Source organism: Arachis hypogaea, chromosome 16 (genome assembly GCF_003086295.3).
Source record: "Arachis hypogaea cultivar Tifrunner chromosome 16, arahy.Tifrunner.gnm2.J5K5, whole genome shotgun sequence".
NCBI classification, from domain to species: Eukaryota; Viridiplantae; Streptophyta; class Magnoliopsida; order Fabales; family Fabaceae; genus Arachis; species Arachis hypogaea.
The window spans coordinates 134,602,682-134,674,770 of record NC_092051.1 but is presented as its reverse complement, the minus strand read 5'-3'; the positions used below and the strand labels follow the sequence as shown (position 1 = coordinate 134,674,770).

At 34.8% G+C, this 72,089-nt stretch overlaps 3 protein-coding genes across 10 annotated transcripts; 1 reads left to right on the top strand and 2 right to left on the bottom strand.

Moving 5' to 3' along the window:
* Positions 1 to 51,043: 51,043 nt before the first annotated feature.
* On the bottom strand, positions 51,044 to 51,851 carry LOC140180255 (serine/threonine-protein phosphatase 7 long form homolog). The gene is made up of 3 exons (XM_072220709.1): positions 51,541 to 51,851; positions 51,239 to 51,424; positions 51,044 to 51,149 (listed from the first exon to the last, which is right to left on the bottom strand). The coding sequence occupies exons 1-3, from the start codon at positions 51,849 to 51,851 to the stop codon at positions 51,044 to 51,046; spliced, it is 603 nt and encodes a 200-aa protein (XP_072076810.1).
* A 2,066-nt stretch (positions 51,852 to 53,917) lies between these two features.
* On the top strand, positions 53,918 to 57,267 carry LOC112755113 (uncharacterized protein At3g27210). The gene is made up of 3 exons (XM_025803019.3): positions 53,918 to 54,438; positions 56,318 to 56,398; positions 56,693 to 57,267. Exons 1-3 carry the CDS (start codon positions 54,222 to 54,224, stop codon positions 57,067 to 57,069), a joined length of 675 nt encoding a protein of 224 aa, XP_025658804.1. The 5' UTR covers positions 53,918 to 54,221; the 3' UTR covers positions 57,070 to 57,267.
* Positions 57,268 to 58,201: 934 nt separating this feature from the next.
* On the bottom strand, positions 58,202 to 62,690 carry LOC112755112 (pentatricopeptide repeat-containing protein At3g04130, mitochondrial). 8 transcript variants are annotated; one of them, XR_011874571.1, is made up of 4 exons: positions 62,027 to 62,690; positions 61,188 to 61,337; positions 59,346 to 60,985; positions 58,202 to 59,118 (listed from the first exon to the last, which is right to left on the bottom strand). XR_011874571.1 is itself a non-coding variant. In XM_025803018.3 (4 exons), exons 3-4 carry the CDS (start codon positions 60,919 to 60,921, stop codon positions 59,070 to 59,072), a joined length of 1,551 nt encoding a protein of 516 aa, XP_025658803.1. In that variant the 5' UTR covers positions 60,922 to 60,985; positions 61,188 to 61,337; positions 62,027 to 62,690; the 3' UTR covers positions 58,202 to 59,069. The 8 variants fall into 8 exon arrangements, 5 of the variants coding, with proteins under 5 accessions (XP_025658803.1, XP_025658801.1, XP_025658802.1 ...); XR_011874569.1 differs by having other exon boundaries at positions 61,193 to 61,337; XR_011874570.1 differs by having other exon boundaries at positions 61,193 to 61,347; positions 62,027 to 62,687.
* Positions 62,691 to 72,089: the final 9,399 nt, after the last annotated feature.

The following is a 72,089-nucleotide window of genomic DNA, read 5'->3' as shown; positions in this document are numbered from 1 at the left end:
GTTTGGGCATTTAACTCCAATTCTGGTGCCAGTTTGGGCGTTTTACGCCAGAAATTTTAGGCTAAATTTGAACGCCAGTTTGGGCCATCAAATCTCGGGCAAAGTATGGACTATTATATATTGCTAGAAAGCCCAGGATGTCTACGTTCCAACGCAATTAAGAGCGCGCCAATTGGGTTTCTGTAGCTCCAGAAAATCTACTTTGAGTGAAGGGAGGTCAGAATCCAACAGCATCTGCAGTTCTTTTTCAGCCTCTGAATCAGAGTTTTGCTCAGGTCCCTCAATTTCAGCCAGAAAATACCTGAAATCACAGAAAAATACACAAACTCATAGTAAAGTCCAGAAATGTTATTTTTGAATAAAAACTAATAAAAATATAATAAAAAGTAACTAAAACATACTAAAAACTATGTAAAAATAATGCCAAAAAGAGTATAAATTATCCGCTCATCACGTGTCTCAGAACTCACCGGAGCACATTTCTAATGAAAAATACGCTGAGGTGGCCACCGGAAAATTCAAGGTGGAATTTTTAATTAATTACCCAATCCAACTTAGAAAATCCAAAATCCCCCAACCCTAATCTCTCATCCCTTCTCCCTCTAAACCTTAATCCTCCTTCTCCAGTGCACCCTCTCACTCATGGGTTGTCCTAAACTTGAAAATTTTCCTGAACTTTAATCCAGCAAAAGGTCTTTCTTCCCCATCACACTTTCACACTCTTTCAATCATGAATTGTCCCAAATTTTTAGATTAATTTATAATTCAAAAAGCAGAGAAGGCAGATTTAGACAAGGCTAGAAACAAGAAACAAGAAGCAAATTCATATACAATAATCAAAATAAAATAAAATAAAGCTTAATACAGACACCACTGAAGCAAGAAGTAGATTTAGACAAGGCCAAAAGAAGAACACCGGAGATAGAGGAGGCACAGCACGACGGAGCCAAGATGGAACACAGACAGAGAAGGCAGGGCAGGGACTGGGGACGAGCAGCAATCAGATACAAGTGACAACTGGCAGTGAGACGACGCTGGTATGTATATCTGTTTTTATATTCGACCACAAGGAAGGAAGTGAGCCACCGCGAAGCACAATAGTGAAGGTTGAAGGCGACCGTGCCATGTGACAAATGACGCTGGCAGACGTAGAAGACCCGACGATGAGATGGTAACCGTGCGGTGTCGGTGACACTGGTTCTGTAAGACTGAGAAGGTTGAATTCTGTTTTGGAGGAGAGTGAGTTGAAAGTGTGAGACAGTACGTTGGGAAGGGGAATTAGGATTTAAAGGGGCAAGGGAAGGGGATTAGGGTTCAGAAGTGGGGATTTTGGATTTGGGAGGGGGAATTAGGGTTAGGGAGGGGGAGGGAGGGAGAGGGGGAGGGGGAATAGTGCATTCAGGAAGGGGAAGGGGGAGTGCATTGGGAAGGGGAAGTGCGTTGGAGGAGAAGGATTAGGGTTGGGGAGGATTTTTGCCATGTCATCAAAACATAGTGGCCATGTCAATATTGGGCTTGTCGGAGATTTGCTCTGATGAGCTCGGGGATATGCTTGTCAAATTTTAAAATCTTTTAGGGACTATTTTGTCAATAATAAAAGTCAGGTATCATTTTGTCAACGCTAGAATCTTTCGAATACCGATTTGATATTTACCTCTTTATTTAAATACAACCATTTGTAACTCATTATATACCTATTCTATTTTATTTTTATGTAAATTACGGCGGAGGCTAATGAGTTATAGCTCAAATAGCATAGTCTCTCCATACTCACCTACGAGATTATGGGTTCGAATCTTCCTATCTTTGGTGTCAAAAAAAAATTATGGCGGAGAGTAACGGTTTATCATTTGGGCATAAACTATGGAATTTCTTCTGCGATTCATAAAGAGCTACATTTAGGCATAAATTGCAGGATTTTTATCGCAATTTATGAAAAGCAACATTCTTACATAAACTGAAAAATTTTTATCGCAGTTTATGAAAGCCGTTGGCTCTATATATACAAGTTGAAGGTAATTATTATGGAGAGAGTCATTTTCACAATGTCTAGTGAAAAAGATAATTTCTTAACACTAGTACATTGCTCTACAAAAATTCATAAAAGCAAAAGAGCAGGTGTAAAGTTTACTGTCAAGAAATACTTGAGTGTATTTTGTTGGGTTATTTGGGTTCCCTTCCTAAGTGGAGAAAAAGCTCAAATGTTAGTATTCAAACTCATGAATAGTTGAAGTAGTTGGAATGAGTTAGGGTTGAATGAGAGATGTCTCATTTGCAAGAAGAACACCAAACACTAAAGAGAAGAGAAGAGAGAAAGTCATTTTTGCACATATACAAAGTTGTCTCTGTAAATTGGTTGCTGCAGATTCGTTAACCGTTGGATCGAGCTCAAATTTGAACAATGTGTTCCACACATATGGTTCTTTGTTTTCACCATTTGGATCTTTGATTTCATATCTGTAATTGGAGATATTGGCCACGCACAGCAGCTCTATTTTTGTGGTATATTCATCTTCTTGTTCTTGTTTTGTAAGCTTTGAAGTTTGGGTTGTTTGGCTTGTTGTATGCACATTTTGTGTAGTAATTTATGACTCTCTTGTACCCTCTTTTTTATCATAGGGAAGCTATTTCCTGGCCTTGGTGACTCGTAGTTTTTACTTCTCTCATTGAGGAGGTTTTCCACGTTAAAAATCTTAGTGTGTTAGCTTGTCTCTAATTTCTGGTTTATGTGATTTTTTTGCTGCTATTAGGTATTATTGTGCTGTTGTTAATACTTATTGTGAGTGAATATTGTTACTCCTCAAATTATTGCAAGTAGGAAATTGTGTGTTTTATTCCCATCAATTGGCATCAGAGCTCAATTTTGGGCATTTGATTATAACTTTCTTGAAAGATGGAGGCAAATAATTCTATTAGGATGCTAAGTTTGAATATTACTAATTACCATCTATGAAAGGGCAAAACTACATTTACCTGTATTTTTTACACAAAAATCATAATCTAAAACAGATGAAGAATGGGAATTTGAACACCAACAAGTTTGTGGTTTTATTAGGCAATGTGTGGATGATAATGTTTACAATCAGATTGCTAACGAGACTCATGCTAGGACTTTGTGGAATCAAATTGAATCCTTGTATGCTTCCAAATCTAGCAATAACAAATTGTACTTATTGAATATGTTGATGAATTTGAGATACAAGGAGGGATCACAAGTATTAGATCACTTGAATGAATTTCAAAGGATTCTGAATCAGTTGTCAAGCATGGAAATCAAATTTGAAGATGAGGTTCAAGGATTGTGGTTGCTAAATGCTCTACCAGATTCTTGGGAGATATTTCGTATCTCTCTTACTAATTCTGCCCCGAATAGTAAAGTAAGCATGCAAATTGTTAAAGGTGGCATTTTAAATGAAGAGATGAGAAGGAAGACGCAGAATTCTTCGTCACACTCTAAAATATTAGCCACTAAAAACAAGGGGAGAAATTAGAATAGAGGTCAGAAGGGTAGAGGTAAAAGCAGGAGCAAATCCAAGTCAAGATACAAGAATGTTGAGTGTCACTATTGTCACAAAATGGGTCACGTTAAAAAATATTACTTTCTTTGAAAAAAGGAGAACAAAGGTAAGCAAAAAAGAAGGATGATGGTGGTAATGATCATATATCTTCTATTTCAAATGATCTTCTTACTGTTGATATTGTTGATTATGAGTACAAGGTCAATCTTGTTTCTGATGATGAGTCCAGCTGGGTAATTGATAGTGGCGCCTCATGTTACACCGAAGAAGGAGTTCTTCACTTCTTATACTCCAAGTAATTTTGGAGTGCTTAAGATGGGTAATGATGGCTTGGCCAAGGTTATTAGTGTAGGAGATGTTTATCTTGAGACTAATATGGGAATGAATTTACTACTCAAAGATGTTGGACATGCTCCAAATGTTTGCTTGAATTTGGTTTCAGTTAAAAGGCTTGATAATGAAGACTTTGTAAACACTTTCGGCTTTGGACAATGGAAGCTTACTAAAGGCAACTTAGTGATGGCTCGAAAAAAAGATACTTCAAGTTTGTATGTGATGCATACCATGATTGCAAAAGGTAGTGTAAATGCGATTAAAAGTAAAGAAGTTTGTAGCTTGTGGCATAGACGACTTTGTCATATTAGTGAAAAAGGACTTAATTATTTGGCTCGAAAGGATGCTCTTTCCGGTTTGAAGAATGCAGAGTTGGAGAAATGTTCTCATCGCATGGTTGGAAAATAAAGAAGATTATCCTTCAAGAAGCATCAACCTTCAAGAAAATCAGACTTCTTGGAATTAGTGCACTATGATATTTGTGGTCCTTTGAAGGTACGGTCTTTTAGTGGAGCTATTTACTTTATTACTATTATTGTTGATCATTCAAGAAAGCTTTGGACTTATGCTTTGAAAACAAAGAACCAAGCTTTGGAAAAGATCAAACAATTCCAAGCTTTGTTTGAGAGACAAACAGGTAAAAAACTTAAATATATTCGCACTGATAATGGTGATGAGTATTGTGGACCATTTGATGAGTATTGCAAGTAGCAAGACATTAGGCATGAGAAGACACCTCCTAAAATACCTCATTTGAATAGTTTGGCAGAAAGGATGAATAGAAAATTGATTGAAAGAGTTAGGTGTATGCTTACAGAAGCTAAGCTACCTAAAGTCTTTTGGGGTGAAGTGCTACTTACAGCGGCTCATATGATTAATCTGAGTCCTACAATTACTTTGGACAATGATGTTCTGGATCATGTTTGGTCGGGAAAAAATGTCTCGTATGGTCACTTGAGAATCTTTGGATGCAAAACATTTATTCATGTTTCAAAGGATGAGAGGTCTAAGTTGGATGCAAAACATTTATTCGTATGTGCATTTTTATTGGATATGGTCAGGATGAGTTTGATTACAGGCTTTATGATCCAGTTGAAAAGAAGCTTGTAAGAAGCCGTGATGTAGAGTTTATTGAAGACCAGACCATTGAAGATATTGATAAGGCAGAAAAGAGTCAATCACAAGAGAGCAGTGACTTGACTGATGTAGATCCAGTTCAGTTGCTTCCTTCATCAAAACTAGCAGAGAATCAAGATCAGGAGCATGTACAACAAAATGAATCTTTGGTCCCTGATAAACAGGAGATAGGAGATCCAATTGATGCTCCAGTTGATGATGATGCTGATAATCAACCTGAGCTACCTGAAGATCCACCAGGTTTCCATTTATCCTAGGAGGTCTACTAGAGAACGACGACCTTCAACGAGGTATCCTGCTAATGAGTATGTGATATTTATGGATGGATATGTAACCTTGACTGATGGGGCAGAACCTGAATGTTATGAGAAAGCTATGGAAGGTAACGACAATAAGAAATAGTTTGATGAAATGAAATCCTTGCATGATAATCAAACATTTGAGCTTGTGAAGTTGCCAAAAGGGAAGAAAACTTTGCAAAACAGGTGGGTTTATAGGTTGAAGCATGAAGAAAATTCTCAATGTCCAAGGTACAAGGCTAGATTGGTGGTCAAGGGGCTACAGGCAGAAAAAGAGAGTTTACTATAATGAAATCTTTTCACCGGTTGTGAGAAGATCTTCTATTAGGACTGTTTTGAGTTTGGCTGCAAGTCTTGATTTAGAGATAGAGCAGATGGATGTGAAAACTACTTTTCTTTATGGTGATCTTAAAGATGAAATTTACATGGAACAAGCTGAAGGTTTCATGGTAAAAGACAAAGAGGATCATGTTTGCAAACTGAAGAAGAGCTTGTATGGCTTGAAGCAAGCTCCAAGACAATGGTACAAGAATTTCGAGTCTGTTATGGTAGAACAAGGCTACGAGAAGACTACTTTTGATAATTGTATATTTGTTAAATATTTTGCTAGTAATGATTTTGTTATCCTTTTGATATATGTTAATGACATGCTTGTTGTTGGTCAGAATGCTTCTAGGATTGATATGTTGAAGAAGCAACTTGCAATGTCATTTGCAATGAAGGACCTTGAGCCGGCAAAGGAGATTCTTGGCATAAGAATCGAGCGTGATAAAAAAGAGAAGAAACTTTGGGTGTCACAGGAGAAATACATAGAGACAATGTTGCACAGGTTTCAAATGGAGAAAGCAAAGGCCGTTAGTACTCCTCTTGCTACACACTTCAAATTGAGTTGCAAGCAAAGTCCATCAAGTAATGAAGAGAAGAAAGACATGGAAAAAGTTCCATATGCATCAGCCGTGGGAAATTTAATGTATGCTATGGTGTGCACAAGACCGGATATAGCTCATGCTGCTAGTTTTGTTAGTTGTTTTGTTTCAAACCCAGGAGAAGAGGATTGGAATGCTGTAAAATGGATAACAAGATATCTTCGTGGTACTTCTAGCATGAAGTTGTGTTATGGAAGTGATAAGCCTATTCTAGTTGGTTACATTGACTCAGACATGGCTGGAGATATTGATTCTAGAAGGTCCATTTCAGGCTTCTTGATCAACTTTACGGGTGGAGCTGTGTCTTGGCAATCTAGATTGTAAAAATGTGTTGCTTTATCTACTATCGAGGCCGAGTTTATTGCCATTATCGGAGCGTGCAAGGAGATGCTTTGGATGAAGAAATTCTTGAAGGAACTCAGGTTTACTCAAGAGAGGTATGTGTTATTTTGTGATAGTCAAAGTGTTATACATCTTGGTAAAAACTCTACTTTTCATTCTCGATCCAAACATATTGATGTGAGATATCATTAGATACGTGATATTTTGGATGCTAAGTTATTGAAACTTAAAAAGGTTCATACTGATGAGAATGGTTCTAATATGAAGACCAATGTATTACCAAGATGGAAGTTTGAAGTTTGTTGCTTAGTCGCCGGATTGGCGGTTACCTCCACATAGTCGTGAGGGGGAGATTTGTTGGGTCTTTTGGCTGAGGTGAGTTAGGGTTGAGTGAGAGATGTCTCATTTCCAAGAAGAATACCAAACACTAGAGAGAAGGGAAGAGAGAAAGTCATTTTCGTACATATACAAAGATGTCTCTATAAATTGGTTGCTGTAGATTCGTTAACCGTTGGATCAAGCTCAAATTTGAACAGTGTATTCCACACATTTGGTTCTTTTTTTTCACCATTCGGATCTTTGATTATATATATGTAGCTAGAGATATTGGCCACGCACAGCAGCTCTATTTTTGTGGTATTTTCATCATCTTCTTCTTGTTTTGTAAGCTTTGAAGCTTGGGTTGCTTGGCTTCTTGTATGCACATTTTATACAATAATTTGTGACTCTCTTATACCCTATTTTTCATCATAGTGAAGCTATTTTCTGGTCTTAGTGACTCGTGATTTTTACTTCTCTCATTGAGGTTTTTCACGTTAAAAATCTTGGTGTGTTAGCTTGTCTCTAATTTCTGGTTTATGTGATTTTTTCGCTGCTATTGGGTATTATTGTGCTGCTGTTAATACTTATTGTGAGTGGATATCGTTGCTCCTCTAATTCTTGCAAGTAGGGAATTGTGTGTTTTATTCTTATCAGTTGAGTGCTTGGGACCAAATGGGTGAAAAAATTATTTTATAAGATACATATTGCAGTTGTGTCAACCGGTGTGAAGTATGATACATTTGTGATAGGGTCTGACGAAGATCTATAGGTTCTATTTCATTGTTGGAGAAGTTTTTCAGAAGTCAGAATACACGAGTTCTGTGCGAAGTTGGAGGATGGTGTCGACAGTTCTGGGGCATCAGCCCCGAATCTTTAGTCGACTGGCTTGGGGGATGCTTCCAATTTGATGCATGTGGTTGCACTGGCTTGTCTGATCATTGCATCCTCATCTGTTGCGGTTGATTTGAACCATGAGGATGAAGATGGTTGTGTAGCATTGGAGAATCATTCGTTCCGACAGCTGACAGTTGAGATAGCTAGTTTCTCTTATCATGATTCCTGATTGTGTAGGTGATGGTGAACCTGATCGAGTTGAAAATGCAATGAGAGAGGATAATTCGGACGAAGAGCTTGTCGATATAGTTAGGGACAGTGATGAGGATACAAGGAGTAATCCACGTACACAGTAGGGTCCATCAAGTTTCGGAACACAACAGTATCATCCACACTTTTCAACCTTAAACTTGGAAGCTATGGGGCAACAACCGGATATAGATGCTGCCTTTGGTGGTCAAAGATTGCATCATAGAACTACTCCTACAAAATTTTAAATTGGGCATTCATTCCAGAATAAAGAGAAAGCTGTGTTGAGTGTGAAGGATTATAGCATCCGTAGAGGAGTTGAGTACAGGGTGTTAGAATCAGATCAACTTAAGTACCATGGAAATACAAGAAATTCGGCAAAAATTGCACTTGCTTGATTCGCATCAAACTACGTCAACGAAAAGGTACCTGAAAGGTTAGATGGTATAATGGTCCGCACACATGATTAGTTACATATATTTCAAGTGATCACCGCAACTTGATTACCACGTCATCTGTGTAAGGATCTTTCTGTTGGTTAGAGCGGATGTTGCAGTTATGATAAAGGTATTACAGGAAGCAACATAAGCAACTTATGGTTTTAGGCCTACCTACAGAAAGGTTTTGATGGCAAAGCAAAAGGCAATAGCATAGATATATAGAGATTGAGAAGAGTCCTATAGTGAGTTACCACGTTGGAAGCTTGGAATCCAGTCCACCATACTCGGAACCATTACAGTGTTGAAGATTTCTCCGGTTAGGGTTGGGAAATAGGTTGGTGACTCTACAGTTTACTTTCATTATCCTTTTTGGACATTTTCTCCTTGTATTGAGGCCTTTCAACATTGCAAGCCATTAATTAGCATTGACAGTACTCACTTATATGACAAATATAGAGGTACTTTGAGATGCAAAACTTGAATATCTTGTCCATTGCATTTGCACTTGTGGTGGGAGAGAATGCGGAGTCATGGTCTTTTTTCTTGTCTAACTTACGACAGCATGTGACGCCATAAGAGGGCATTCTTGTTATCTCTGACAAGCACAATGGCATCAAGGCTGCCCTAGAAGTAGCTGACAGTGGTCTGGCTAAGTTAATCACATTTCTGTTTGTGACCCGACACATACATCTATACAACCAGGCCAGTGCAGCTGAGGCCCAACTATACTTGCCCAACTCGTCAAGTTTCACCACAAACGGCAGCCACCGAAGGTGAACCCAGTTTTCATTCTTGTCATCGATTGAAAAGTTGAGTGGATAGTAACATCATGATATAATCACGAGCGTACCTACGCACTGTCTCCTCACTCGCATTTGCAAGGAGCACTTGAAACCTCTCATGGAACCATGTGAAGTGGATCGTCATCTACTTGACCCTATTCAGTGGCGGTAGCTTGCCGAATAACTCTTGAAACCACTCTCACTCTGGTCTCCCGTCGGGAATGTGCTGCTCAAAGTCAGTGAGACATCCACTAACAGCCTCCCCATCAATGAGCAACCCCAACTGATAAGTCACGTCTTGCAGCGTAATGCTACACTCTCCGAATGACATGTGAAACGTATGCGTCTCAGGACGTCACCTTTCAATGAATGCACTCACCAGAGGCTCATCCAACTAGAACTAATGACTGTTCAGCCTCGCCAGGTAATACAAACCCGCAGTTTCCAAATAAGGTATGGTCCGGTCATGTAGAAGTATATTCTGGTGCCTCTTAACACCAGTAATGCACCTAGTCGGCTGAATCATGCAAAAAAATTAATTTGGTACTAATCAAATTTTAACAGAAAAAAGACTAATACCTTAAATATTTTTAAATTAAATAACTAATAGATAAAAGACGAATACATACATGCACAAAAAAATTAAACTGGTACCTATCAAATTTTAACAAAAAAAATACTAACACCTGAATTATTTTTGAATTAAATAAATCACAGCTAAAAGAGTAGCACAAGAATTACAAAAAAAAAAAAATTGTACTAATTAAATTTTAACAGATAAATCACTAATATTTAAACTATTTTTAAATTAAATATTTCAAAGATAAAGGTTTAACACATCAATTAACTGATTAATTCGATACTAATCAAATTTTAACAGATAAATCACTAACATATAAATTATTTATAAAATAAATAATTCAAAGATAAAAAAAGTAATAATATATTAACAAAAAAAATTAAATTAATACTAATTAAATTTTAATAGATAAATCACTAATACCTAAACTATTTATAAATTACATACTTCAAATAATTTTGGTCTAATACATCAATTAACTGAAAAATTAATTCGATACTAATCAAATTTTAATAGATAATCACTAACACATAAATTATTTATAAAATAAATTATTCAAAAATAAAATACTAACAGCTGAATTAACAAAAAAATTAAACTGATACTAATCAAATTTTAATAGATAAATCACTAACATCTTCAAGTTCATTATAAAAATACTAAAACCATACATCAAAATGACATACATATAAACAGAACAGCAAACAACTAACATATAAAGAGAATAACCTATAAACAATTAACCTCTTTATTGATGTTTCTAGTCACGTGAGTAACGCCATTCAATCGGTACAAATGATTTTGTTCTTCTCTGACTCTAACCCGCCAGAGTATTGATGCCAAGTGATTTTCTCTCAAATCCTCTCAAATCCAAAAATTCAAATCTTAGAGAATGCAATCCGTCATTGCCTATCGCGTTTTATGTATAAATTCTAGTCTTCATAAACCGCAATAAATTAAAAATCCCACGGTTTATATACGAATTATGCTCTTCATAAACTGCGGTAAGGATCCTGCGATTTATTCCCAAATGCATCTCTTCATAAATTACGGTAGGAATCTCACGGTTTATGACCAAATAATAAATTGTGGTTAGCATCCGTGGTTTACATAATAATAAAATAGGACAGATATATAATGAAATTGAAATTATTGTATTTGCGTAAATATGAATCTCAATTGATTTATTTAGATAAATTGCCCTTTTCTTTAAGTGTTACTATATTAAACGTTCATATTTTTTATAAAAAATATACTTAATTTTTACGATTATAAAAATATTAAAATAAATAAAATATTTTTAAGTATTTTCTTATAAAGATTTAATTGAAAAAATTTATAAATAACAGAAACTTAACTACAAATAAAAATATGTTACACTCACTTGTATATAAAAATAAAATATTTTTATTCATCTATTTTTTTATATTATTAAATAAATAACATATTGAAAGATAATATGTTTCATCATATATTTTTTTAAATCGATACATTATTTTTATTTAGTTCATTGATATATTTAACAAAATAATTGGAAATTTTTAGCTATTCTCCTAATTTTTAAATAAAAATATTTTAGTTTTTTATCTTTTTATATTTCAAAAGTTATATATATATATATATATATTTGAATTCTTGCACATTTAAGAATTATAAAGAATAATTAAAAAGATGAACTAGAACTTTCAATTATTACTCTATATTTAAATTAATATAAAGTAATTATTAAACATTTGTTCCCAAAATTTTTGTTTAAAAAAATAATTATCTTCTATTAGATTTTTTATATCACAAAGAACAAGCAATTAGAGCTTTCTTTAATTAAAATAAACCTTTGAATGCACGACAATATAGTGTAATTTGCAATTCAATTATTATTTACAATTTTTTTTACTTTAGTCTCTAAAAATATATATACTTAGGAATACTTTTTTTATTTTTTATTTTGTAATAATGACATGGAATTAATTAAATTTTTTTATAAATATAAAAATTTAATTATAATTTTTTAAAATATAAAAACTTATTTACAAATTTAATAATACTATAATGACCTTCAGATTAATTAACATTTTTGGTTTCTCTTGATAAGAACGTACGTTTTAATGGGATAAATTACTGATTTTTTTTAGTTATATATAAAGCAACACATGATATTGGAAAATTGATTTGCACGCATGTGAGACAAATAGACAATGATAGAAACAAATTGATAGTCTTAGAAAGTTATAATATTTTAGGAAATATTTACAAAAGACTAATAAATCATTAATGTTACAAAAGTAAAAAACTTATTTAATTCTTATTAAAGGATAATATTAAAATATATAATCCTTTTTTAATTTAAATTAAAGTTATAAATAAGTTATAAAAATAATTATTTAATAAATATGTTGAACCCCACAAAGTATATCCATATACATAGGTGAAACTTTTCTTGTAAAATGCTAATAACAATGTCATGCATCATGAGTCAATTACAAGGATTTTTCTCTCGACATCGGGGATATGTCTCTCTTTTTGTTTTTCCTTTTTACTTTATCGGGGATATGTGTTTGATCATTATTATTGTGATGAAGTCGATAGTTAGGGATTTTTTTTTCCCGTTATAAAATTATATAGAAATATTTTATTTCTAAAAAAAATTATTTTCACTTTAATTTTTTAGGTTTAATTTTTTTTGGCATCACACACTAGTTTGCTGCTCTCTTTGGCGAACCTTATCAATATAATAAGGTTTGTCGCACCCCTCGACGAACTTCATGGAATTATGTGAAGTTCGTCGCCTCCTGCGACAAACTTAATGTAAATTCGCTCAAAAATAAAATCCGTGATCCCTTCAGATTTTACATTTTATCTTTTTTATTTTTTTACTCTTTCTCACTCTCATTTTCTCTTCTTTCGTGAGATTTTTCATTTTGGGAGTTTTTTTTATCTTTTTATCTCTTTAATTCGTCAATTTTAGATAATATTATTCATGTGTTACTTTTCAGTTTAATTTATTGTTGTATTATTTTCTGAATTTAACATGTTTATTTAGTTGGATTAAATTTTGTTGTTAATTTTAAATAGTTTGATAATTGATGATACAATTAGTTTAGATTACCATATATTATTAGTTTAGATAAGGGTTAAGTACGATTTTGGTTCTTAAGGTATAAATCGAAAAATTTTTTTTGTCTCCAACCTTTTTTTGCGTATAAAATCGTCCCTAAGGTTTAAAACCAAATTTTAATATCGTCATTTTTACTTAAATATTAAAATTTTGGACCAAATTACCCATAACAAAAAATTATAAAATAAAAAAAGAAAAATAAGAGAAAGAGAGTGTTTCTACTCATACGAAGGGAGAAAGGAAGAAGAAGAAGAGGAAAGGGAAGAAGAAGAAGAAGAAGAAGTTGTCCACGATGCACCTCTGTCTCCGCTTCCGCCGCCACCTCCATACGATTTTGGTCCCTAAAGTAAGGACGATTTTAAAACCAAGTTAAACCTTAGAGACGATTTTGTAAGCAAAAAAAAAATTGGAAATTAAAAAATTTTCAACCTATACCTTAGGAACCAAAATCGTACTTAACCCTTTAGATAATGTCAAAAGATCATGTGAGTAGGGTAGAAGATGAATAGATGCTAGGTAAAGAAAAAATAATTTTGATTGTTGTTTCGTTTCAACTAATTCTGGTTCAGAATAAAATTATAGTTTATGTTCTACGTAATTTTTAGATTTATTTCCAAATGTGATTGAATTAAGTTAATATTAAATTATTCTATTTAAATTATTGTTTAAGCTAAACTGATTATGGTACTTAGGTTAGTTTGAATTTACGTTAGTTTGAATTTGTATGATAAAAAGCGAGTTAATTGAAAATTATTTTCTTCTAATTTATTCTATTATAGTGTAGTTTCATGGCGCAAAACATGTTAGGGTACGAGGATACCCTTTATAGATAGGATTAGATTGACCATATTGCTGGCAGACTTGGCCGAGTGGTATAAATTCTTTAAAACTTATGTCTTTTATATGTTTGAAATTTGTCTTATTACTTGTTGACTCCATTTTGTTTGACCGATTGATTTTTTCGGTAGGCACCTTGAGTCTTGCGTACTAGAAGGAATTTACTAAAATGTCCGCTCGAGCATATTAGGTCACATCTTAGATGAATAGGATTTAAGTATGTGGCCTATATGCTAGAGTTGGACCATGATTGGGCATTGGTCTCCACTTTGATTGAGAGATGGCGACCTGAGTCCCATACTTTTTACCTGCTATGTGGGGAGATGACTATCACCTTTCATGACGTGGTGTATCAGTTGGGATTCAACATTGATGGAGATCTAGTCAGCGGATCTATTGGAGGGTGGGAGCAGTTCTATGAAGGACGATCTATTGAGGATATCTGTCAATAGTTGCTAGGTGTTGTTCCGGGCCCACGATAGACAGTCATAAACCAAGTGGACTGTCAAGCTTACTTGGTTTGAAAATATTATTTGCGGATAGTTGGAGGAGCACCCGACAGAGGTACGCTTGCTGCGTTACACCAGAGATACATCATGCAGATCATCAGGGGTATTCTATTTCTAGATGCCTTTGACTCTCAGGTGCATATGAGGTGGTTGCCTCTATTAGAAGACCTTGATTGATGTGGGACATTGTCATAGCGTCAGCTGTGTTGGCGTGGCTTTAACGCCAGATGTGTTGGGCCACAGATTACTGTCAGCGAAACCTGAGTGGAAGCAGTGGTTTGCTTCTCTCTTGGGAATATCACCATATACCAATGTGTCGAACGGATGGATTTCACTGGCATTGATTTTTCCTGATTGAGAGGTATTGTTTTTATTTTTATTTTTTTGCATATTATTTCTTAAGATAATGAAATAGTTTTGTGGTTTCTAATATTCATGATGTTATAGGTGGGAGGGGTTGGAGCCATCTAATGATAGAGCTGAAAGTGCCTCTGTATTTATCATACAAGTGGGTGCCATCAATGAAAATAAGTAGTTTGCAGTGTTTGAAAGTCTCAACACACGAGAAAACGCCCAGAACACTCGATGAAACACGACACTATCGACTAAAGCAAGCCAAGAATGTGTTACAAGTTGGATCCAAGTACCTAAATAACCCTAGATGTTATGACATATAAGTGGTGACTTAATTAAGCATATAAAACTAGGGGAAATGTAATGAATATTACCAGGTAAATACATTTACATTGCGAATAACCAATGAGGAAGCTTGTTGTATGATTCCTCCCAATCTCCATATATCCTAGCAATAATTATCTGCTTTACAAGCCAAACCTTTCTGTAGGACGCCTTGTAACCGAAGTGATTCTCCACACCTCCTTGCAGAACCCTTAGGTTGATGGTTGGATCTACTTTGACTATTGTGAATATGTGCTGAGCAATTCCCTTCGAGTCCAACCTTTCATGATCTTAGCCTATTGATGTTTGCATGCAAGTATGAGGCGCGTTGTATCTTCTCACCTCCTATTTTTTCTGCTTTCAGCAATAAGTTATGCATACGTTCCATTGACAACCAAACTCAAACTGGATATACTGTATATCATACTTCAATTGGTCATTCTCTAGTATCTTATACTTTACAGCCCTCCTAATGCTATACGTCTTAACTGCTATAATAACTTCCTCTTTGTTTTCGTACTGTTGTCTAATCTCAAACTCGTTGGTGGGATCATTCTCAGAGCCTCCTTGACTAAATAAACAATCTGAAGTCATTGTCTCGAAATTCAATGTGAAAAAGTGATCTAGATGATCATATGGTCGAACAATAGCAAGATGTGTCAGTGCAATTTGTGTGTCACTGTAGTAATTTATCTCTTTCTCCTCCTTCTCATCCGGAATTTCTATTGGTTCAACCTCAGCATCTTTATCGTCATCAGAGTTAACTTGATAAGGATCCATCGTCGGGTCTCTAATGGCAGAACCCTCATGACTTTCAACATCAACTTGCATCATACCATCATTAGAATCTTCGATATTTGACCCCTCTTGACTACCTTCAGGTGACATATTTAGGTCAACCATCGTCCTTCTAATATTCTTCTAACTGCCCCCACTTAAAGGGGTATCATCAGTAGTATCCGCAGATGATCCTCCACCCAAGTCAACTAGAAAAATAAATAATTCCAACAGATGGATATTTATCCAACATTTGTACCAAGCCTTAATAAGACGTATGTCCTCGTCATCATGTAACCGACCTAATTTACAAAAACATAAAATCTTATCAAAACTGTGATTTAGAATAAATAATAACTAAATAATAATAACAATTTTAATCTATGATATACCTTTTGTAAAACAAAATGTTATATACTTTGGACAGATATTTGTAGTAGATTTTTTCACTCTTTTTGTATGTTGTTGGCCAATGGCATACAATATTAAATTCTTCAACGCTATTAGACTTTCGACTTCAGGTGTCATATATGTAAATACTGGTTCAACAAAGCTAAACACGATAGATCCCACTTCATTATATACTATTTTACCATCATAATGAATGGATAACAATGAAATTCCAGACATTGCATAGAGTATTAGAAGATAAAAATCAAGGAGAATGATAAGTTACTAGTAGTAATTTTGGTTTCCAACCAGGCTCGGTGAGATTTTATTGACGAACCTGCTTGAAGTTTGCCGAGAGAACGGTGAACTTCACATAATCCATGAAGTTTGCTGAAGGGTACGGTGACCTTGTGTCTGACGCCAAAAAAAAAGATTAAATCTCAGAAATTAAAGTCAAAATAATTTTTCTTTGGAAATAAAATTTTCTATTTTATAACAAAAATTAAAAAATAAATAAGAACAATGCATATGTACATTATTTGAATTTTTCTGTAGTAAAAGTAATACTAATAATAATAAGTTTTTGTTACTGATTTAGTTGTGTATTATAAAATGCAGTAAAAATATAAATAATAATAAAAGCAGTTAACAAAAAAACTTATTGTATGAAATAAATCACAATTATTAGGACATTTAATTTCATCACATTATAAAATTGAATATGTTGGATTTAGTATCATTCAATTTATTTGTTGAGAATTCAAATTGGTTAAATTTTTTAAATAATTTCTACTCTTTCTTAAGATCAAGAAACTCTCTTAAATTCATATAAATGTACTAATCTCTTAGTTATAACTTAAAGTAAATAAACTCGGTAAAGGATTGTGTTTTTGTGAAACTTGTATAATAACCACATCAATAGCGTTTATCTATCTCTAGTTTTTGCTCAATTTGTGATGTTTATAATTAGTGGTTTCATTTACAATTTCTTTTTTCTAAGGCATTGTAAATCAACATATCATTTCAATAGGAGTAAAATCCCAATGCAGCCCGTCCCTTGACCATTTTGCTAACTTCTATTCCGCCCCTCATCGATTGAAAAATGACATTGTAGCCTCTAATCATTAATTTCGTCAGACATTCTATCCCATCTGTTAATGTCTCCGTCCAGAACTAATGGATTTTTCCTACATATAACGTTAACTCGATAAGTGTCAAGAAATCATTGAGAGGGACAAGACGCCCCCTCTCCTTCTTCTTTTTTCTCCTCTCTTCTTCTTCACGAACCAGAACACCACCAATCCAACTCCCTTCTCTCCTTATCCTATCCACCGTTTTCGACTACCATCATCGCCAACATCCGCCACCATTTTTTATTCTCGCTGCACCACCCACTGCCACATCCATAACCATTTTCTATTCTCGTTGCACCACCCTTCTTCTTCAATTGAGTAATTTTATCTGTTTAAATATTTGAATTTGGTTTGGAATATGGTCTTATGAGTTGCCATTTTTTGGATTTTGATGATTGAGTATGGATATTTAATTAAAGTATCGATTTTTATGGAAAAGAGTGATTTGGTGATTATGAGGTGTGTCAGTGTTTTAATTGGTGTTAAAAGCTGATTTTTAGAAAAAAAAATCTTATGGATCCTAATAGTAATACTCTTCGAAAATTCAGATTTGATATAAGCTTTATTCTTGCATAATGCTCTAAGTTCAATCAAGTTGTATATGTATTGTGTTAGTGTTGATCTTATTAGTGGACTGGTGTAGAGTAGTACTTGCAGAAACTGCATAAATGTTTCGCGATTTTGTGGTTGCTTGTATGGGTGGTATTTGTAGTCAAGTAGTTGTTGGTCTATGAAAAAATTCACTCTTTGTTCGATGTAAGGTTCCTTACATTGGATGCGGATTTAGAATTTAGTGTGAAACCAAATAGAGACAGGGACAAATTAGTGAGAGAGGGATTGTGACGATAAAGAAAAGAAAAAGGGAGAAAGGGTAGTCGTGGCGACGCTAGGGTTATCAGGGGTGAACATAGAAGTGGGGGAGAGATATGACTTCGTGGTTTTAGTTCGTCAGGAGAAGAAGAAGAATGATGGCAATGGGATGGTGCAATAAAAACAGAGAATGATGGTAGATGTTGGTGATGATTGATGGTGAGAATTATTATCGGTCTAGAAATTTCTCAATAGAAATAGAATTTCTTCGTTGTATGAATAGTTCTAAACCAACTAATAATTCTCACATCAAATTTTAATAATTTTTTAGTTGTCACAAGTACAAGCCCCAATGAAAATTAACCGAAGTATTCAAACCTCAAGTCGTCTCGCAAGGAATTGCAATGAAGTGCTCAATTATTGGCTATGAAGATGCAAGGGGGTTTGATTTGGTAATTAACAAGAAAAGTAAATAACAAGAAAGTAAATGACAAGAACTAATAAAGAAAGGAAAAGAACTCTTGGCTAGGCATAGGAATTGAGATCACCATCCTTGTCTACAAACCATATATTGACAATTATGAGGGACCAACCTACTTAGTCTACTTCTATGCTTGAAGTACGTACAATATCTATCTCAAGGCTTGAAGTACGTCAAATAGGCTTGATCAACATCAATCCATAAGTCCTAACCTAGCTACTAATTGACTTAGTAGTAGGCTAGTATCAATGGTTATCAAATTGACCATATAGGGTTCTCAAATCACCAAATCAATGAGACCCAATGACTCAAGATCACCCAATTCCCTTAGCCTAGGCCAAGAGTAAAGAAAACTACTCAATAACTAGAAAAAGCATTTTAACAAACACCTAGTGTGCAATAAAAGTAAACATCACAAAATGTAAGAATTAATAGAACCTATAACTAACACAAACAAGAAATCAACAATAGTAACTAAGAAAAACATAAAAAGACATGGAAACATAAAATTGCATTATAAGAAAATTGAAATCAACGAGAGTGTATGAACATAAAAGAGAGCAAAATAAAGGAAATGACAAGTAGAACTAGAAGAATAAAGATGTAACAACAAGAAATTGAAAAGGAAAACTAAATCAAAATAAGAATTAAAAATTGGATCTAAGAAGATTTGACCAAAACTACCCTAAATTCTAGAGAGAAGGGAGAACTTCTCTCTCTAGAATTCTACCTACAACATGATGAAAACTACACTATAATTGCTCCCCCCCCCCCTTTCCTTGCAATCCTTGGGTTCAAAAGCATTAGAAATGAGTTGGATTTGGGCCTCCTTTAGCTCAGAAATCGCCCCCAACGTTTTGCCTTTAAGTGAGTCACATGACCAACATCACGCGTGCGCGTCGCTTGATGATTCTCTGGTCACGCGTGCACGTGGGTGATGCGTGAGCGTCGCTGGCAAATCTCCTTCTCACGCATACGCGTGGGTGACGCGTGCGCGTGGCCTTGAGTTCAGCAAATCCTCATTTCTTCATGAATTCTCCATTTTTGCATGCTTTTTCTTCATTCTTTCAACCCAATCTTTGCCTTCTAATCTTGAAATCACTTAACAAACATATCAAGGCATCGAATGGAATTAAAGTGAATTAAAATTAGCAAATTTAAAGGCCTATAAAAGCATATTTTTACTCTTAAGCACAAATTAGGAGAAATTTATAAAATCATGCTATTTTATTGAATAAATGTGAGAAAAGATGATAAAATCTCCTAAATTTAACACAAGATAAACCACAAAATTGGAGTTTATTAATGATGGTGGCCAAAAGTGGTGGAGAAGAGAAGGAGATAATGCAGAGAATGGTGGTGGATGTTGGTGATGATGGTGACCGAAAATGGTGGAGAGGAGAAGGAGAAAAGGGAGTTGGCCTGGTGGTGTTCTAGTTCGCGAAAAGGGGGAGAGGAGAAAAGAGAAGAAAGAGAGGGGGCGTTTTGTCCCTTTTTTTAATGGTTCCTTGACACGTGTTGAATTAACATTATACGTAGGCAAAATACGTTAACTCTAGATGGAGACATTAATAGAGGAGGTAGAATGTCTGACAAAATTACTAGTTAGGGGCCGTAATGTCATTTTTCAATCGATGAGGGGCAGAAGGTCAGGGGGCGGGTTAGGGTTTCACTCTTTAAATAGTGATCAAGCATCTAAAAATATTAAAATTGATTATAAACACATATAACTCATTACATAAATCATTGAATAACATCAATTCATAACATATTAATTCACATAATAGACTACATCAATGTCCTAGCCAATAAATTTAATTCATAATGAAATAAAATGAAATAAAAATTTTAATTAAAATAGAGAGAGAAAAAATACATCATTGTATTTGACAAGAATTTGGCTCTAAATTACTATAATAATGCTCTCATTGCTTTAAAAAATTCTGAATCAACTTTCTAGCATTTTTGCAATTTTTTTTATTCTTTACTTTTTCTCTTTCTCCTTTTTTTTTCCTTGGGCTCTTATACTCAAATCACTATAACATAATTATCAATCTTCATCCCTATTTGGTTGTCATCCTTTTTAACTTTTAATGAAAAAGTTTTCTAAAATTAAATTGAAAGAATAATGAAATTCTTTCGAGACTAAGTTATAATGAACTGAGTTGGTAAATGAAATATAAGGATGGAATGGGTTGCCATTAATATTGGGCTAACAAATTTTAATATGGAAAAAATATTTGAGTTTTTGCTGGAAATAGAATTTTTTGGTATATATACAGGTGGGTGGACATTGCAGATATAGCAGGGCCAACACACAGGTAATGTGCTAACTCAACACATATATAGTGTGATGGACATGTGTCCTGATCAGGAACAATATGCACCCTGCGTGTTGTTCACATGACAATCATCTAAGCAACACACATCCTACGTGTTGTACACGTGTCAAATGCTGGTTGGATGTTATTCTAACACGTAACCTGCGAGGTGAGCCTCTGCCTATAAAAATCAAGGTTCGCTATCATTTTACTTCATTGCGAGAGAGGTATTTTAGTGCAATGTTGGTGTGATGGAGGGCACTGCAAATATAATGGTTTACCACAATGGTAAGATCATACAAAATACATATGAGGGGGTTGTGAGCTTTGCGTGTGAGAATCCATTTTTGTTTGTAGTTCCATGCACTATAACGTTCGCAGAACTACAGTCCGGTCTCTATCAAAGCATAGAGAGTAATATTTCAAAGAGGGTGAACAATATTATCTACAGGAGTTCGGTTGTCGTATTTGGCAGCCTAATACAGTTTCAGATTATGGCGATCGTTGACGAAACAAGTATTCAACGAATATTTCATATTCATCAGCAAACTCAGGTGCAACACCCAATGATTGATTTGTATGTTGAGTTTGAACATATAGCTGCGGATGAGATTCAACATGATCTAGACGTGCAAGATGACAGAGCTGAAGCGTACGAAGGAATGAACAATGATAGTAAAGAGGAGTTCGAAGCTACGTACGAAGCTGGTGACGAGGATGAGGATGGCGATGGGGAAGTGAGAAAGTCGCAAAAATTTTAGGGGTTCCACCCGTAGTCAGTCAATCCATGAACATTTTACCTTTTATGCGTAGCTTGGATCTTGACACCATGCATGCACCGGAGTTCCTCGGATATGCGAACATAGGTATGTGAGTAGTGGGTAGTATGTTTCCTTAATTTTTCTTGACAGATCAATGAAAGACAATTTATTTTTTTTATAGGTATTGCTGATTCTGAGGACAGGAAGTTCAGGATCAGAATAGAATACAGTTTTAGAAAATTAGTCATCGTGGCAAAATGCAAAATGTAAGACTTATGGACGTGGGTACGATTGGCTTATCCGAGCCAGCTTGATACAAAAAAAAGATTGTTGGAAGATTTGGAGATACAATGGGAGGCACACGTGTTCCGTGGGAACGATTTCACAAGATCACTCCAAGTTGGACTCGGACACGGTTGTTAAGGCTATAAAGGCATTGGTTGAATCCGACCCATCCATAAAGGTGAAATCTATAATGGCAGAAGTCCAAGCAAGATTCAACTATACCATTAGTTACTAAAAGGCTTGGTTGGCAAAGCAGAAGTCGATAGCCAAAGTTTTTGGTGGATGAAAAGAATTTTACCAAGCTTTGCCATTGTGGTTCTCAATAATAGTTCAGAAGATGCCTAGTTCACAAGTCCAAATAGAAACACAACCCCTATATAACGAGGGTGAAGAGGTAGACGGTGTTAGGATACTTCACCAGATATTCTGGAGTTTCAATCAATGCATTAGAGCTTTCAAATATTGTAAGCCGCTGGTTCAAGTTGATGGCACCAACCTATACGAAAAAAAATAAAGGTTGCCTTTTGGTTGTACTAGAAATGCGAAATGCCCTCTGATCTCTCTAACTCTCGAGATATGGTAGAATCCTGTTGTTCATAAGGCCTGATCAACCGTCAGATGCCACATCTCCAACGGATCAAGTTTACAAAGTAGAAAATTTCTGTTAGCCTGATACAGTACAATTGAAATACCAAAAATGATTAATTATATTTATTTTTATTTTTATTTTATTTATTAATTTTAATAATTACAAAATAAAATAAATTAATAATATTAAAACAAAAAAAATTACACAAAATTCGAATTTGTTATTATTAATATTTATATTATTTATTAGTTTTAGTAATTACAAAATAAAATAAAAATAATATTAAAATAGAAACTAAAATATTATATATTATTTGATAGCAAATTATATTTTTATAATTATATTAATTATTAATTTTAATAAATACCAATCAGAATAAATTAATAATTTGTTGCAACAGAAAATAAAATAATAATAATTATACAATTTAAATTTTTTATTATTCATATTTATATTATTTATTAGTTTTAATAATTACAAGATTTTAGTAATTACAAGATAAAACATTTTAAAAATAATATTAAAACGAAAAATAAAATATAATTATATATTATTTGATATAAAAAATATATTTTTATAATTATATTAATTATTAATTTTAATAGATACCAATTAAAATAAAATAATAATATTGTAACAGAAAATAAAATAAATAATAATCACAAACTATTTGAATTTTTTATTATCATATTTATATTATTTATCAATTTTAATAATTAAAATTAAAATAAAATAATAATATTATAACATAAAAATAAAAAACAATATTATATTATAACAAAAATATAAAATATAATATTATAATAATTAACAGGAATATAAAATATCATATTATAATAAAAAATAAAAAATAATATTATAAAAAAGTATACATATTAATAACAAAAAAATAGAATAATATTATTTTCAAAAAATTAATATTTATTATTAATTATATTATTTATTCATATTAACAGAAATAACAATATAACTAAATTAATATAAATCAAATAAACAATAACAAACTACTAAACTAATATTAACTAAATAAATACTAATAAATTAACTGAAAATAATAAACTTACATAATTAAGATGTCCTAAATAATTGATAATATGATCTGCTGTAGACGTATAATCACATACCATTTTAGACATAATAATCTCATTTTCAACTAAAACTAACTTATTCGCTCTAAACTAAACTCTAAAATCTCTCTGCATATGTTACTATCCTGAATGAAGACACTTCTCACAATGAGAAAAATGAAGCATCCCACCTCCCATTTTATAGCCTTGGCACCATTAATGAAGCCAGTTTTCGGAGCAAGCTTTGTCTTTTGTATGGAGATACTGACTAAAAGTGGTCAACACGCATTCTGTGTGTTGTCCTGGTGCTATCACGTGGCGTTTTCGTTTTTGCATTGGAGACACTGATTAAGGTACCTCGAAAACATGCAAGGAATATCTGAAAAAGGTAACACACACCTTACGTGTTACTCTAAAGCTACCACGTGGTGTTTCCTTGCTTGGAAACACTAATAGAGGTGCCTCAAAAACATGTGCGAAATCTCGATAAAGTTAATTGATGTGTGAGCATCTTTTCTATCTTTTCCTAGTGAATTTGCACATAATTTGTTGAGTTTAATTAAGAATTAATTATCTTTTAGCCACTATGGATGCTACTTTGAGTCTTGTGCAATTCTGTTTATTTTAGGTAGCATTTGGTTAGATTTGGTGGAGCTTCCGCAGAAAAAGAGAAGAAGGCTATATAGGGCAGGAATGGCTTAGAAGATGGAGAGGAAGCTTGCACAAATGGAATCAGCACAAGAATTAAAGGAGGTGACAGCGAGGAGCGACGCGTGCGCGTGATTTGGAGCTTTCCATGGCGACGCATGCGCGTACCTGACACGTACGCGTGAAAAGCGTATTTGCTCAGCGACGCGTGCGCGTATCTGACGCGTACACGTGACACGCGAAGAATATCGACACGTACGCGTGACATGCGTCACGTGCAAAAAATGCAGAAAACGTTGATTTTAATTCTGATTTAAACTTTAATTATTTTTAAAATAGAAAAAAATATTATTTTAGTTTTAGAAAATAGATTTTAAATTAATTAGGATTAGATATAAAAGAGAAAAGAAACTTCTCTTCGGGGGATTCCAACATTAGTTAACTTTTCATTCCACGTCAACCCAATTTACAATCCTTATTTTCTCTCTGAACCATGAGCAACTAAACCTCCACTGTTAAGGTTAGGAGCTCTGTCTATTGTATGGATTGATACTACTATTTTTCTATTTTAATTCATGCACTGATTTATAATTTAAGAATTGTTTTCGTTCTTTATCTTATGAATTTGGGTAGAACGGAAGTATGACCCTCTTTCTAATTGAGTTCTTGTATAACTTGGAAAATCTCTTTACTTGAACAACAGCTTGAAAACAATTTCTCCTAAATTCTAATTATCTGGACTTAACGGGATACGTGACATATAATCCTCTTATATTTGGGTAATTATGATTTTTGTGGCATATAAACTAGAATTGAACTTCACCCTCTAATTTGAATTAATTGACCAAGGAATTGGCAGTTGATGAATTTTAGAAGAGACTAGAAAGGTCTAAAGAATTAGGGTCTAGTCACATGATTAAAATAAATTAATAAGAAAAATCAATCCGAAAAATAGATAACTCTGAAGCCTTAACTGCTTTCTCCATACTTTATTCCCAACTTATTTACTTGCCTGCCTTCAGATATTCTGAATTTACTGTTTAATGCTTTTAAACTCTCAAATACTATTTTCTGCTTGTCTAACTAAGTAAATTAATCAACCATTGTTGCTTAGTCCTTCAATCCTCGTGGGATCGATCCTCACTCACCTGAGGTATTACTTGGTACGACCCGGTGCACTTGCCGGTTAGTTTGTGGTTGTAAATTCTGCACCAAGTTTTTGGCGTCGTTGCCGGGGATTGATAGTGATTAACAACTATTAATTGTTTGATTGCTTAGATTAGGCGTTTTAGTTTTAATTTTATTTACATTTTGCTTTAGTTTTTTTTCGAAAAATAAATAAATAAATAAATAAAATAGCACTAATAATTTTCCTTAATTTCTGAAATTAAGTTTGGTGTCACCCAGTTAAGTTCATTTTAATTTTCTTGTTTATTTTCCCTATTAATTTTTGAATTTTTTTTGTCTAATTTCAGTTATCATTTTCGAAATTGTTTTCTGTTTTATTTATTTAGTATTTCTATTTTATTATTTTACACAGGTTACCTCACTGGGAATTCTCTACACTCTGACGTAGAGATTCCCATATTTTCTTGTTTTCTGTTTGTTTATGCGCAGGAACAGAGACAAGGAACATCTCTTAGACTTTGATCCTGAACCTGAAAGGACTTTCAGGCGACGTTTGCAACAAGCAAGACTTTACAAGGCTGTTGAATCCACTTTGGATCTTAATAATGCTGTTAATGCCAATGTGGCAAATCCAAATGGGAATGAGCAACAAAGGAGAGTGCTTGGCTCTTACTCTGCTCCTACTACGGATCTTTATGGAAAAAGCATTGTGGTGCCTCCTATAGATGCGAACAACTTTGAGTTGAAGCCACAATTAGTCACCCTGGTGCAACAAAACTGTCAGTATCATGGTCTTCCCCACGAAGACCCAAATCAATTTATTTCTAATTTTCTGCAGATTTGTGATATTATGAAGACAAATGGAGTGAACCCAGAGGTGTACAAACTTATGCTCTTCCCGTTTGCTTTGAGGGATGGAGCAAAGCTATGGCTAGATTCCCAACCCAAGGAGAGTTTAGATACTTGGAACAAGGTTGTTACTGAGTTTCTTACTAAATTTTTCCCACCAAAGAAGCTGACTAAGCTTAGGGTGGAGGTTCAGACCTTCAGGCAGAAGGATGGTGAAACTCTTTATGAAATTTGGAAGAGGTACAAGCTACTGATTAGGCAATGTCCTCCGGACATGTTCTCCAAATGGACCTAACTAGACATCTTTTATGAAGGCTTGGGAGAAATATCCAAGATGTGCTTAGATAATTCTGCAGGTGGTTCATTACACAAGAAGAAGACACCGGAGGAGACTATTGAGCTTATTGAATTGGTTGCTAGCAACCAATATTTATACTCATCTAACAGGAATCCTGTGAACTCTGAGGCTCCTCAGAAGAAGGGTGTTATGGAAGTAGAAGCTCTTAATGCTATTCTTGCTCAAAACAAGCTTATGTCTCAGCAAATAAGTCTACTTACTCAATAAATGGGTGACATGCAAGTCTCAGCCATCAACACCCAAAATCTACCTCAAGAGGTCTCTTGTGACATGACAGGTAATTTTGTGCAAAATGATAATTATGATTATGCTCAATCCTCTTCTGAACAGGCCAATTACATGGGGAGTGGTCCTAGAAATTTCAACAATGGTCTATATTCTAAGACATACAATCAGGGGTGGAGAAATCACCCAAATTTTGGATGGAGAGACCAACCTCAGAGACCTCAGAATTTTAACAATAACTCTCAGGGCAGCTTCCAATAGAACAATCACAATAACCGCCAAGTTCAGTCTCAGCAACAACAACCACCTCAGCAGGAAAACTTTAAATCACAAGAAGATTCTAATTGGGAGATGATGAGGAGTTTTATGCAGGAAACCAGAGCCTCCATTAGAAACTTAAAGGTGCAAATGGGCCAACTGAGCAAGTAAATACCTGAGAGGTTTGCAAGTACTTTTCCAGGTGATACAGTGGTGAAACCAAGAGAAGATTGCAAGGTTATTCAATTGAGAAGTGGTAAAACAGCTGGCTCTGAGACAAAGGCCAATGAAGAGCTAGTTGAAAAGGAAGTTCCAAAGGAGAAGAAGGAAGAAGTGGAGCACGCCCCTCAAAAGCGTGCAGACAACCCGTTCCCTGACTCTCTTGACACTTATCCTACATTGCCAAAGGCTCCTGAATACAACCAAAAATGACATATCCTCAGAGACTTCAGAAGGCGTCCAAAGAAAAGCAATTCTCTAAATTTTTAGATGTCTTCCAGAAGCTACAGATCAACATTCCTTTTGCAGAGGCTCTTGAGCAAATGCCTCTCTATACAAAATTTATGAAAGAATTGTTGACTCACAAGAGAAATTGGAAGGAACAAAAAACAGTGGTGTTAACCAAGGAATGTAGTGCCATTATCCAACACAAGCTTCCTGAGAAGATGCCAGATCCAGGGAGCTTTGTAATTCCTTGCACCATTGGAGATGTCACCATTCAGAGGGCTTTATGTGATCTTGGAGCTAGCATCAATCTCATGCCACTTTCAGTGATGAAAAAGCTTCAAATTGAGGAGGTAAAACCCACTCGTATTTCTCTTCAACTTGCTGATCTTTCTATTAAATTACCTGTGGGTGTTGTTGAGAATTTACTTGTGAAAGTAGGACCATTCATTTTTCCTGTTGATTTTGTTATATTAGACATGGAAGAGGAGGTAAAATCCTCTATTATACTTGGTAGACCCTTTTTAACTACAGGTAGAGCTCTAATTGATGTGCAAAAGGGTGAATTAACCCTGAGGGTCAATGAAAAATAGGTGGTCCTTAATGTTTTTGAAGCTCTCAAACACCCTAATGATTCTGAAGGGTGTATGAAAATAGATGTTATTGAACCACTTGTTCAAGAGGTACTAAAAGCTGAGGCGCTTGATGATATTCTGGATCCTATTTCTGAGTATAAATTAGTTGAAGTTGATGATTCACCACTCCAGAAGGCTGTGGTTCACACGCCTAAAGCAGAGGAGGAAGCCCCCAAGCTTGAGCTCAAACAATTACCTCCTTCTTTGAAATATGTGTTCTTGGGTGAAAATGATTCCTATCCAGTGATTATTAGCTCTTCCCTGAAGCCTGAAGAGGAAGAGGCACTTATTTCAGTGCTCAGGAGCCATAAAATAGCTCTTGGGTGGACCATTAGTGACTTGAAGGGGATTAGTCCAACCAAGTGTATACACAAGATCCTCCTTGAAGATGATGCTAAACCAGTTGTGCAACCACAAAGGAGACTCAATCCAACCATGAAAGAGGTGGTCCAAAAAGAGGTAATGAAATTATGGGAAGCATGTATTATTTACCCTATTTCTGACAATCCTTGGGTAAGTCCTGTGCAAGTAGTTCCCAAGAAAGGAGGGATGACAGTGATCAAGAATGAAAAGAATGAGCTTATTCCTACAAGGACAGTCACAGGATGGAGAATGTGTATAGACTACAGGAGGCTCAACACTGCTACAAGGAAGGATCATTTCCCCCTGCCTTTCATTGATCAGATGCTTGAGAGGTTAGCTGGTCATACTTTTTATTGTTTTCTAGATAGATATTCTAGATATAATCAAATTACAGTGGACCCTCAAGATCAAGAGAAGACAGTATTCACATGTCCCTTTGGAGTATTTGCCTACAGGAGAATGCCTTTTGGACTTTGTAATGCTCTAGCAACTTTTTAGAGGTGTATGCTTTCAATTTTTTCTGATATGGTTGAAAAGTTCATTGAGGTATTTATGGATGACTTTTCTGTTTTTGGTTTAAATCCTGCCTTAAGCATTTATCTCTTGTCTTGAAACGGTGTCAAGAATCAAACCTTGCTTTAAATTGGAAAAAATGTCATTTTATGGTTACAGAAGGTATTGTTCTTGGACACTGGATTTCAAGTAAGAGAATTGAGGTTGATAGAGCAAAGGTGGAGGTAATTGAAAAATTACCACCACCAGCTAATGTTAAGGCAGTCAGGAGTTTCTTAGGTCATGCAGGATTTTATAGAAGATTTATAAAGAATTTTTCTAAAATTGCTAAACCATTAAGCAACCTGTTGGTTGCTGATGTTCCTTTTGTCTTTGATTCTGATTGTCTGCATGCTTTTGAAACTCTGAAAGTAAACCTTATCTCTGCTCCCATTATAGCTCCCCCTGACTGGGATTTACCATTTGAATTGATGTGTGATGCCAGTGACTTTGCTATAAGAGCTGTTTTAGGACAGAGGCATGGTAAGCTTGTACATGTCATTTACTATGCCAGTCGTGTGTTAAATGATGCCCAAAAGAATTACACAACTACAGAAAAGGAATTATTAGCTATTGTGTATGCTGTTGATAAGTTTAAGTCCTATTTACTTGGTTCTAAGGTTATTGTTTATACTGACCCTACTGCTTTGAAGTACCTTTTAACTAAGCAAGACTATAAACTAAGATTAATCAGATGGGTGTTACTCCTTCAGGAGTTTGATATTGAGATAAAAGACATGAAAGGGTCAGAAAATCAAGTAGCTGACCATCTCTCCATAATTGAGCCTGATGCAGGAGTACAACCACCCACAGCTGTGACTGAAATATTTCCTGATGAGCAATTGTTCCTCATTTAGCAGGCTCCATAGTTTGCAGACATTGCAAATTACAAGGCTATGAATTTTATTCCAAGGGAGTACAGTAGGCAACAAGTAAAGAAGTTATTGACTGATGCAAAGTACTACATTTAGGAGGAACCGTACCTTTTTAAAAGGTGCTCAGATGGTATAATCCAGAGATGTGTCCCGGATGAGGAAAAGCAGCAGATTCTTTGGCACTGTCATGGCTCTAATTATGGAGGTCACTTTGGTGGTGAAAAGACAACTACAAAGGTCCTTCAGAGTGGGTTTTACTGGCCGACTCTCTTCAGAGACTCAAGAGAATTTGTGAAACACTGTGACAGATGCGAAAAAGCCACGAATCTCCTTGCCAACCATGAAATGCCACAGTAGGGGATTCTTGAGGTTGAGCTGTTTGATGTGTGGAGTATTGATTTCATGGGACATTTCCCACCCTCACATTCAAACAACTATATTCTAGTGGCAGTTGATTATGTGTCCAAGTGGGTGGAAGCTGTGGCCTTACCCACCAATGATGCCAATGTGGTAATGAGCTTTCTTCAGAGATATATCTTTAGCCAGTTTGGTGTTCCAAGGACACTCATTAGTGATGGTGGAAGTCACTTCTATAATAGACAGCTGGACTCTCTTCTGCAGAGATATGGAGTCCGTCATAAAGTAGCAACCCCTTATCACCCTCAGACACGTGGACAGGTTGAAGTTTCCAACAGAAAATTAAGAGGATTCTAGAGAAGACCGTCAGTGTTTCAAGAAGGGACTGGTTTAGGAAGCTTGATGATGCTCTCTGGGCATACCAGACAGCTTACAAGACTCCTATTGGCATGTCCCTTTATCAGTTGGTCTATGAAAAAGCCTGTCACTTGCCAGTTGAGTTGGAGCATAAAGCTTACTGGGCAATCATGTATCTGAATCTAGATTCAGAAGCTACAGGAATTAAGCGAATGCTTCAGTTGAATGAGCTTGATGAATTTAGATATTCAGCCTATGAGAATGCCAAGATTTATAAGGAGAGAACCAAGTTACTGCATGACAAGAAGATTGCCATCAGAGTCTTTAAGCCAGGACAGAGAGTGCTTCTGTATAATTCAAGGCTCAAACTCTTTTCCGGAAAGCTGAAATCTCGGTGGTCAGGATCATTTGTGGTTACCAAAGCTTCACCATATGGTCATGTGGAAATATGACAAACCCTATTTTGACGGTTTATCTTGTATTGATTTTTGGGGATTTTATCACCTTTTACCCACATTTATTCAATGAAATAGCATGGTTTTGTATATTCTCCTTTAATTGTGCTTAAGAGTGAAAACATACTTTTTAGGTCTTAAAATAGCTAAATTTAATTCTCCTTGATTCCATTAGATGCCTTGATATGTTTGCTAAGTGATTTCAGATTTAGAAGGCAAAGATTGGATCAAAGGAATGAAGAAAGAAAGCATGAAAAGTTGGAGAACTCATGAAGAAATGGAAGAACCGGAAAGCTGTCAAGCCGACCTCTTCGCACTTAATCGACCATAACTTGAGCTACAGAGGTCCAAATGATGCGGTTCCAGTTGGGTTGGAAAGCTAACATCCGGGGCTTCGAAACGATATAAGATTTGCTATGGTTGAACCACTCATGGTGACGCGTATGCGCATAGTACGCACACGCGCCGTTGCTGCCACCTGGTTCACTTAAAACAAAACGTGGCCAGCGAATTCTAAAGCCTTGTGGGCCCAATCCAACTCATTTCTGATGCTATTTAAGCCAAGGATTGAAGGGGGAATGGAGATACTTTTCATACTTTTCATACTTTTCATACTTTAGAAGTTAGTTACCATTAGTTTAGTTTTAGCTTAGTTTTAGTAGTGAGAGTTAGTTTCTAGAGAGAGAAGCTCTCTCTTCTCTCTAGAATTAGGATTAGAATTAGGTTTAGTTTTTAGATCTAGGTTTTAATCTTTGCTTTCTTCCACTTCTATCTCTCAATTCTTTGTTGCTACATTCAATCTTCTTCTATTCCTTTGTTGTAATTTCCTTTATGTTGTTCTTATACTTTGTTGTAGATCTAGTATTGTTCCTTCTACATTCTTCCAATTCAATAAGAGGTAATTCATAATAAATATGTCTTCTTTGCTTTTCTATTGTTGATCTCTTGTTTTTGTAGTTGTAGATTCCTTTAATTCTTGCATTTAATAATGTTTACTCCTCTTGCACTTTATGTGTTTGTTGAAATGTCTCTTTTAGTTTTAGTGTAGATTTTGTTCCTCTTGGCCTAGGTAGAGTAATTAGTGACACTTGAGTTATCTAATTCCTTTGTTGATTGATAATTGGAGAGATTGCTAATTGGTTTGGAGTGCACTAAAGCTAGTCTTTCCTTGGGAGTTGGCTAGGACTTGTGGCTCAAGTCAATTCATCCACTTGACTTTCCTTTAATTAGTAAGGGTTAACTAAGTGGTAGCAATGAACAATTCTCATCACAATTGAGAAGGATAACTAGGATAGGACTTCTAGTTCTCACACCTTACCAAGAGCCTTTTATAGTTGTTAGTTTATTTTCATTGCCATTTACTTTACATGCTTCTTATCCAAAACCCCAAAATAACTCATAACCAATAACAAGACATTTTATTGTAATTCCTAGGGAGAACGACCCGAGGTCCAATACTTCGGTTTATAAATTTTAGGGGTTTGTACTAGTGACAAACAACTTTTTGTATGAAAGGATTAGTGATTGGTTTAGAAACTATACTTGCAACGAGAATTCATTTGTGAAATTCTAAACCATCAAAAATCCAATCGTCAAAATGGCGCCGTTGCCGGGGAATTGCAATGGTGTTATGTTATTGGTTATTGTATATATGTGAATATTGTGAATATGTTTGCCTTTTGCTTCTTTGTTAGTTCTTACTAGTTTTTAGGATTTAATTTTCTTGCTTCTTATTTGATTTTATTTTTATTTTCTCTTGCTATCATGAATTCTCACTTTGGCTATGAGTGTGATTACAACTATGTTGTAGGTAATGGGGGCCACAATGAAGATGTGTATCAAGAATGGGATAACCAAAGGTGGGAAGAGCCACATGCACATGATCAATCTTCATGGCAACAACCTCCACCAATACACTATGAAGAAGAGCCATTCTTTGATGCATATCAATCTAATGGCTATGGTGAACTCCCTTGTGACTTTCAAGAACCACCACCATATGCCTATGAGCCATACCCTCAACATAACCCTCAACCATACTCAAAAGCCACTTTTCACCAACCACCTTCATATGATCCTCATCCATATCCACCATTACAACAACCGTATGAGCCATATGAACCACATATAGAGCCACCACCATCTCAACATCACCACTTCCAAGAGCCACCCCCTCCATGTTATTACCAAGATGAATCACATCAATTGTATGAAAATTTTCAACCACAAATGTATGAAAATTTTCAACCACAAGATGAATACTACTTTCCACCACAACCTCCCATGGAAGAATACTCATATCCATTGATCCAAGAGCCACATGATCCTAATCATACTATCCAAGAGGAACAAGAGTCAAGGAATCATCTCAAGGAAGCATTGGATCAATTTCAAGCAACCATGGATTGTGTTGTGCAACAAGTGGAAAGAATGGAAAACATAGAACCACCACAACTCTACCAAGAAGAACCACCTTCCTACTATGAACCTTCCCCCCAATTTAATGAACCCTTCCACCCACCCCAATCTCTAATGGATGACATCCTTGATGTTCTTGTTCAAGGACAAGAGGAAATGAAAAGGGATGTGCAACAATTCACGGCCGCCTTGGATGAGGTGGTAAACCGGTTAGCATCCCAATGCTTGAACACTCAAGGAACTCCCATGGCTACATGTGGGAAATCAAATGAAGAGCATAACATGAAAGAGAGATTGGTGGAGAATGAGGGAAGTTGCTTTGTATTGGAACAATTGGAGGAAGCTATGATTATTGAAGAAAGGGAAGAATTGGTTGAAGACTTAGGAGATGCGGAGCCTCCATGGGAATCTAGAATTGAAGAAAATCCCTCCAAGATGATTGAAATTGATGCTAGGAAGAAAAGTGCACACCTTCCAAGACATATTCCATATGAAGACTTGGATGGGATAGAGCAAGAAGTGAGTTCCCTTGGTGATGAAGATCAAGCATCAAACCTTAGTGGTAAAGAATCCTTTGAGCATGAAGAACCTTCTCCCAACAAGATGGAAAGCAATGTGGAGGTAAATTTTTCTTATCCTCCCATTTATGACTTGAGTAGGAGAAAAGGTTTATATAAAGTTGTTGAACAAAGGATTATAATTGAGAAGTCTTGTGAAGAGGTGGAAATCCTTAGAAAAAGGAGGATGGGAATTGAATACGCTTTATCAAAACCCTTGGAGTTGTCTTTGCCTAGGTTGCCATCTACTCCTTCATTTGAGTGGGTGAAATTCATTTCTATTAGCTTTATTGTCCCACTTGAGTATGGCTTGCTTGAAACGGATGGTCAACTTAGGATCCTTTGTGGGATGAAGCGTAAGCGAAAGATGTTTCGTGGTTGGCGTTGCAAATCAAGGCTCATTATGGTTGATGCATCAAACATGAGATATAAAGGTTGGAGTAGTGCTCAAATAGATGGGTCTAGGAGGATTGTTGGCCACTATATAGAGAATTCACCTTACTCACCACCCGGTTGGACTAATAATGATGATCAACCTCAAGACGGGTATGAAAACAAAGTGTGGGATCCCGGATTACAAGAAGAGGATCAACTTTGGGAGCCACAAGCTTGTGAAGAACTCTATCAAGACTTGGCTCAATCCATGAAGAATCTTGGGGCACAATGGAGAACCACGCATTGGTGGGAGTTCCAAGATGAATACAAGCACAAGCCACCTTGATGAGGAGCTCTCCATAAGTCCAACTTAAGGACAATAAACAAAAGTGCTAGGTGGGAGACAACCCACCATGGTAAAATCCTTTCATTTTCTCTTTTGTATATATTGGTAGAATTAGCTTAATTTCATGTTTTGTTTAGATAGTTGAGTTTAATTGGTAGTTTAGTATGTTAAATAAGGTTTTAGGGTGTTTTGGTAGCTGTTTGGAGGTTTGGAATGCTTGGATTGGTGCAAAAACATAGAAAAATTTTTTGAAAAACAGAGCACCATCCACGCGTACGCGTACATGGCGCGTATGCGCACTTCCAGTATTTTCGACAATCCACGCGCGCGCGCCATGCGTGCGTACGCGTGGATTGAGAAGTTCCAACCTCCATACATTTTCCAGAGAGTTGTGCCTGCGCCGCGCCAACGTTGTGCCTCTGGCACAAACCCCACTTGCGCACACGCGCACATGACGCGTACGCGCCACTCTCGAAATAAGCCAACGACGCGTGCGCGCCATGCGTGCGTACGCGTGGATGCCCTTTCTTCCATCCACTTCTTTTCTTTTCCTCTTTCCATTTCTTTCCTTTTCCTTTCTTCTTCCCTCCTCCTACCCCTCATCCAACACTTCCAAACACCATTGACAACCATTTATTTTAGTTAACAAATTAGTTAGTTAGTTAGTTGATTAGTTAGTTTTAGTTTAGTTTTCATTTTATTTTCTCTCTTTTCATCATAAGTGTTGGAGTATTGACTTTGTTTACTATACATTGCTATATCCCTTATTGCCTAAATGCTATTTTAGCATGAATGTTTTTAGATAATCTTTGTTGGATTCTATGATTGAGGTTATATTTTGTTACTTGGTTTTGAGTTCTTCATGCTTACCTTTTGAAAAAAATACCAAGTGATGAGAATTGTCTTCGAGCTTATAACTCTTTTGAATTGCATGTTGTAGCTAGCCACCATGTGATTTGGATCCTTTTCCCTCGATTAGGCAACCTCTTGATGGATGATGTTGAGCATTTACCTTAATGCATTGTGTTCATGATTATATCCATCCATATGTTTGACTTGAATGCTTTCATGCTTCTCTAATGCTTGTCTTACCTTACAAGCTTACTTAAAGCATCTCAAGCACACTAGGATAAGTGAAGTGCATGCTTCTTTTGTGACATAGCTTTTATGCTAATGTGTGTTCTAAACCGCGCAATTTAGAATTCACACACTTATTTGTCATTCATGTCACACTAATTCACTCACTCATTTCTAGTGATCTACCTCATTCCAACAATGTATGCTTCTTTGCTTTTATATCTTCTCATCTTATGGTGTTATATTTTTATTTTTCATGAACAATGCACCACAAGCACACATGGAAGCGGAAGAAAGAACATGCAGCAATCTGGAGATTCGCCATACCCCCTTGCTCATCTTTGAGTGCACCGAGGATGGTGCAAACTTTTAAGTGTGGGGAGGTCGTCCGACCGATCGGCAATCTTGGGTGACAAATCTAACTCCAATACTTTTGCATTTCATTCTAGGATTTTAGGATTTTTACTTGCATTTTCTTATTTTTGCATATGCATACACAATAAGCTTAGTCAAAATAATGAGAATTCTTCAAGATTTCTATCTATAGGGCATGTCAATTGATTTGAGTGAAAACTTTTCATAGAACTTGCTTGAATTATATATATTATGGATCATGTTTTGAGCTAAGAACACAAGCTTGTGAGACTTGAGCCTAATGATGTGGTTACATCTTATAACCACTTATTTTTCCTTCTTGTGTGCATTAGTCTTTTTCTATGATTGTAATCTTTGATTTGTTTGATTCTTTATGTCCATTATTTTGTGTATTCATGCATTTATATGATTGAGGCCATCATTTTATTAGCTCACTTACCCAAATAGCCTTACCTTTTATCTTCCTTTGTTAGCCAAATTTGAGCCTACGCTTAACCCACTTATTCTTATTTTAGCACATTACAAGCCTTAAAGCGAAAAACAATAATTGCCCCTTAATTTGGATCTTTGATTAGCTTAGGCTAGTGTGTGTGAGTATCATTCAAGTGTGGGAACCTTGGGACATTGGGTGAATAAAAGGGTATTTTGTATTGTTATTGAAAATATTGGGAATTGGGTACATACTCATGTATTGATCAAATGTAAAACCTTATGCATTGATGCTCTTGTATATAGAAAGAAAAAAAATGAGAAAAACAAAAGAAAAAGAAAAGAAAAAAATAATATGGAAAAGAAAAAAAAATAAAAAAAAGAAGAAAAAAAATAATAAAAAGGGGACAAAATGCCCCAAGGCAAGGTCCAATAAAATCAATGCATAAGTGTTGTGAAATGAAAAAGAAAATGCATGAGTATGTGAAAAAGTGAAAAATGGGTAGCTAGATTAGAACTTAATTGTATAGGATGTCATAGGTTAGGTGGGAAGTTTAAGCTTATCAAAGATTCAAATTTCAAGCTCACTTGACCAAATATGCATCCTACCTTGACTCTAGCCCCATTACAACCAATGAAAAGACCTCATGATACTTGTATGCATGCATGAAATAAATGTTGATTGTTAGAAGAAAAACAAATCTTGGAAAGCATGAAATAGAGGAGAATTGAGTGAATCAACCCTAAACACTTGAGCGAATAGAGTGCAAACACATCCGGTGAGGGTTTGATGCTCAATTACATGTTTTCACCTATGATCATCATTCTTCATGCAAGTTTGTAAAAATATTTAATAACTCAATTCAATTGTGGATTAGACTTGCTAGTCCTTAGCCCTTGTGCATATATGTTTCTTGGGAATTGATTTATTTTGACCCAGCACTTGCATTCATTTAGATAGTTGCATATAGGTAGATTGCATTTAGTTAATTTCCATTGAATAAATGCCATACCCTTACTTCATTCTTGGTTTAAGCATGAGGACATGCTTGGTTTAAGTGTGGGGAGGTTGACAAACCCTATTTTGACGGTTTATCTTGTATTGATTTTTGGGGATTTTATCACCTTTTACCCACATTTATTCAATGAAATAGCATGGTTTTGTATATTCTCCTTTAATTGTGCTTAAGAGTGAAAACAAGCTTTTTAGGTCTTAAAATAGCTAAATTTAATTCTCCTTGATTCCATTAGATGCCTTGATATGTTTGCTAAGTGATTTCAGATTTAGAAGGCAAAGATTGGATCAAAGGAATGAAGAAAGAAAGCATGAAAAGTTGGAGAACTCATGAAGAAATGGAAGAACCGGAAAGCTGTCAAGCCGACCTCTTCGCACTTAATCGACCATAACTTGAGCTACAGAGGTCCAAATGATGCGGTTCCAGTTGGGTTGGAAAGCTAACATCCGGGGCTTCGAAACGATATAAGATTTGCTATGGTTGAACCACTCATGGTGACGCGTATGCGCATAGTACGCGCACGCGCCGTTGCTGCCACCTGGTTCACTTAAAACAAAACGTGGCCAGCGAATTCTAAAGCCTTGTGGGCCCAATCCAACTCATTTCTGATGCTATTTAAGCCAAGGATTGAAGGGGGAATGGAGATACTTTTCATACTTTTCATACTTTTCATACTTTAGAAGTTAGTTACCATTAGTTTAGTTTTAGCTTAGTTTTAGTAGTGAGAGTTAGTTTCTAGAGAGAGAAGCTCTCTCTTCTCTCTAGAATTAAGATTAGAATTAGGTTTAGTTTTTAGATCTAGGTTTTAATCTTTGCTTTCTTCCACTTCTATCTCTCAATTCTTTGTTGCTACATTCAATCTTCTTCTATTCCTTTGTTGTAATTTCCTTTATGTTGTTCTTATACTTTGTTGTAGATCTAGTATTGTTCCTTCTACATTCTTCCAATTCAATAAGAGGTAATTCATAATAAATATGTCTTCTTTGCTTTTCTATTGTTGATCTCTTGTTTTTGTAGTTGTAGATTCCTTTAATTCTTGCATTTAATAATGTTTACTCCTCTTGCACTTTATGTGTTTGTTGAAATGTCTCTTTTAGTTTTAGTGTAGATTTTGTTCCTCTTGGCCTAGGTAGAGTAATTAGTGACACTTGAGTTATCTAATTCCTTTGTTGATTGATAATTGGAGAGATTGCTAATTGGTTTGGAGTGCACTAAAGCTAGTCTTTCCTTGGGAGTTGGCTAGGACTTGTGGCTCAAGTCAATTCATCCACTTGACTTTCCTTTAATTAGTAAGGGTTAACTAAGTGGTAGCAATGAACAATTCTCATCACAATTGAGAAGGATAACTAGGATAGGACTTCTAGTTCTCACACCTTACCAAGAGCCTTTTATAGTTGTTAGTTTATTTTCATTGCCATTTACTTTACATGCTTCTTATCCAAAACCCCAAAATAACTCATAACCAATAACAAGACATTTTATTGTAATTCCTAGGGAGAACGACCCGAGGTCCAATACTTCAGTTTATAAATTTTAGGGGTTTGTACTAGTGACAAACAACTTTTTGTATGAAAGGATTAGTGATTGGTTTAGAAACTATACTTGCAACGAGAATTCATTTGTGAAATTCTAAACCATCAAAAATTCAATCTTCAAAATACAGGAAGAGAATTCTGACAGAAAATTTACAGTGAATGGCCAGAGGTTGAAGCACTATCTTGGAGGCGAGATCGATCGCCAGAGGTTCGCTCATCTGCTGAATTAGCAGAACTGACCATCAAGCTAGTGACATTAAAGAAGCGCTTGTCGGGAGGCAACCCGATAATTTCGTATCCTTAGTTATTTTTCGTAGTAGTAGTTTTCTTACTTATTTGATTTTTATTGAGTTTTTACTATTTTTCTGATCATGCAGCTATTTTAGAACAGGAACCGAATACTTTAAAAAAAAAAAGAGCACACGACGCGCAAGCGTCAATGACGCGTACGTGTCATAAGTGTGTGCGTGAAAAATAGAAGTGAACAGAGAGTTGAGGAGGAGTGGCGCTGGAACTATGTTTTGTGCACAAACTAGCCCACGCGTACGCATACCTCACGCGTGCGCGTCATTTGCGCTTTTAGCCACCCACGCGTGCGCGTCCCTGACGCGTACGCGTGACCCTGCAAATCGGCGTGAATGGGTGTATGGCCAGAGAGTTGTGATGGTGTGGGGCTAGAACTGTGCTGGGAGCACAAGCCTCACCACGCGTACGCGTCCCTGACGCGTGCGCGTCATTTTCCCATCCTGACCGTCCACGCATACGCGTCCTAGACGCGTACGCATCTCTTGAAATTCGCACGATCCACGCGTACGCGTCGCATGCGACGCCCAATTAAACCACCTCAGCGTCTGATTTCAAATCATCCACCCCCCAATCCTAATTCTCTCTTGTTCTTTTATCCTTTTATTCTTCTTTCATCATACTATTTTTTTTTGTTTTCAGTTCTTCTTTGCTTGAGGACAAGCAAACCTTTAAGTTTGGTGTTGTCGCTTCGCTTATGGCTTTTCTGTTTATTTTAATAGCACCAAAGGGAGATGAATGTTCTTCATGTAAGAATTAGATGGCCACTAGCATAACTGAGGTGGTTGAATTCCTTTCATTCTATATTCCTTCCCGCTATTACTATGTTATGTTCTGGTTTTCTGCTATTTTGTCTCGTTTATTGCATGATCCTTTATTAGATAAATTCCTAGGTTCTAGTTTAGTTCTACTATTTTGAAATTTTCTGTTATTTGCTTTAATGTTGAAAGATGCCTCATGTATTGCCCACTGAGCTTGAAATCAAAAAGAAAGAAGAAAAGATGTAGTGCATGAAAAATTGAGTTTAATTTCTAGAATAGTCTCATTTATTCAAATGTGGTGGTATTTTCTGTGACTCTGAATGCATGACATGAACAGTGCATATTTAAATTTGAATCAAAGAATATTGATGTACAAGGAACAGGAATTTAGAGAACTATTATGAAGTCTCTGCAATAAGTAAAAGTTTAATCCTTGAAGTAAAAGAAACAACATTGAAAAAAAAAAGAAAAAAGGATATAAAAGCAAGGTCCAAGGTTCTGAGCATCAATGACTAGGGAGGTCAGACATGATTAAAAGATCAATGAGTTGTTTCCCTAGTCACATGCTTGTGGTGTTCTTGTGTCAAGTAATCCTTGAGACAAAATATTTAGAGTCGAGATCAATTGCAATTAGCATAGTATGAAAGGCTTTGAGCACCACTGTCTGGGAGTAACTGAAAGGAAAATCAGAACTTAAAGAGAGTTCCCTAGTTAAGTGCTTGTGGTGTTTCTGTGTCAAGTGAAGCTTGAGACAAAACATTTAAAGTCACGGCTAGGCTCAAGGTGCAAAGCACCAAAGAAAAGAGAATCAAAGAAAAAAAAATTTGCTGTGTTCAAGGGTTAAATTGAGTTACAAAAGATCAGAGAATTCATAATATTATCCGGATTCTAATTCTGAATGACAGTGACATCCTTCTGATTTAAAAGAGAGTGAGATACCAAAACTATTTAAGATTGCAGTTGTAAACCCCACTGTAAGAAGAGACATGAGCTTAATCGAACTCTCATTCTCATGCAAATTGAAGCCTATATTAGTTTGGTTGCTCAACAATTCAAGTTTGGTGTTGTGATGCGTGAGCATATTCCCTATCTTTTCTTAGTGAATTTGCATGTAATTTGTTGAGTTTAATTAAGAATTAATTATCTTTTAGCCACTATGGATGCTACTTTGAGTCTTGTGCAATTCTGTTTATTTTAGGTAGTATTTGGTTGGATTTGGTGGAGCTTCCACAGAAAAAGAGAAGAAGGCTATATAGGGCAGGAATGGCTTAGAAGATGGAGAGGAAGCTTACACAAATGGAATCAGCACAAGAATTAAAGGAGATGACAGCGAGGAGCGACGCGTGCGCATACCTGACACGTGCATGTACCTGACGCGTGCGCGTGATTTGGAGCTTTCCATGGCGACGCGTGGGCGTACATGACGCGTACGCGTGAAAAGCGAAGTTGCTCAGCGACGCGTGCGCGTACCTGACGCGTACGCGTAACACGCGAAGAAGACTATCGATGCGTAGACGTGACTGACGCGTACGCGTGACATGCGTCACGTGCAGAAAACGCAGAAAACGCTGATTTTAATTCTGATTTAAACTTTAATTATTTTTAAAATAGGAAAAGATATTATTTTAGTTTTAGAAAATAGATTTTAAATTAATTAGGATTAGATATAAAAGAGAAAAGAAACTTCTCTTCGGGGGATTCCAACATTAGTTAACTTTTCATTCCACCTCAGCCCAATTTACAATCCTTATTTTCTCTCTGAACCATGAGCAACTAAACCTCCACTGTTAAGGTTAGGAGCTCTGTCTATTGTATGGATTGATACTATTATTTTTCTAGTTTAATCCATGTACTGATTTATAATTTAAGAATTATTTTCGTTCTTTATCTTATGAATTTGGGTGGAACGGAAGTATGACCCTCTTTCTAATTGAGTTCTTGTATAACTTGGAAAAGCTCTTTACTTGAACAACAGCTTGAAAACAATTTCTCCTAAATTCTAATTATCTGGACTTAACGGGATACGTGACATATAATCCTCTTATATTTGGGTAATTAGGATTTTTGTGGCATATAAACTAGAATTGAACTTCACCCTCTAATTAGAATTAATTGACCAAAGAATTGGCGGTTGATGAATTTTAGAGGAGACTAGAAAGGTCTAAGGAATTAGGGTCTAGTCACATATAGTTTGCCATGAATTAAATCTTGCATGATTAAAATAAATTAATAAGAAAAATCAATCCGAAAAATAGATAACTCTGAAACCTTAATTGCTTTCTCCATACTTTATTCTCAATTTATTTGCTTGTCTGCCTTCAGATATTCTGAATTTACTGTTTAATGCTTTTGAACTCTCAAATACTATTTTCTGCTTGTCTAACTAAGTAAATTAATCAACCATTGTTGCTTAGTCCTTCAATCCTCGTGGAATCGACCCTCACTCACCTGAGATATTACTTGGTACGACCCAATGCACTTGCCGATTAGTTTGTGGTTGTAAATTCCGCACCATTAACACGAAATGTGTGTGTTGTCTTGGAGCAATCACGTGGTGAATTTCTCTCGAAATTCTGTGAGGAACTCCCTCTAAAGTAACACGCAGGATGCGTATTGTATCGGGAGATGACACGTGACGAATCTTTGCTGAAAATCTCTAATAAAGTTGTTTTGAAATTCTGCGAATCTTTGATAAAGTAATAAATACTATACATATTATATTAGCATTTTATGAACATTCACATTTCTGCAATAACACCTCTAGCACCAATATTCAAGAAAAATTTCTTTTTTTTTCTTATATCTAAAATAATTTCGGTTAATGTTACTGTCTTTTAGTATATTAACTCCTGAACATTAGATAGGACATTGAACATAATTGTAATACAATACTTGTTGAAAGTTAGAAACTTGAAACTCCCTCAACAGGGAAAAAAAAAAACTATAAAACACTAATTGCATTGATTTCAGCATTACGCTTTCCCAATTCATCATCATTCATCTCTCTTCAGGTTGCGAAATCTTTTGTCTCGCATAGAGAAATTAGTGCATAATAATATGGGCCAAGTGTGAAAGTTGATGCGATTCCAATGGGAAAAGAAACAAAATAAGAAAGAAGATTTGATATATATATATCTCGCTTTTGCTTATGCGATTTAATAGTTTACTTTATTGTCTTATATTACTATTGACCAAGGCCACAATAATTGATTTTGTCGACAAGCTTTTAAGAAATTAATAAATAAAATTGTTATCTTGTGTATTCACGTTTGTCATACATCATTTGTATTATTATTAATTATTAAATAATAAGATAATTTAGCTGAATAATAAGTTTCAGTGGGTTGGGATTGTCATGTTGCATGAGTTATATTTTGGAAGTGCGCATGCATTTGATTGATATTCTTCCCCCTCTTTCTTTTTGGAATTATATTTTCTTTTCCTTTATTTTATGTGTACAGTTTGATTAATTAGTTCCGTCTCCTGTTACCGGCCACGAATAGTTGATTTCAATATCTCAATGGACAAATATCTGGAAAAGTGAAAATTTAAAGTCAGTAAATTTGTTACTTGAGCTATTTTTTTCTGAGTAATACTCGTAATACTCAAATCAGTTTTAAACAAAAATTAGTTAAACATTTGTCTAAAAATGGAAAGTTAAATACTAATTTGATAAAAAAATATTATTTATATATTAAAATCAGTTATTAATATATTTGTATAAATATATATATTGTTTAATTTATTTTTAATATATATTTTATTTTATATTAATAACTAATTTTAATGATTAATTTTAATATAAAAAAATTTAGAAAATCAATTAAAATATAGCTAACTTGAAACAAATTAATTAAAAAATTATTTTTATTTTAATTTTAAAATTTAAAAATTAGAATAGTGGAATTCTTTTTGTAATAGACTTATTTTTTAACTAATTGATTCTAAATTGACTACATACTAATTAGTTCTCTAATAAAATCGTTTTAATATATACAGGTAATATTGTTGAAGTTGGTATTTTACTATTTGTCTTCGTCGTGCATCCGATATGCTCACTCACCGTCTATTCCACTTTAATTTTACCCTCGTCTTTACCCAGATTTAATTAAGTGAAAAAGGTTCATTTTCCTTTAATTAAGTGTCGAGAATTTATAAGATTCTATACTAAAGAATTTACGAGTTCTATTAGGTAGACAATAAAGAATGTAAATAACGTGAACGATGAATTATACTCTAGACCCACTAAAATAAAAAACATTTCACCTCATTTATCCACCACAACTCTAGCCTTCCATCTTCCACTTTTTTCTCTTTTTACCGCAGCCACTTTACTCTCCCTTTCCTGTCACACCATCACCAATGCACCTCATCGTCGCCGCCACCATCTGAAAAAGCAACATACCGCATTGTCGCTGTACCTTCTTCTCCCAAGCGTCGCGCTGTTCTGTGCTCCCTGTAACCGACGCTGCCATTGCACCTTCTTTTTCCCTGTGTCGTGCCCTAGATCTCGACGCCGCCGCTGCACTTCTTCTCCCATGCGTCGCGCTGCCCCTATTCTCCCTACAAGCGATGTTGTCATTGCGCGCCTTCTTCTCTCTTCTATGACATCACACCGTCGAGCAGCCAGCGGCCTTGTTCTGCCGCTGCTCCAACATTGCACATCTACCCTTGCTTCCACGCTACTGCGTCGTATCTTTGCCACTTCCATCGCCTGCCGCTTTGCTTCGTTCACCCAAATGGTATGACTCAAATAAATATCCACTTCTTAGTGAAAAAACCATATGCATATATAGTAAAATCAACATCCTGCGAAGCATGTGTATGTAGAATCAAGCAAATCAAGTAAAATATCAATGATATACCCAAATAAACATCCATTTTAGAATGAAAAGAACCATCTGCATACATAATAAAATGAATATTCGACTTATTTTATAAGAAACAAGTAACGAGATAGCAGATACGAGAGTAACGGGATCGCGATACAACAGTGACGGCAGTAGCTCAGGATTGCAAGAGAGGGAAGGTGACGTTGTAAAAAAATGATTTAAAAAAATTCAAAATTACGATTAAACCTAATTAATTTAAAATTTAATTTTTAAAATTAAAATTAACTTTTCTTTTTTAACCTATTATTTACGTTGTTAAAAAAAACGTTATTTTCTTATACTTTTTCAACCAACAAAACCCTTCTCAATCCAATATTACCATGTATTCTAAAATAATGTTCATATCTTGGCCCAAAGATATAACCATCCCAAAATGAATAAAAGTTTCCCTAAGAGAGCTGGCTTTATCTATTCCTACCCGATCTCGGGCGCAACGACAGATAATTCATCACTACTTATTTGAACAAATAACTAACTCCTAAGATATTCCTCATTTATTTAGAAAGGAAATCTCAACAACTTCTTCAGAAAAGAAAACGGTCATTCATCATCAAAGATGGAACTATTTTAAAAGGTGGTTATCTACTCTACTATAGATACACTGACATCTTGAGATATATTCAGGATTCAATCTACTAAAAACCTACTTAAATCTTTACTAACTTAAGTATCATAATATCTTGCAGGTACCACCCTCACCTTCTCATGAGAAACTCAGATAGCGACATCTCGACACTAACAGAAGTCAAACGCTACCCAAAAAAAAAAAAAATCTAAACCTTAAATTCAAGTCCAAAATAATCCAATTTTAAGTACCTCTGGGAACAATACTCGTTAATAAAATCCATCCCTTAAAAGAGGTTGGACATTTAACTATGAAACATGACTCTAGCTAATGGGAGAATAAATTACGCTGGCACCAGCATATTAAAGGTGATAAAGCACAATATTCGAAGTAGCTTGAACGGAATCGAATTGGTGTAAATTCTTGAGAATAGATTGCACCGGAATTCTGTTTTTGTGTCTGCATATTATTATATAGTTATATTATAGTGTATATATCAGGCTTGGAATCACATAATTTCCACATGATCAATGGATATATTCTTCTATAATTTACTATACATTATATTATAACTCGTTTCTCACGCTTAAGCTGTCAAAGATGAATTCATGATTAAAGGTTCATGCTGTGTGCGTAGCTGCATCACCAGTAGTAAAAAGTTGGTATATCAACTTTTGGCTCTGATGATATATATAGCAGCCTCTCTCTTTGATTTTTCACAGCTAGAGCTTAAAAGATTTTTAATTTCTTAGGCACATGTTTAACATATATTACTATCTTCGAATAACAACAACAACAATAAAGTCTTGTCCCACTAAGTGGAGTCAGTTACATGAATCAAATGACGTTATTGTGCTCTGTCAGGTATCATATCTACAAAGAGACAGTTTACATGTAGATCTCGTCTGACTACTTCAGACACAGTTAAAAAAATAACATTTAACTAAGATAAAAAAAACAATAAATAAAGTGTGACAATAAACCATTATTATTTATTAATTAACATAACGATAACTACTTCCATAATTAAAACTTAATTGGCAATATGTTAAAAAAGAAGAAGTAATAATAAAAAATAAAAATAAAAATATTTTTTTATAAAATTTAAGAAATAAAAATGTTAAAATAAAAACACAAACTAAATAAAAACACAAAAGGGCACTGCTGCAGCATATTATTGTTGCCATTTAAACAAATGAAAAAGTGAAGAAACAAACAAGTTAATTTAATGGATGGTCAATTATTTCGAGCGTACAGTATACTAATTAATAAAAAAATTGCAAAAATAGCTTTCTTAGACTCATACTCACAGACCAGGGTTAGTGATCTCATGTCTTTTCATTGAGAAATTTCTGCATCCTAATTCCCAGTTACGTACACATCAACAATTAAGATTGGGCTCTCTTACTGTAATAGGCTAAAACTTATTCTAATTATCTCTTACCTCTATTTTTAACTATATTTCTGTATGTGTCTTATTTTTTAGGGATAAATATTATTTTAGTCTCTAATATTGAGGGTCAAAATCAAAATTGTCCAAATGTAATTTTTGATTTAAAATCGTGTTAGATTTTTGGGCTTCCTTTCTATGTGGAGAAAAAGTCCAAATGCTAGTATCCAAGCCCATGAATAGTTGAAGTGGCTGAGGTGAGTTAGGGTTGAGAGAGAGATGTCATTTTGCAAGAGAACACCAAACACTAAAGAGAAGAGAGAAAGTTATTTTCGCACATACATAAAACTGTCTCTGTAAATTGGTCACTGCAAATTCATTAACCGTTGGATCGAGCTCAAATTTGGATAGAGTGTTCTACACATCTGGTTCTTTAATTTCACCGTTCGGATCTTTAATTCGACATCTATAGCTAGAGATATTGACCACGCACAGTAGCTCTGTTTTTGTGGTATTTTCATCTTCTTGTTCTTGTTTTGAAAGCTTTGAAGTTTGGGTTGTTTGACTTGTTGTATGCACATTTTGTGCAGTAATTTGTGGCTCTCTTGTACCCTATTTTTCATCATAGTGAAGCTATATCCTGATCTTGGTGACTCATGATTTTTACTTCTCTCATTGAGGAGGTTTTCCACGTTAAAAATCTTGGTGTTAGCTTGTTTATAATTTCTGGTTTATGTGATTTTTCCGCCGCTATTGGGTATTATTGTGCTGGTGTTAATACTTGTTGTTGTGAGTGGATATTGTTGCTCCTCTGATTCTTGCAAGTAGGGAATTGTGTGTTTTATTCCTATCAAATCGTCCATAACGTTTTATTTCATATTAAAATCGTCATTTTGAATAAAATAATTTTTAAAAAAAGATAACAATACCCCCAATCCCTAACTTCACTACCGTTCATTTTACATTCCCTGCCACCACCGTTCATTCTTCATTCTTCACCATCGCCACCCCCTTATTTCCACTATCAATCATCCGATCATTTTGCATTCTCCACCACCACTGTTCATTCTGCATTTTCTACCACCGTCACTGCCCCTATTTTCACTATCAGCCATTTCTTTCCACAACAACAATAACAACAGAACATACATTCAAATTCAAGAATCCATTATCAATAATAACAGAACATTTAAATCAATAATAACACAACATTTAACATTAAAAAAATTCAAATGACATAGAAATCAACACAAACAGAAACACAAACAGAAGTAGAATGCAGAAAAAATCAACATAAGCATAAGGCAGAAGCAGAAAGTAAAAATTGAAGCAGAAACAGATACAGAAATTCAAGCACAAAGCCAAATCAACAAGCAAAAGCACAAATTCAACAAAAAACAGAAGCAGAAACAAAAACAGCAAACAGAAACTAAAGTAAGGAGTAGATGTAGAAACCGAAGCAGAATATTATAAATTTAATTTTAATATATTTCCAATCTAAAACAGTTTTATACGTATAATTAATTATATAATATTATTTTAAAAATATAAATAATTATTTTTTATTTAACTATAAATATAATAAAGAAAACAGATTTAATTAGATGACTCAAAAGTCAAAACTGACTCGTACAATAATATCAACCATAGCCTTCATTTTTTTTAACACATACAGAAGCAGAGTTACGCTCTCACAAATATTAGGTTGATTCATTATGGTCTTGTAAGTGTGAAGAAAATGGAGATAGAGGAAGAGAAATTGTTGTCGCAGTAAGCTTGTATATGTGGAGATATAAAATGTTATTTTATGTTAAAAACGCCTATTAATGTTTTTTTTTTTTAATAGCTTTTTAATTTTTTTTATTTATTATTAGAAATGAATAAAGTGAAAAACACCGATTGGCATTTTGAACTCCCATATTTCCCAAATTATAACACCATTATCTCACATATGATGTTTTTTGTTCCCATATTTAATTAAATGAGTCAATAATAAAAAAATGAAAAAATTTTACTACTATATTAATATAGTTTTATTATTGATTTTTAAATAATATAAAAAATTTTTAAGATGAATATATCCTTTTAACTTTAAAATATTTAGACATTTTTATACAACTAAAAGTTTACAAATTTTTTTTTAACAAGTATGTTAAAAATAATCATTAAAAACTTAGGGTGGAAGTTTGCAAAAGTTTCCCTAAATTAAATATGACGAATACATCGATCGCCTCAACTTTTATTTTTTAATTAACATATTTTTATTTAAAAGAGTTTAATGAGCATCTTTAAATCACTCGGAAAAAATCCAATTTATTTATGCTCAAATGTGCTTTATTTACACTTCATATTACATAGACCCTTTAAAAAAAGTTTGACTTGGAGTAAAATCGTGGCTAAAGTGGGAAGTGTCCCCATGCGCAGACCAAGAGTACAATAAGTCTACACACGTTAATGTTTGCATTACTTCCCTTTCAAGGCCATTTCTCTATTGTTCCTTCCACTCCATTTGGCCAAATTTTAATATCAGAAAATATCGATAGTTTTATTATTTAAGAACCTAATTTTTTATATATTGAAATTGTACATAATTCTATACAGTTATTTAATTAAATTTATTTCGTTTAAATATTTTTTAATAATAAATTGAAATTTTAGTAACTTTTAGTAATACCATAATATATGAAAATTAAATCCGATCGTCAGACATAGGCTAATTTGTTTAGAAATAAAGTAAACAGAATGGTAAAGTGGTGTGTTTTTTTTTTTTTTTATTAGTATGGATGTTAATTTTTTTAATTTTAATTATAAAACTCAATCCTCAAATTTGAGGCTGATTTTTTTTTCTTATGAAAAATATATGGGTGTAGTGGTTTGAAATGGACTAATAGACAAAAAATCCACTGCTATGGTGTCAGCAACAACGCAATTTGCGTTTTACTTTCTTCTTTATTTTTAAATTTTTTTTTTGTTTAGCATATTGAATCAAACGCAAGTTGCGTTTTGATTGTTGAAAGGTTTTTAATTTTTTTTATTTCAGTGAAGCCCAAACGCAGCTTATGTTTTGTGATGGACATGTTTTATTTTATTTTTTTTTTAAGATAACAAAACGCATGATACGTTTTACTTTTTGCGCCAGTTTTATTTTTGGAAGACCCAAAACGCAGGTTGCGTTTTGAAAAAGTCAACTTTTTTTTGAAAACATAAAACGTAGGTTGCATTTTGTTTAAAAAATATATTTTATTCGAGAGGTCAGCCTATAAATACGAAGCAATACTCCTTCAAAATGTCTCATTCCACTTCTATTCCTCCTATTCTTCTTTGTTACACATATCTGATAGTTTAAAATTTTGTTTGGCAGTTAGGTATGTCAAAAAAATCGGATTAGGTGAGGATGAAGTTATGAAAAATACTGCAAATTTGCGAGTGTATTATAACGGTGAGGTTATACTAAACACACATGAAAGAGTAACTTTTGTTTGTGAATGTCCGTTGTCATTTGCTATTCCATATATCATGAGTTTTGTCGAGTTGCAAAATGGGCTTTGTAGTAACATTCAAAGCCACATTTTAAAAAGGATGAGCAACCTTTTATACAGAAATCTTGTGCAAGTATTTGGTGGGCTGATACAGTTTTAAATAATGTCCATCACTGACGACGCAAGTATGCAGCAGATGTTCTGTATTTATCAACAAACTCGATTTCACGTGCCGATGATAGAGTTGTACGTGGAGTTCGAACAGCAGTCAGGGCTGGATGCGGTTGGCGAGGAGGTCAATATTGATGAGCTCGGGGATATAGATTGGGAAGAAGATAACAACGACAGTGAAAAGGAGTTCGAAGCCAACTACGAAGTTGACGACGAAAACGATGACGGAGACTTGGCAGACAATCCGGCGATACAAAATGAAGCGGAGGCGATTGTAAGCCAGCACCCCAAGAGGCCGATTAGAAAAATTATTCTTCTGAATAAAAACATTGGACATTAATGGTTACAACTTACATCCTCAACTCCCATGTCGTCGAGTCCTCGCCTAAAATGCGCAGTAAGCCTCCGAATATATTTTGTATGTCGGCACCAATGACTCCACCTAACAAAAAATAAAATAATAATATTAATAACAACGACAATGACAACGACAACGACAACAACAATAACAACAAGAATAAAAACCAATACCGTTGTGCAAGTGGAATACCAACATCGCCGAGCTGATCGCGGGGTATAGGTGCCAGGAGCGGTATACGCTCCCACCCCCAAACAAAAAGCAGTATCAGGGGGCCATCCATCTCTTTACAGTTGTATCGTGATGCACGACACAACGATCTGTATAGGTTTGTCAGACTAGCTGCCCCCAACTGTATGCTAAAATCCGGTAGAAATCTCGAAGTAGCAGTAGAAACTTCGAGTTCAATGAAGTGGTCGACTTATCCGGAAACACAACTGTTCCGAGCACGCAGAAAATGTGCGCCCGGACATACCGCTCAACAGACTCCTGAGTGTCACACGGCTTGATGTCTCTGCACCGCCGGACCGATGCAATATTAACCTTCCCCAACACGTGATCTTGCGGACCGGACTCCCGACCAAAACATGCAATGCAGTTCTCCACCAAAAACTCGTAACTGCTGTCTGATTTACCCGTAACGGCCTCCCCATTAATCGGGAGACCAAGAATATAGCTCATATCTTCCAGCGTCACCGTCACTTCACCGACCGGAAGATGAAATGTGTGAGTCTCCGGCCTCCAGCGTTCCACCAAGACACTCAGTAGTATAAAATGACCTCTCATTTCGCCTACTCACAAAACGTGTTGAAACCCAGTAAATGCCAGTATCACTGTAACTACCTCGTTAGAGGTATCAGACAGATCGAATTTTTTGAGCAATAAATTTCTATTAGCTTGCAAAAAGAAAAATAATGATTATTAAATTCTAAATAACATCGGTTAATAATTTATTCAAAAAAATAGCAACAATAATTAAAAAATATTATTATTATTATCTTAAAAAATAATAATAAATTATTAAAAAATAATAATAACTTATTAAAAATTAATCAATATTTATTTATTAAATAATATTATTTATTTATTATTAAAAAATAATAATAATTATTATACAGTATTTTATAATGACTAATAATAATAATAATAATAATAATAATAAACGATAACTAAACAGTATTATTACTAATATTATCTTAAAAAAAATCATAAATTATTAAAAAATAATAAAAAATTATTAAATATTATTTATTTATCATAAAAAATATTAACAATTTATTATTATTATTATTACACAGTATTATTTATTTATTATTAGAAAATATTAATAATTTATTATTATTATCCTACGATACACAGTATTTTATGATTATACTACTCATGATAACAAATTTTTTTCGACAGACTTAACCATAAGAACGGTTAATAATAATAATATACCTACCCAGTACCCATGATAACAATTATAATAAGGCTACTAATGACAATAATAACAATAATCATAACAATAATAATAATAACCATATCAAAATTTTTAAAAATAATACTCTGTTAACAATCTATTAACTATTACAGTTATTATTATATTAAAAAATACTAATAACGACACAGTTTTATTATTATCCTAGAAAATAATAATAAATTATTAAAAAATTATTATTATTATTATTATTATTATTATTATTATTATTATAATAATAATAATAATAATAAATAGTATTATAAAAAATTAACAATATACTAATCCTAATAATAATAATAATAATAATAATAATAATAATAAAATTAACAATAAATTTATTAATTAAAACATAAATAAAGAACATAAAAATAAATATATTTATTTACCATAAAGTTAAAAAAAACAACACTTACTCATTGAAGATGATTTAGATATTTAATAATGTGTTTTTTAAGTAAACTAAAATTACGAAACATTTTTATTTTTCACTAAATAAAAACCCAAACCTTCACTGCTCTTCCTTCCATCACTTACCTCCTTTCACCCTTAACTCCAACTCTTTCACTATCAAAATCGGAACCCCTCACAGCAAATGAAAATTTGAAACAATGAAAAGTGAAATGGTGAAAAAGCTCATGGCCTGCATTTTTGCTTTTAAACACCGGCTCCACCACTCTTCCATACACGTGTCATGCATGCAGGTGGAGAGGCTGTCAATCGCAGCCTGCGATTTGCCTCTGCAGCCTGCCAAACGCAGGTTGTGTTTTGGAGCTTCGAGGATGATCAAACTGCAAGTCATGTCGGCATGTAGGTGGCAGGAACACGTTTTGAGATTTCGTTCTCCTCCCCTGTCAAATGCAAGTTACGTTTTGCAGTTGTTTCACTTTTTTTTCCAATCAAAACTTAACCTGCGTTTTGCAGGTTACTGACTTAATGAGATCCATATTTGTGAATTACACAACATGCTACAATATATAAGCACATCATCACCATTTTAACTTCCATTCATAAATTAATTTCTACAAATTTAAAGGTTATAAAATTACTAAAAAAAAATTTAATCTTCAAATTTTATGATGACTGAATATTAAATTTTGTATGTACATAAATTAAAAAATTTTATTTATATTAAAATTTAATAAAATATAAATTTAAGGGTCAAATTTATATATTTAAAAAATTAAAATCTAGTTATATAAATCGAAAATTTAGATTTATGTATCCAAAGTCTGATTGTCCAATTTATTAATATCCGACTATATTATAATAAAACACGCCAAATTCTAATAATATTAAAAAATACAATTATTCATCCACATTAAAATTAAAAAACGTCTGACATTTCTGTTAAAATTTATTATAAAGTTTGACAAATAACCAACTGATATTTAATATTTATCTAACTTGATCTAAATAAATTTGCACATGTACCATTGTACCGATCACATGCATAATCCATTGTTAGTTTATTACCAACTCAAAAACAAAACCACTTTTCTCCTCTCCGAGTCTTCTCCTATTACATCATCCTTAGCTCATTCCATTCTTAACCCTTCTCTCTCACTTCCACTCCACTCTCTTTCTCTTCCTCTCTCTTAAATGCAAAGAGAAGCAGAAAGGTCCATGTGAACCTTGACGATCAAAAAGTGACTCCTTTTCCAATTCTCTATTAATTATTATACACTTACATACCAATGGGTTCATGCTCTTCCGTTCAAAGAACCCAACAGACTGACGAAAAAACCACCATGAAACTCAACCTCTCATCTTTTGCCTCCAAAGCTAACACCCTCATCATTCCACCATCACCCGTCAAGCCCAAAAATAATGAAACTTTTCGGCTTGACGATTCTGCCCTTAACTCTCACCGCTCAACCACCACCACTTCATTCACAGATTATGATAAAAACGGTATATATATATACATATATATATGTATATATTCTTCTTCTTTTCCTTCAAAAAGTCTCTGCTTTTTTTTTTGTTTCCCTTTTTTCGCTAATTTTCTTGCTTCATGACATAATAATGAAGCTTTTTTTTTGTTCAAAACTAATAGGTTTCCTATTAGACCCAAGCTTGGGTTCTTGCTCTTCAAAGGTTATTCATAGGTGTTTTGTTAAAAGTTAGAAGCTTTTAATTTTTTTAATAACTGTATTATAGATTTTGTCAGTTTGACAGTTACGAATTTCTTTATTTTTAGCTTTGGGAATTCCGATACAAACTTTTAATATTCAGAGCGTTGACAAATCCTTGTTAATTATTTGTTTCTTTTTATTTTTTATTTCTCTAAAAGATTATGCTTATATGTTATTGGTCGTCTCTTCGGCTCTGTTAGATTGATCGAATTCTAATTTGTTTATCTATTGAAATTCAGTGGTTATGTTTTGTTAAGTAATTGTTACCGTGTACAAATCCGTTCGTAGAGAATTGTCTTGTTTAGTTTATGTTACAGTTCACTTCTACAGCCTCCCAGACCCAGTTACTTTTCACAATTATGAACATGAATTTTCTACCTGATTTTTCTATGGATTTTTTTTTTGTCTTTTTGTTCTAATTTTCTTTCCTGAGGAGGAAGGAATTTTCTGCTTTCTGCTACTATACTTTCTGTGCTGAAAATCGAAAGGAAAAAATTGAAAAAATAAGCGTTAATGATGATTAATTAATTTGAAAGGGGTTAATTTGTTGTCCAGTTGTTTGTTTTATTATAGTACACACAGGGAATGCTTACTACTTCTTCTTCTTCTTCTTTCTCCTCTTCTTCCATGTCTTTCCTTTTCTTGAACCTAATTGATTTTATGATAACTATATGTATATGATTTTTCTGGTAGAGTATTGTTAAGCAAAGAATTCCTTGTGTACATGGTATGGTTTAACTTAATCCCGAGTGCCCTTGAAGGTCTTGTAGCAGTTCGGAGCTTTATTTAAGGGTTTGTTGTTGGCTGATGAGTTGTGTTGCAATTTGATTGATTGTGTAGCTGACCTCCCTTGGGATAAGGCTTTATTGGTGGTGGTGTTGTTACAATTTGATGAGTTTTTTTCCCTGTTGATTTTTTTTTCTCAGTTACCATTCTTGGTGAAGTCTTAGTTGAATCGATGATATGACTTCGATTGCTAATTGTGATTTTAGTTACAAATATGGAGGCTTTGGTGATAGAAAATGCTATGTACATCAGAGCTGTGTTGTTTAACTCATTTTTTATCTGTATTTTGTATTTTAGCGTGTATTATATACAAGAAGTTGATTTGGTGACCGAATTTTTGGTGTACACCTAGCATAATTGGTTTGTGATAATGTTAAAATTTCTTAATGAAAAGTTATTATTATAGGTTGCCATCTCTATCCCTTTGTGGACCAGTAATTTTACCCAAGAGTATTATGCCAAGATTGGAGTCTACTCTAACTTGTGGACCACAATGGGGTTGGCTGGTTGGCCATGTAGGAGTTACAATGAAGGAATAATTGGAGAGTTTTCAATAATATCTTTGAAAATTGATGAAGAATATTTGCCATTAATAAACACTAAATTGACTAAGATAAAATCTATTATTGAAAGAAACACATGTCTTTGGTGTCCTAACACTACTGTAATCTGTTATCTGTCTTCTCTGACCTATTCTAAGTTCATTGTTATTTGTTCATGAACAATTTGTTGCTTTTATATTGCATAGGGTCTTCATAGCTCACTTGAACATATAATCCTTATGCGTTACCATGTCATGGATTCCATTCACTTGCTTTTCGCTTTTGCTTTGATTGTTGCATCTGAACATGGATTTTTCTTCTGTACAGCTAGCAAAGAGGAAGCATTTTTCGATTCAAAGGCTTGGTTAGACTCAGACTGTGAAGATGATTTCTACAGTGTCAAGGGTGGTAAGAAAACGCTCCTCCTTTAATAGTTTTCCATTGTTTGAAGTGGTTAACTTATGCTATAAGTGGATGAATAAGCTGATCACTCGACCAACCTAAGTTGGTTTACGTGTTTATAATTTACTTGGCCTTTTTCTATTACAAGTCCAGAGGCCCAAAAATATATGACTATGTAAATGTGAAATTAAGTATTTATGGACATTAACTGGAAGCTTAAGAAGATTGCAGAGTCTTGTTAGATGTGGACGTAGCATGGTTGTTTCTTCAATGATCTAACATTTCTTTGTTTCAATTTAGAGTTCACCCCATCGCGTGGCACCACCCCAGTGCACCATTCTTTCGCCACCCCTGTGATGACCAATAGCATTCCTGGTTCTGCTGCCGAGCCATCTCCAACAGAAAGGAAAAAGAAACTGTTGGAGCTTTTTCGCGAAAGTATCAGAGAACACAAAGATGCCGGCGAAAACAATGAAGGAGACAAACCAATTATACAGGACTTTCTACTATCTAAATCTGCAAACAGCACTCCATATTTCTCAGAGACTAACTCTGCAGGTAGCGCTGTTAAATCTAAGCAGCGGTGCCTGCCGAGCTTGGTGCCGTGCCGCAGCTTCAGCGAGAGGCGAAGGAAGGGGAGTCCGGGTCCAGCAATCGCTGCTAATGGGAAGGCTTGAGTCCTCCTGTTGCAATCTTTATTAGCAAACATAAATCTTTCGCATCTTGGAAGATGAAGTCAATGTGATATGATACGATAAATGTATGTAAAAATCTTTAGTATATGGCTGTAAAAAGCAATGTAGAATTATATTATGAATTTGGAAGGAAAAAGAAAACATACATAAAGGAAGAGATTTTTATTTTTATGTGATCAACTTTATGTTTTAGACTAGTGGGATTATTGATATTGATGGGAGTGACTATTAGACCACAAAACTTGGATATTTATTTTGTGAAAGATATTTAGTTGGGAACTTAGGGTTTAGATGCCATACTGATCATAATTCAAGGGTGCCAGCATCAATTAACCATCACAGTACCAGAGTGACATTCACATCAGCACTAAATTAATAGTTGTGAGATGAAAGTTTTTTCCAGGATTAACAAAAGTAACATTTCTTAAAGTAGAGAACGTTAGTCATTTTGAAAAATTAAACACAAACACTAGGAGCCAGCCGCTTTTAGTAATTTTGCTATCATTTAATTAGCATAAATACTAAATTGTCTTCAACAAATAAATTTTACTAATTCATAAATGTAAATTCTAGAAAATGTGAATACAAATTGTATTGACTCATATATGCAAACTCTTGGTAAATATAGATACAAATTGTATATTGTGTGCAAACACCTACAAATATGGATGCAAATTATTACCAACAAAATATTAGCTCAAAATGATAATATTTGCTGATCACGTATTAAAAATTATATTAACTCATTTGTTCAATTTCAAAAACAACAATGGAAATTACCTCAATATAATATTAATGTACAAATCCGAATCATTTTTTAAGGATTTTGATAACTAATATCTCGTATATATAACATGGACATAGAGGAAGTTTGGTACATAACATCCTTAAAATGAGACTTTGTCCACACTTTTAGATCAAGTGTTGCCAACTTGTCATAACACTCTCTTTAGCTCTTTTAGTTGATTCATCATTCTCTCCCATTCTTTCACATATGTTGCTTTAGCTATAGAGAAAATCAGGACCACTGTTCTACCTCCAAAACTCCAAAAGCCTTCTTACAATTGGCAGCATTGGCATACAAAATTTACAACGGCACCATACAAATCAAATATGTGAAATGGCTGATAAATATTTATCAACTGTAGGGTTCATTTGGCCTTCAGCAAAATCTTAAATACCTGGTAAATAATTGTACTAACAATTTACAACAGATAAGCAGCAACTTCCTGAATCTACAAGTTCATTAAGTTAAATAACAAAATATAAACTGTAAACCAGTTTGCATACTCTATACTATTAAGATTAAAAAACACAAGAGGGAATTAAGGAATTTCACTGAATGGGAAAGATGAGAGCATAACCTAAATGAACAAGAACAAGTCATTGATGTGAAAGGAGTAGTAGGCACATGAAAAGCTTTGACCTGCACTTGAGCTGCTACTTTAACTGCATTTCCCAAATGATCTACTTACCCTATTCAACTCATTCACATGCCAAATCTCACACTGCTAGTTAAGATTTCCATTACCACTCTGGATCTAGAACCTCACATTCTGATCAGCGAACCATAATTGCAGTACTTGCCTTTTCCCTTCTCAGTCATGATCTAACACCAAAACTACCTTCTTTTAGCATCAATGTAAGCTTCTACGAAGTATTGTTGTTGCTTGCCGTTAAAAAGTAGCAAGACATTAACCAAGCAAAGAAAACGAGCAAGGATATTTTCACAACATAGGTAGCTCAGTTGTGTTTTACTTTCCATTTGCTTGATAGTGATAAAATTTGATATTATCACTCGGCACTGAACCGATAGGATTTGGGTGGTCTCTGGTACTTGTATGCCTGTGACTGGCAGCAATATATACATCAAGAGTATGGACAGAGGCTTCAGGCAAGTAAGCTCCAGTATTCTCATTTCAATATTCCATACTAGTATCTCAATCTCTGCAAAACCCTACTCGTTTGATTCAAATGCCACATTATGTTTCGCTAACCTCAGCAATCATTGGAGAAACCATATTTGAAAACCTGCAGAGTGCCAACTTGAGAAAATTTAGTTACATGTTCATTTTCTACTTCAAAAAATATCGAATTTAAATGGAAAACCTAGTAACATTACAACACTGCTTAACATTGCTTACTTTTATAACACCTAGACCAAGAAATTAGTTGTGTATAGCTAGATCACTAGAACAACCAGGCAATCCAACCGGATTACAAATTTCAATACAATGTTATACATTGTTATCAACTACCTTCTTTTTATCGTATATCTGAATCAAACTGGAAAAAACATGCAACCAGACTGCATAAATACTTGTGCATTTACATTTTCTTCATAAGGTCCTCAATTTTCTCGGAGGCTTCATACATATTTTTCTGTTTGACTTCTTCCAATAGCAAACGACAAGTTTTCAATCTAGGCATTACATCTTGATCAATCATGTCCTCAAATAAAGAGTATGCCCACTTGTATCTATCTGCTCTACAGAGCCCATGAATTAGAAGTGTATAGGTAGAGATATCAAGACCAAGATGATGTTTGTTGACCATGTCATTCAATATATCCTTCAACCAACTATCTATTTTTCCCGTTTTAAAGCATAATTTGATCATTGGGTGGTAAGTTTGAAGATCAGGCTTACAGAGGCCCGCATCTTGCATCTCCCGCAATGTGTCAAAAGCCCTATTCTCTTGTGCATAATGACAGAACATAGAAATCATTGAATTATAGGTGGATGTATTTGGGACAACACCATCATTAGGCATCGTCACCTTGAATACAAACGTAGCATCATCTACTTTGCCTGCTCTCCCTAATGTGTAAATGAATGAATTATAGAATAAGGTATCAGGTTTGCATCCAACAGACCTCATTCTCTCAACTAATTGCAAAGCTTCCTCAAATTTTTCTGCCTTCGCCAATGCAGACATGATGGTAGTATAAGTGACCACATTTGGGGAGCAACCATGTGCTTGCATTTCATCAAGCAGCTCGTAGACCCTGTCAAAATTCTGTTCTTGGCAATAGCATTGGATGATGGTTGAGTAACTTATAACACAAGGGTGACAACCATGTCCTTTCATCTCTTGGATTGTCCACTGTGCCTCGTCCACACGACGGACTTTGCACCAGCCGTGTATAAGTATGTTAAACGTATAAGCATTTGGAGCAATGTGCTGCTTTAGCTCCAAGAAAATTTCACGAGCTTGTTCAACAAATTCCTCTTTGCATAGCGTATCAAGCAACAAGTTCATGGATTCGGTGTTCTTCTCCAACCCAAGAGATTCTAAGCTATCAAATATCCTTACTGCATCTTCCCACTGTCCTGCACCAACAAACCTCCTCATCACCTTAGCTATAGTATTCAGAGTAACAAGACCCACCTCATGCATTTCTTCCAAGAAATCTCTCAACTTTTCCATTTGCTTCATTTTCCCTAATATGTCTATCATCATATCATACGATTCCGGCGAGTGTCTAAAGCCTGATCGCAAACCGGCCCATTTGAATATCCCCAATGCAGACCTCCAATCGTCTTTAAATCGATGGAGTAACCTTTGAATAAGGTTCTGAGAGAGATGTATACCATCACAAGCTGGATCATTGAACAGAGACCGGAGAATTTCTTGGTCGCTGTTCCCTTTGCTAGCTTTTGCAATGAGAATGTCAGCATATTTAGTAAGCCCTAGACATTGTTCTTCATGCCAAAACTCTCTAGCTCCTACACAGTGAGAAGATACTAACTGTGAAGAGAAACTTCTAGATACCAGAACCTTACAACATAGGCTAGCGGAATCGCTGGCAGTAGAACGATATATTGAGTGCATAGGGGTGATTTTCAAGTGAACTCAAAACAGCCACAGTAACAAAAAGAGACTGAGGAACAAAACCCTGCTAGACAAGTAAGCATAAAGAAAATTAGGTTTTCCATCAAGCAACGAATAATGAGAGCTAATATCTTATATCAAAATTAATAAAGTATACTTGGAAAAATAATGATTAATTGAACTTACTTGTTGAGCATATTCATACAGATACAAGAAAAAACAAAAATATAGAAGGGCAACAAACAAGAAGCAAAAGCAAAGCAGACCTTACCTCTGTTTCCTTGGGCCGCACCCACCCCAGCCAGTCTCGCCAGAGGTCCTCTGCTTTTGCTGCCGATCTGCTCTTGCCGTGGCAGCCTCTATTCTCCTCTCCCAGTATCACGGTCGCTGCTATGTCGTCAGTCACAGCTTCGTCACTGCAGCCGTCTATTCGTTATGATTAAAATTTTGGAAGATTTTCACATGTACCAGTGACCAGTGTACTTGACTGGTACACTGGTATACAGTAAATCTAATTCAATTACATATTGACACCCTCATTCCCAGCAAAGCACCATCAACGAGTCAGAATCAGAAAAATCAGTAACCAACAACTCAGAAATCAGAATATAGCAAAACTTAACAATGCAGTGAAGCACATAAGGATAACACTTATCCGCCACCAGAAGAGCCAACAATTACAAAAAAGTTTTTAAGTTTAACTAATTTTACTCAGGAACAAGCCAACAACTACTAAATTAACTCAGAATTAGAACAATAGCACAGAAATAACTCAGAAAATTACCAATAATCAACAATAATCAACCCAGAAGTCAGAACAAAATAACAACAATCCAGCCCCGTTAATAACAATGAACTATGAAGAAAATTAACTCAGAAAACAACAATTAACCCAGAAAAACAACAATCAACAATCAACGTAATTAAATCCAGAGAAACAGCAATTAACTCCCAAAAATGAAACTGAAGAAGCAGTGGAGGGATGGAGGCTTACAAACTCAGAAATTCAGTAACTCAAAATAAGCAGAAATTAACAAAATCAGAAATCAGAAAACCAAACGAAAGTACAAAACAAGCAAAAATAAATTGAAGCAGCACTGCTTACTGGTGGCGAAGGAGGAAGGCAAGTGACGGCGACGGAGGAATGGGAAGTGACGGCAACGGAGGAGGGGAAGTGAACTCGGACTGAGAGCAACAGACAGCTCGAAGAGGGATGCTGGCCTCGGACAGAGAGAGAGAGCTCGATGACGAGAAGAGGAGCGATGAGAACTAAGAAGAGTTCGGCGATGCGATGAGAAGAGTGCGACGGCACCCACGCTTTGTCCCCGCCGGCGGCGACAGCACCCTGTACCGGAGGAGAAGAGTTCAGCGATGAGGGACGGTGATGGTGGCTGGCTGGGCTTAGGGTTAAGTTTCAGAGTGGGAGAGAAAGTGGGTGGGATATTTCTTCGTTCTTCTTCCTTGTGATTGCAAAACGCCGTCGTTTTTCACGGATGCACTGAACGTCTGAACCAAAGACCGTGAAAAAACCCGGCCGGTTCCGGTGATTTACCGATTAACCGCTGGTTTGTCCGATTATCTAATCAATTTTTGTAAGGCTGTTTTACATCTTAACCAAAATCGATCACTTAACCAATTTGGTTTAGTTTTTACTTTTTAGTTTTTAGAACATTGTTTGAGCGTTGAGGGAAAACCGGAAAAGGAACGTGTGTGAGGAGAAGCCGAGAAGGGGCTTGGCTTTTGCCGTTCAGTTTCTCTTTTGTTTTTTTAACTTTAATCCAAACTGTGTCGTTTTATACAAACTGGCCAGGTCCCGATCTAATCCGATCAGTCGATTTACCGGTTCTTGAACAATTTTTAAATGGTAATTTTTCTTGAAGAATCCAACCGCAAATAAGTCTAGTCTGGATTTTAGAATCATAGTTCTCGAGTTTCCTTTTCTTAATTTGTACGGTGGGAAATTGAGAGATGTTAGGGTCATTAAAATTTGGACAATTTTCTCAAATAAATAAAATGGGACTTAAAATTACTTGATTATACAATTTTACAAACGAAGACGTAATTGTATTTTTTGACGAATCTATAGAAATCGCTACTATCAGTTGCGAATTAGGGTATAATATAAACTGCTACTGGCAGCTGCGGTTTACGAGTAAGGGAGTTTAAACAAAAATCGCTATAGGCAGTAGCGGTTTATGTATTGGAAGAAATCAATGTAAACCGCTATAGGTAGTAGCGGTTTACGTGGAGGGTGTGTCTATATATAATCTGTGGCTTGCAGTCGCGGATTTCATTTGTGTTTTGCTTGTGGGGTTGCCTAGAGAGAGAAAAGTTGTAGAGAGAAGGAGGAGCACTTGGAGGAGGGTTTTAGGATTTTTTCAAGCGCTGACTTGAGGTAGAGAGCATGGCAAATGAACAGAGCTTATATCGACTGAATGGTGTTGCCAATGCTGCCGGTGCCATTGCCGACGAGGTTAGCTTTATTTTATTTATCTAAGTATTAACATTTGTTAGATAGGTTATGGAATGTAGGGTGTAAATGCTACTTGACTGTTAGATCTTACTTAGGGGTGGAATGTAGTGACGGTATATGCTAGGTTAGACGACATTGGAATAATAGGTGAAGATCATTTTAATTTTAATTTTAATTTTAAATATTTTGTTTAAAATATAGCTAAGAAACCGGTATTTAGCCATAAATCGATTCAGGTTAAGAACTTGTTTATTTTGTATGTTCCCTTTGGAAAACCGAAATTTGAAGTTTATAACCGGTTTTTGAAGTATCTAACGAATCAAAGATTTAACAGGTTGAATGTATAAGTGAATAATAATTTAATTAATTAATTGTTTAGTTGTGTCATTGTGTGGCAGTATTTATTTATTTATTCGGTCGAATGAGTTAAGATTTTTCCATGTTGCATGTAAATTTGAATAACGTTGTGGATGTCTTTCGTGCATGGTGCAGCCAAGTAGGTGTATCTACAGTATGAGGCGGCAACAAAATATGCCAATGCATGACAGAATCATACCTTATTTAGAGAGGGCTGGTTTGTACCACTTGACCAGGCTAAACAGTCGTTGGTTCTAGTTGGATGAGGCTATGGTTAGTGCGTTCATTGAGAGGTGGCGTCCGGAGACGCATACTTTTGATATGCCTTTTAGAGAGTGCACAGTGACACTGCAAGATGTGGCATTTCAACTTGGGTTACCTATTGATGGGAGGGCTATTACCGCCTTGCAGAGTTTGAAAATTTCATGGAGGGTGGCCGATCAGCCTGGGAATGGTTTCAGGATTTATTCGGTGAGCTGCCTCCACCGAATAAGGTCAAGCAGATGACCGTCCACTTCACATGGTTTCATGAGAGGTTTCGGGTGTTGCCAGAAGATGCGACCGAGGACACTGTTCGCATATATGCATGTGCCTACATCATGATGTTGTTATCCACTCAGTTATTTGGGGACAAGAGTGCGAACCGGGTTCATATTCGGTGGTTGCCCTTTGTGGTGAATCTTGATGACATGGGGAGTTATAGTTGGGGATCTTCCGCGTTGGCGTGGTTGTATCGATGCATGTGTCCGATTCCATCACCTTGTACTCAACTCCACGCCGGATGCTGTAATCCTTCACACTCAGCACGGCTTCCTCCTTACTCTGGAAAGATTGGCCAAGACGAAATTCAGTCAGACCGGTTACATCATGCAAACCCTGACCCACATACGTCTCCCCCATCTCTCGCTGTTCGCCAATGGCTTCCAAGATCAACGCTGACAAGTGTGGAGGATATTGCTGTGTGCCGGAACCCGGTGCTCCTTGGGGTGTATGTGTGGTGCTCGGAATATCATCCTCACTGTCACCAACAATGTTGACCGGCTCATCCGCTGAATCATCATTTCGCATGGCATTTTCAACACGATCCGGTCCAACCTCATAGTCAAAATCGGGAACACCAACAGGCACACTACCAGTACCAATCGCAACACACGGAGGATCGTGGATGGGACCAGAAGGTGCGACCACCGGCATTGACGTGGAGGCACCACCCATCGTCGTCGACTGAGGATTTGGCGCAGATGCCCCAAAACTGTCGACGCCATCTTCCAACTTCGCAAACAACTCGGAAATTCTAACCTTCGAAAAACTCCGCCGACAGTGAAACAAGACCTGCAAGTCTTCATCGAACCCTATGACAAACATCTCATACTTCACACCGACAGACACAACGGCAATGGAAATCTTGTAGAACAATTTTTTAATCCACTTGGTCCTGCACACACCAAACTTCTGTAATATGCTCTGTTTTATCTCTGCCAACGTACTCGACAACCGAATAAAAACACTAAGGGGTTCCCTGTGTGTAAATTTAACCCCGTGCCTTTTATTTTTTTTTTTTTCCAGAGCAATGCACCAAAGCCACAAAACACTCCTCCCCATCCATTTGTGAGAAATGATACTCTTCTCACCTCAATTGCCTTGGAAGGGTATTTATAGGCAACCAGCCTTGACACACCCTCCACGTAAACCGCTACTGCCTATAGCGGTTTACGTTGATTTCCTCCAATGCATAAACCTCTACTGCCTGTAGCGGTTTATGGTCAAATCGTGCTGCACAGAAACCGCTACTGCCTATAGCGGTTTCTGTTTAAACTTCCTTGCTTGTAAACCACGGCTGCCAGTAGCGGTTTACATTATACCCTAATCCGCTGCTGGCAATAGCGGTTTCTATAGATTCGTCAAAAAATTCAATTACGTCTTCGTTTCTGAAAATGTGTAATCAGGTAATTTTGAGGCCCATTTTATTTATTTGAGAAAATTACCCTTAAAATTTATTATTTTAGGTCATTATTTAATTATAAATTTAATTGTTTTAGCCTAATTCTTTTAATTTAATAATATTATTTATTCCATATTTTTAAATATTAATAATTAATTAATAACTAAAAATAATAAATTTTAATAACTCTCAAACATTTTTTTAATTTTTTTTGTTAACTTTTTTATTATGGGATTTTTTTTATAATAAGATTTCGGTGTAAATATTTGAGAAATGCTATTTGTCCTTTAAATTTTTAGTGTTTAGTCTGTCTTTTAATTTAAATAATATTATTTAATTAATTTAAATATCCATTTTTATAAAAAATTACTTGTTTTTTATAAAAAGATATTTGTTTTTTAGTTTTTCTCTCTTCTAAAAACTGAATGATGGATAATTTTTAAAAGATACTTAGTTGCATTGAAAATATTTTACTGATTCTTCTTGCATTATAAACAACTGTTATTCATCTATCTGATAGGATTAGTATTGGGCTAGCCCAATTAGAGAATTATACTATCTTAGTATGATGTAATAATGTGAGATATGCATGATGTAATTGGAAACTCTACTTTCCTCTTTGACTATAATTTTAGAGATTTCTTTTCTATTCTCTCTGATCATCTCTGATCGCGTCACCGAGGACGGCGTCTCCGAGAAGGGAGAGCAGATGCTCGCGGCGGTCTTGGGTGAGCATGCACCGACAGAGATTAAGGCGGAGGGTGGAACGGACGCAGAAGACGGTTGGGAGGCAGGGGTGATTGTGGGCAGAGAGGCGACGAGACGGACGGTGCTTGAAGCGAAGCCTTCCGAGACGAACGTCGTGGTGGCTGCAAGTCAATCATGGTGTGTTTCTCCGATTGTGGCCAAGCCACCAGCACTGATGGCGGCAGTGTTTCCTTGGGAGCGCGAGAATGGGATGGCACCAGAGAAGAAGCAGGATCAGAACGATGGGGCTGTTTCAGGCGCGGGGATGGCCGGAAATAGTGGCAGCCGACGTGCACCGTGGAGGGGTGGCTGCGGGTTGGACGCATTGGCAGCGGCGGCGGGTGCATCTCTGGGTAGTGCAGTGGCCAACAACGCTCGGTAGGTGCCTTTTCCTCTTCATCAATGAGAATGAGGAAAAGATGTTGCACCCTATCCAAGGTTTGGACTTCTACTGTGTGCCAAAAGTTGGGCTAAGGTATAAACCAAATTCTTTTATATAATTAGTGGGTCAAAATTTTTTTAAGCAATGGGATCCTGATGGTAAATATTTTTTTTTAGCAGTAGCATAGAAAATGTTATTTTAGGATTGCTAATTTTTTTTATTACTTGTAATTAGCTTTTACAATTTTTATTAGGATTTATATTTTTTCTGCAACTTTGAGGACAAGGTTATTTTGAAAGGTAGGATAATGATAGGATTAGTATTGGGCTAGCCCAATTAGAGAATTATACTATAAAGAGGAGTATGATGTAATAATATGGGATATGCATGATGTAATTGAAAATTTCACTTTCTCTCCTTGGTCCTAATTATAGAAATTTCTCTTCTATTTTCTCTGATATTCTCTGTAATTCTCTCTAGTTTTTTATACAAATTCAATGATAGGATTAGTATTGAGTTAGCCCAATTAAAGAATTATACTATAAAGAGGAGTATGATGTAATAATGTGGGATATGCATGATATAATTGAAAATTCTACTTTCCCTCTTTCACCCTAATTCTAGGAATTTCTTTTCTATTCTCTCTTATCATCTCTAATTCTCTCTATTTATTGATACAAATTCGTATCACTGTCTATCTATTACATTAGGGTAATGTCATAGCGAATAGTTAAAATAGTTTCTTTTGATAAAAAAAAAAATTCAAAATAAATATCATTACACTTGGTTTTTATGAATTTAGCAAAAGAATTTTAGAAATCCTTCTCCATCCAATTTTATTTTTCGTAATTTTTTTTCTTATCTATTATTTATCATTTATTTATTTTATACAATTAAAATCATACTTTTAGACTTAATTAATTAAACTTATAGTCAACTATAACTAATTATTAATTATATTAACTAATTTTCAAATCTTGTCCCAAATATTAAAGCTACTTGTCACAACTTTGAACACACTTCAACACTACCGTAGTGACACTCGAACTTACTCAACCTCTTGAGCTAAGACCAAGTCAGCCTAACCCTCAATATTTAGCAAGAAAGCTAAGAATATAAGAGAAAGAAAGTTTTGGTGGAAAGAACACTTTATTACTCAAGTGTTTATTACAAATGACTCACACACTCAAACTCTAACTCTCACCTCCTATTTATAGACATCCTCCTCTTCAATGGATAGTTAGGATTAAATCTAATAACGGTCCAGATTAATCATCCAAAACCTTCATTACAAATATGTATCCTACCACAATTTTCTAAATACTTCTAGATTATTCCACACTATTCTTCGTACTTCTATATATATCCAGAATCTTCTAGATTATTCTATGACCTTTCAGAGTCTTTTAGAACCTTCTAGGATATTCTAGAACGTTTCAAAACCATCTAGAATATTCTCAAACACTCCCAAAATTATACAAATACTATTAAATCTAACATTTTAAAATTTACCGTGAGATACTGTCCCAAATAAATGGGTCACCTTAACCAAACCCAATGAGATCGGCCTAGAGTTAGGGAAAAGCGCTCAATGAAATGTGGATTACCCTATCTGACCTATTCGATATCCGATTTGTGCGGTAAATAATGACTTGTCATTCCACTTTTAATAGATAATATTCTTAGGATGATAACCACCATTTTTTTATTTTAATATGGAGAGGAGATTGGTATGATACCGCGTCATAGAGAACATGGGTACTTAACCTGCATGTGGTGTCAGGGACAATGAAGTAGGACGGAAGGAGTTCGCTGAAGGAACTCGGACGGTCCGATTAAAGGAGCATAAATCGGATCGTTCAATTTGTGTGATGTTCGCCACATGTCGCCCATTCCTTTTCCCAGAGCAGTGCCCTCTTATACCAACATGCTTCTTCGAAGCTCAACTCACTCCCTTTTCATAGTGAACCCCACCAGCAGTCCATTTTCTCTCTTCTTCTTCAGCCTCTAGAACTCCTTCTTCTTCATGCAACCTGAAGAAAAAATTTACAATGCCAAAGAAAGAAAATATAAAGATGTTGATTGTCTTAAATTTTATGTTATAAATTATTTCAGCCACTCTAATTATGTGAGTATATTTTTTAAATTTTTTTATATTTTAGAATTATTATTATTGTTGTTAGAAATTTAGGAACATATATTTAAATGAAGTAAATTTTATATGTTATAGAATTATTATTATTATTGTTAGAAATTAAATTTAGGAACAGGTAGGTTAAGAAATTGTGATTACCGTTAGAACTTATAAATTTATAGTTGAATATATATATATATATATATATAGTTAATTAGTTAGTTAGTGAATATTTTAATTAATGATAATATTTAAATTAATGTAATGAGATAGATTAGTAAAAATATATGTTTAGAATTTTTTGTAATAATTTTAGAAATTATAATTAATTATTACGTTTAATTGTTGTATAATTTTTGGGAATAGTTTTGAGAGTTTTAAGTAATAATTAGGTAGGTTTTGTAAGATATAATATATTTTGGCTTCAGTAATAATTTTATGTTTGTCGTTAGATTTTTAATTGACATAAATATGTTAGTGTAGTTGAGGGTTTAATAAAGTGAAATATTATTAGTTAAATAAGAATTGAATTTATTTATTAGTTATTATTAGTAGTAAGGTAGTTTGTTGTTAGTGATATAGGAATTATGTATGACTAAATAAATAAATAATTATGTAATTGAATCCTCAATTGAGAACAGAATGAATAAAATATGTATAATAATAATATCATAATTTTTATATTTTAAAAAGCATTTGAAATAATTTATAGGGTTGTTAATTAAATTTAGCAGTTAAGTTAATTACTCGGGGCTTTAGTAAATTGGATTTAGTAAAATTATGTATGATAATTATATGGTAATTACTAAATTAGCTAATTAATAAAAAGTTTAGTATGAGTTTAATAAAACGGTTGCCTTAGTTAGATAATTATTATCTTTTAGTAGTAAATTAGTAATTGTTAATGATTTTACTCATAATTTGATATATTTTTGTAGAGTTCACGTTATTTGACATGTGATCACCCACGGCCTCTGGATCGGTACGATGATAGGGTGAAGGAGCATTTATGATTTACCGATTTTTTTTATGTTTTCCAAATTGGAATAGTTCAATGTCAAAAAGAACTGGTAAATGCTCTAGTGGAAAGGTGGTATCCAGACATACATACCTTTCACTTTTCGATTGGTGAATGTGCTGTGATACTGGAAGATGTTGCTGTTATTCTTGGTCTTCCAACGGACGGTCTTCTAGTGATAGGGATGACTATGAGTAGTTTTGAAGCCTTAGAGGTAGAGTGTTTGCAGCAATTTGGAGTTGCACCGAAAAAGTCAGCCTAAAGAGGAAGCTGCATAAAATTGACGTGGCTTCGGGATCTAAAAGAACGATTACAGTTTGTTGACGAAAACAACATACAGAGGTACGTGAAATGCCACATTATGTTGTTATTTGGTACAGTCTTGTTTGGAGATAAGTCTGGGGCATCTATGCAGAGGTACTTGAAGTTCCTGCCTTTGCTTCATGATTTTGGCAGTATCGGCGGGTAGTACAGTGGGGGTTCGCATGCCTGGCACACCTGTACAGAGCATTATGCAGGACATCTCATTTTGACTGTAAGAAAATCGATGGTCCGCTAACACTTCTGCTAGCCTGAGTTTGGATTCGTCTACCATATCTAGCGCCGGTTCCTAGAGAACCCCGCAGTTTTCCGCTTGCAAACAGGTAACATTATCTTACACTTACATCCTATCTTCATATTTAGAATCCAATTGTGTTCGAATCCAGCTTCGAATGATCTAGAGAAATGGTTGCTCTGGTACAAGTGTGACTACCATTATACTTCCTATTGGAAATAAGTAGTATGACCACAATCCAATCAATCACGTGTCAAATAATTTGTTATTGTTATTATATTAAAATGTTAATATAATAAAGTCCTTGATTAAATTTAGAGATTTATCATTGTGATAGTGATCATAATATTGAGAGATAAATCTTTTATAATTTAATCTAAATTGTTCTTGATCATAGGATTATTAGAAAAGGACATTAATAATCCGAAAAGATCAATATATATATAATGGTCTTCATTGGATGAAGATTAATAGATCTCATTTATTAAATTATATATATAGATGGTGCATATAAAGATATGACCATTGAACTGACTCACTTTGAGAATTCCTAATGGTTATAATTACCGTATATTTGTCAATAGGATATTTCAAGATGAACATGGTAATAGAATTTCCTTTGACCTGCGACTGTCATAGTAATTAACAATGTATTTATTATACTTTAATTCCGGACACCTAATACCCTAGGGTGCTAGTTGAATGGATATTGGGTATGATTTAAATACTTGTAGAATTAATGATTAGTCAATAAAAAATCCATCAACTCTCGGTAAAGAGTTTGAGCTCTATGATTATAATGACTGAGATGAATAAAACATTGGCCAAGGAGATTGAATGAATGAAGAAATGAGTTTCTTAGGTCATTCACAGTTCGTTATAATAATGGTAACAAGTTAGAGTTTGACAATTAAACCATACTCTAAGAGTTAACCAAGAGCTGGAAAGATGGAAGGAATTATACTTTGTTCTTCTAAGGTTCTTAGTAAAAATATATTACTTCATACTATCGGGTCGTTGAGAAGTGTTGCTAGACGCCAACCTTGATTAGTAAATTTAGTATGACTAATTTACTACCCGCTTAGTATTGAACCTATGGGGTCACACACTAACGAGTGTTCTAATCTTTGCTATAGTAAATAATGATATTAATTTAAATAGAATATTATTATATTCTTTGCTAGCACCAAGAATATAATAATAGTATGATAATTGAGAATATTAAATGAGATTTGAAAATAATTAGTTATCCTATTTCTAAATTTGGATGAGATCCTAACTGATTCTGTTTTCAAATTGAGTTATGATATGATTCATAAATTTGAAGGATTCAGATTTAGAATTTCAAGATATGATTTAAATTTGAATTGAGATTCAAATTTAAAATCAGTAACAAATCTCATACTATATATATGTATGCCAAGAGTAGAGGAAAGTGAGGAGATGAGAATAAAACATAAGAGTTTTATTCCTTTACTTCTACACACATAAACATATGTGAGCCTAATTCTTGGAGAAGAATTTTATGGCGTGCAAAGAGTTGCAAGAGGTTTCTCAAT

Bases quoted from the DNA above. Each gene is read 5' to 3' on its own strand.
- LOC112755112 (XM_025803018.3), bottom strand. From the start codon at position 60,921: ATGCACTCAATATATCGTTCTACTGCCAGCGATTCCGCTAGCCTATGT. The intron at 59,119-59,419 runs GTAAATGCACAA...GGCACTCTGCAG, and splicing joins GAGGACCTTATGAAGAAAAT to GTTTTCAAATATGGTTTCTC.
- LOC112755113 (XM_025803019.3), top strand. From the start codon at position 54,222: ATGGGTTCATGCTCTTCCGTTCAAAGAACCCAACAGACTGACGAAAAA. The intron at 54,439-56,317 runs GTATATATATAT...TCTTCTGTACAG, and splicing joins CACAGATTATGATAAAAACG to CTAGCAAAGAGGAAGCATTT. The intron at 56,399-56,692 runs GTAAGAAAACGC...GTTTCAATTTAG, and splicing joins TTTCTACAGTGTCAAGGGTG to AGTTCACCCCATCGCGTGGC.
- LOC140180255 (XM_072220709.1), bottom strand. From the start codon at position 51,851: ATGAGAGGTCATTTTATACTACTGAGTGTCTTGGTGGAACGCTGGAGG. The intron at 51,425-51,540 runs GTATGTCCGGGC...ACCGGATTTTAG, and splicing joins ACTCAGGAGTCTGTTGAGCG to CATACAGTTGGGGGCAGCTA. The intron at 51,150-51,238 runs GTATTGGTTTTT...ATTTTTTGTTAG, and splicing joins GGTATTCCACTTGCACAACG to GTGGAGTCATTGGTGCCGAC.